The following is a 72,089-nucleotide window of genomic DNA, read 5'->3' on the forward strand; positions in this document are numbered from 1 at the left end:
GCAGGATGGGCGTAGAGCTGCTGTAGGTAAATATCTTGGCAGAGTTGGGTAAGAGAGTATGGTGTGGGTGGAGGGAATGAAATTGCCTCAGGTTGATTACATTGACAGACACCCCATTGTCGATCAGAGAGGTGACTGGTGTATGTCCAATTGTGACTTGGCAAGGGGCAGGAGTATTTCAGGGGATGCTCAGAGTCAAACGTGCAGGAAGGTAGGAAGATATCATCGTCATCATCATCTTCAGCCGAGCAAGGTAGTCATCTGTCACCATGATAGAGGTGTCTGGAGTAATTGACTGTTCCTGGAGCACAGCCTGCACACCTTGACACTAGGGCGCACCACGCTCTTTTTATGTGGGAGGCCTGCAACCACGACGGCAGACGTTCGCAAAATGGTTGGGGTGTTGAGAAAAAAAGTACACTTTGCCCCTGGTTGGGCTTCAAAGAAGGGGTGTGACGAGAATCCACAGCAGTCATACGAGGCCTTGGGGGAGTCTTCGGCATTGTCTGGCCAGGATGTACTCCGTTGAGACGGACCTCTGGAGACTGCAGCATTTGACTCAGCCTTAATGGGATGGGATGTAGGTTCAAGAGTTGTGACAGTTTTGTGAAAAGCCATTTCAATCTGGTCATCTCTGTCACTGGACAGTTTGTGGGAGTGGGCAAGCATCAGGATATTGTCTAGCGGCATGTTGGAGCGATAGAGAATGTGGCGTCTCAGCGTCGTGGACCGGAGGCCGTCAAGCATTTAGATGCATACTTCTTTCTGGGGGTTATCAGCAGTGCAGGTGCTGGCAAGTTCCCTTAGGTTGGCATAGAAGAGGTAAACCGACTCGCCCTCCCTTTGTCCCGCTTGGCACAACTTAAATCTCTCAAAGTCAGGGTTCATGTGAAGAAAAAAGTATGCTTTGAGGGCTACTATGGCCCCGTCGCAGACATCATTCTTACCAGTTCCAGGCTGAGAGGCCGGGTGGTGGATGGTGACACAATGCAGCATTTAGCGCCCTTATTGAGGGGAAGCGGGGGCCAATGCGCTCTAGTAAGGCACTCATTGGTTACTGACACAGCACGGGTGTGGTGTCCGTATACACCTCACAGGGTTGACATCGGTGTGCAGGATTGGTACAGCAGGGCTGACACGTTCTCTTCCACACTGTAGTGACGCAACCCGAGTCCTGATGTCGGCATGCGGAAAGAGAGTGGCCGAGTCCGATAGAATGTTTCAAACTCCTCCACGCACCTGCGTGTGGGAGGGCATTCTCTTTTTATTTATTCGCCCATGACCTCCGACGTGGCGCCAGGGCATGAGTTCACATCAGCATGACGCCACAGTTCGCGGTCCTGTGCCACCTTATAACCTTTTCACCAACTGTAAGTCTTAGGATGGCATCGGATAGACTGTTTTTTTAAGTATGTGTCTTTTATAAGAATTTCTTATTACGACGCAATCTCTTGCCACAAATGTTGTTATTTTATGTTGAAGGATGTTTTTTCTTTCTTTTTTTTTATGTGACCCATGCTGCCAGAGGGTACTCCAAGGCACGTTGAAGAGAATGGCGGGAGGTCGTGTGGGGGTAGAATATGCGAACAGAACAACTCAATAAGGTGTCAGAGAGAAGGCGGACTTGAAATTGAACGTCTTTAGAATCTTTCGAACGCAGAGGAAGTTTTACTTGGCATTCCAGTTTTCAGGAAGGTAGTTCTAAAGAAAAGCACCCTGAACCCCCGAGTTCTTTACTTAGGATAGTCAGTTACTTCGCAAGGCAACATCTATGTGGGAAGAGGGTGGGAGTTTAGTTTAGTTTTTTGGATTTATAGAGCGCAAAGTTACCCAAGGGCATCCCAGCGCTAACAGCAGCAGGTCAGGTAGGAGGAGGAGACTACTCGCTGAAGCATATTTCAGTATATTCGTCCACTTTCTCACAGATTACTTGGTATAATAAACAGAGGGATTTGACTTTGATGGGGGCTGGGGTAGCCTGCTAAGCTTTCGTTATGCAGCTTTAATGGGGCGTGGCGCCAGGGGAGAGGGTCAAGGATGACCATGTGCCCCGAGCCACACACTCGAAATGAGGAGTTCTGATTTAAACAGGACAGTTTTAGAAGATACTTTGAGCTGTAACCAGCCTGATGTTTTAATATGCAGAGGAATGTTATTATCTATGCCCCTGGAAGTAGATTTGAAATGAGATAGATTATGTAAATTGAGAGAGACAATTCCTGGCTGTTTGTTTTTGCTTGCACGACTTTAAAATATCTTTGTTTATGTTACATCGGCATAACCAGCATTGTACTTAATTAAAACATTGCACTGCGTTAAACTATTAAACATTGAAAACGTTTATATTCCTCCTCCATTTATGTGCCACCCTTGGTACAAAGATACATGAATTCAAAGAACTGATTTACAATTTTCAACATGTCCATCATATAGGCAGCACATCCTATAGATGCCTCAGGTCTCAATTGTACCCAGGCTCTTGTTCGTTTACCCTTGTGACCCAGTTACTATGGAATATCCTTCCCAGCAGCATAAGGTTGAGGATGATCTTTTCGATTGGTGTTGAGGTGTGATGATAAAAGATATATTCCAGTCAACCAGCAGACTAAGTTTAATAATCGTGTTGTCAGCATGATAACTCACTCCTCCATACAGGTAAAGGGAAAGATGTCATCAAGAGAAATCTCCGACCCTAAACTAATTTTTTCGATGCATACAGGCAACAGTAGCTCTTTTCATTCATGAATGTAATTGTCTGAAGGAGGTTATGTTTATCCTTTCCCATATTTTGTTATCAAAAACATACATTTAGTTCTATAATTGGTATTGCTAGCTAAGCCTGGACAGCGGCCTTCTCTGTGTGTGAAAATTGAGTCAAATGAACTCTGTGTGGGACTTTCATGTTATATTTGTCACTGACATCGATGAGAAAACAACTTTAATTTTCTGGGTTCTATTTGCATCCTCTGAAGTCTCAAATTCAGCATTGAACTCATTATCTTGCTGAATGTCAAAAATGTACTCATCATACTCCTTATTATCTTTCGACAGGGAATACTCAATTAATTAATCGTGTCAATTAATTAATCGTCTTGTGTGGTGCTAAGGACACCTTTCCTTTATGTGTCGCTACTGACACCTTTCCTTTTGATGGAGTTCAATCCATCCTTTCCTTTTTTAGGTTGAGCGAGCAAGAGATTTTTGACCTGTTGTAAGTATTCTGGGGACTTTTAGCCACACCCATCTCATGCCCATCACTTTCCCTCGTTCGTGGGCTTACCTTCCAAAAATCCCTTGATGTCATTGGTAAATGCTTTACGTTTGTACCGCCTTGGGGCAGTTTTGTTAACGCCTTGCAGACTGACCATGTTACATGGATTATTGCACGATTGGCAATATACTTCAGCGTGGGTGAACTATTTTTTTCTTTTGTCTCTCGCCTTCGTGCTCCATCGCAGCCATGGCGCTCACAGCATGAACAGCACAGAACAGTGCGAACTCAATCAGCGCTGGTCACATTGTTCACAGTTACCTAATCTGAGTCATTTCTTTTGTCTCTCGCCTTCACGCTCCATAGCTTTCACAAAAAAACTTGTAATTGATAAATACTTTATGTAAAAAATACAGAAATTCTTAAAGTGGCTCTCCTGACACAGCAAGAGTGCTGATACTACAATATTTACTGCACTCATCCCATAATGCTTTGCAGGCCATTACTTTTATCAAACATTTTGCACATAACTCAGCCTGTGGTGGTCCTAGGACGATGGGACCTCCACCAAAACATTCACGATAACATGCTCTTCCTGTCTACATCATCACGCTAGGTTAATGGGGACTCCAATATAATAACACCTCCCGCCATTCAGTGTCTTTTTAAGTGCTCTCATGGCTGTAACATTTGTTTTACAGCTGGCAGTAGTTTGTGTTTTAAAGGTGTTGTTTGCAGTTGCATTGTAGTAGGTCTGTTAGCCCTAAACATTTGTAATGTGCTATGTTCTTTAGGAGATAAATATATGGTTACACTGCATTACTTTTCTTTTTCAGGTGATTCTGTTCTCTAGGGCCTAAGTATAGGGTTACAGGACCATGTTTCCTACAAATGCTATTTTCGTTGTGGTGTTTTCTAGGGCTGTTCTAAGTATTGCAGTAATATGCCAAAAGTTTATTAAGGATAAAGGCTTTTATTTTGTTTACATGATAATTGTATATGTTTTATTAGTCTCTTCTTATTTCAATTATCACCATGATTCAGGCCAACTTAACTTCCCTATTAAACTATGATTGTTTGGATACTCTTGATATATTTGGGTGACCCTTCTAGTTTATTTCTCTCGTTACTCCTCCATGGCTGTCTTGTGTCTTTGTTTTGGGAGTTGCATTAGCCAGCCAGCAACTCTGATGGTGAGGCGGTGAAAGTGGTATTCTATTGGAAATAGCATGGCAGATTTAAATTAGGATGCTAAATGGCAACATTTTCATTTTTGGCTGCAGATAGAGGAAGAAGGTAAATGGAAATGCTTTAGTTATATGCAGGGCCACTGGAAATATGTGGCAGGAAAAGACCAAATGATGAATCCGGGTTGACCAATTTATGTGACAGAAAAGTCCAGTTATGAGTTTACAATGCCAATAGATCTAACTCAAGCAAATGACATACCTATTACATTGCAAATGCTTGTTTGACATAGATATGCCTTCCAAAGGTTTGCCCTTTTTCAATTTTTACCTCCTTTCTCACCTCTCAATTCTTCCTCCTCTGACAGGGAGTAAAATTCCTCTTGTGACTCCATATCCTTTCTTTTCCTATTTTTGACAATATTATCCAATGTCTCCTAAACCTGCGCCTTCATCTCATGCTGAATCAATTTCCTAATCCCTCCTCACTAACCTTAGATCCAGAAATCTCTAAACTAATTCCCTGGTCTGAATCCATTACTTATTTCGAAAAATACTATCAACGTACATACTAATACAAACAAATAAATACTATAAGCCGACCATAATTAACCCCACTACTGCGCCCACACTACCTCTCTAGTGTGTGTCACGACCAGTGGCCGACACCAGGGAGGGGGTTAAAAGATTCTCCGGTGCAATGCACAGGAGGATTATTATTGTTTTTATTACCCCGGGAGACGCAGAAGAACTTTGGTGTCTCACCCCGCATCCCCACCCACCCCTCTGTGATGTCAGCACACCACAAGGTGCGTTTACGTCACATTTTTCCCCACCAGAGCAGCGGAGGAGCAGGTGAGCGTCCTCCACCCACTCCGGTGGGGAAAAAAGGCCAAAATGGCCTCCCAAGATGCCAGGGAGGCAGTGATGGAAAGAGGAGAGTCTCCCCTTTCCATCAATGCCTTCCTGGCACTGTTTCCTGGCCATGGATCGCAGCACAGCTGCGGTCCCTGGCCAGGAAACGCCCCTAGACATCATGGATCTTGTTTGGGGGGGTCGGCCCCATGTGGGCAATAATGTTTTAAAAAAGTATGTTGGGGTTCTTCTGGGGGGTTCGATCGCGTCCTCCAGAATATGAAATAAGCGTTGTTAAAAAAATAAAAACACAAAATGGCAGGGTCTGCCTTTTGTACACGGCTAACCCCTTGGGGGGGGTTAATGTGTTATATAGTTTTCCCTGCGGGGGCGATCGCACCTCCCCAGGGAATATTTGAAAGAAAATGTTGAGGTCAGCCCTTGTGGGGGCAATAATATTTTATAAAAGTATGTTGGGGTACTTCTTGGGTGGGGGGGGCGATCGTGCCCTTCAGAATATGAAATAAACGGGAAAAAAAAACCACAAAATGGCGGGGTCGGCCCTTTGTACACGGCTAACCCCTTGGGATGGGGGTGGTTATGCGTTAAATAGATATCCCTGCAGGGGCGATCGCACCTCACCAGGAAATATTTTTTAAAAAAATGTTGGGGTCAGCCCTTGTGGGGGCAATAATATTTTATAAAAGTATGTTGGGGTTCTTCTGGGGGGGGCGATCGCGCCCTCCAGAATATGAAATAAACGTTGTTTAAAAAAACAAAATACACAAAATGGCGGGGTCGGCCCTATGTACACAGCTAACCCCTTGTTGGGGGGGGGTATGTGTTAAATAGTTTTTCCTGCGGGGGCGATCGCACCTCACCAGGGAATATTTAAAAAAGAAATGTTGGGGTCAGCCCTTGGGCTGACCCCTATGGGGACTTTTTTTATGAATGTGTGCATTGCCATGGGGTCATGATCGGCCCCAGGGAAAGCACACATGTATAAAAAAAAAAGAAAGAAGTTATGTAGAGAGTCAGTCTCTCTCTCTCTCTCTCTCTCCCTATATGAATAAGTTACTTACCTTCGGTAACGCTTTTTCTGGTGGATACAGTAACTACCTGTGGATTCCTCACCTAAAGAATTCTCCCCTCGCGCCAGCCTCAACGGAAATTTCTTCTAGCTCTGCACGTCGACGATGACGTCACAATCGCCCGACTCCACGCGACGCCGTATGACGTCATCCAGGCAATGAGAAGCCCTCGTCGACGTGCAGACGTCAGTTATCACCATTTTTTACGTGCCATAACGGCGAACAGGTGAACATTGATCTCAAGAGAACATAGTCATATCAAATGAAATGAAAACACAACATTTATTACAATAAAAATAACATTAGATAACAGCAATAAATGCTCTATATGAGAGTAAAATATGTCAGTGAAGTCCAAACATGTTTTCCTTGAACTATCTAAATTAGAGAAAGATATGCATATATACATGCCACAACTATATAAATGACTCAGGTATATACATATATACAAGACAAAGGATGCTCACCCATGGATTTCATGGTATGACCAGTCAGGCAACGGGGAGGCGGGTGGGACCGTGAGGAATCCACAGGTAGTTACTGTATCCACCAGAAAAAGCGTTACCGAAGGTAAGTAACTTATTCTTCTGATGGATACACCTACCTGTGGATTCCTCACCTAAAGAATAGAGTCCCAAAGCAGTACTACCTCCGGAGGTGGGTGCCCGAATGGTCAAACCAAGAAATCCTGCAGCACCGAGCGAGCAAAATGGCCATCCCTCCTAACCTCAGAATCCAAACAGTAATGTTTAACAAAAGAATGGAGGGACGCCCAAGTCGCTGCCCTGCAGATGTCAGCCACAGGAACACCCCTAGCCAAAGCCGAAAAAGCAGCCTTAGCTCTGGTGGAGTTGGCACGAAGCCCCACAGGTGGTTCTTTCTTTGCCAAAGAATAACAAATTTTAATACATAGAATGACCCACCTGGATAGCGTTCTCTTGTGGACAGCTCTACCTTTCCTCTTCCCCACGTATCCAACGAAGAGCTGATCATCTTGCCTGAACTCCTTCGTCCTGTCGACATAGAAGCTCAGCGCTCTTCGTGGATCCAGCCGGTGGAGCCTCTCTTCCTCCTTAGATGGATGAGGTGGAGGGTAAAAGGAAGAGAGAGTAATAGACTGCCCCAAGTGAAAGGGTGTAACAACCTTCGGGAGGAAAGCCGCCTTGGTCCTCAACACCACTTTGTCTCTATAGAAAGAAAGGTATGGGGGCTCTACACTAAGAGCCTGAAGCTCACTGACCCTTCTGGCCGATGTTATGGCCACCAGGAACACAGTCTTGAGAACTAGCAACCTCAAAGAGCAAGAATGCATCAGTTCAAATGGGGACCCCATTAAAAATGTTAAAATCAAATTAAGGTCCCACTGAGGCATAACAAATGGTGATGGTGAAAATTTGTTAGTAAGCCCCTTTACAAACCTTAAAACAATAGGGGATTTAAACAAGGAAGGCTGATCAGGAAGGCACAGAAAAGCTGACAGTGCAGATAAATAACCCTTGACTGTGGCAACCGCACAACCCTTCTGCGCCAGGCAAAGAGCAAATGACAATATGTCAGACAAACGAGCCTTTAAGGGATCAATTCTGTTCTCTCCACACCAGCATACAAATTTAGCCCAACGACTTGCATAGATCGATTTGGTGGAGTGTCGCCTGGCCGATAAAATAACATCCACCACTTCCGGTGGGAGAGAAAAAGCACTCAGATTGCCCCGTTCAATCTCCAGGCATGAAGGTGCAGGCTCTGGAGGTGGGGGTGTAGAATCTGCCCCTGCGACTGAGAGGAGGTCCACCCTGTAAGGGAGACGGAGCGGAGGGCACTGAGAGAGTTGGAGAAGGTCTGAATACCACACCCTTCTTGGCCAGTCCGGAGCTATTAAGATGACCTGGGCTCGGTCTTGGCGGATCTTCTTCAGAACTCGAGGAATCAAGGGTATGGGAGGAAACGCGTAAAGCAACTGACCCTTCCAGGAAATCTGAAACGCGTCCACCAAGGCTCCTTGCACCGGATACTGGAGGCTGCAAAATAGCAGGCACTGCGCATTCTCCTGAGTTGCAAACAGATCTATCTGTGGATTTCCCCACATCTGGAATATGTACAGAACCAGATCTGGATGAAGATGCCACTCGTGGTCGACCGAGTTGCCTCGACTGAGAACGTCCGCACGCACATTCAGAGCTCCGGCCAAATTATGTGCTACTAAGCAGATCTTGTGATCCTGAAGCCAGGACCAGAGTCGAAGAGCTTCTCTGCAGAGAAGATACGATCCCACTCCTCCCTGCTTGTTTATATACCACATCACGGTAGTATTGTCCGTTAGGATCTGGACTGACTGACCGCGAATGGAAGGGAGGAAGGCCTTGAGAGCCAGACGTACTACCCGCAATTCCAACAGATTGATGTGAAATCTCTGTTCCACTGGAGACCAAAGGCCTTTGACCTCCAGGTCCCCCAGATGAGCTCCCCACCCTAGAGTGGAAGCATCCGTTACCACTGTGGCCACTGGTGGCAGCAGCGAGAATGGCCTTCCTTGTGACAGGTTGTCGACCGCTGCCCACCACTGAAGATCCACTGCAGTGTCTCTGGAGATCTTTATCGATTCCTCGAGATCTCCTTTGTGCTGAAACCACTGCCTGCGGACGCACCACTGAAGAGCCCTCATGTGCCAGCGCGCATGAGTGACCAGCAGTATGCAAGAAGCAAGCAGACGAAGGACCTTGAGGACTGGAACTACCGCTCCATTTCGAAACATTGGAATCAATGCCTGGATGTCCTGAACCCGCTGGGGTGGAGGAAAGGCCAGATTCAATGTTGTGTCCAATACTGCCCCTATGAACAGGAGGCGTTGAGAGGGCTCCAGGTGAGATTTGGGCACATTGATTGAAAAACCCAGGTCGTACAACAATTGAGTTGTCGACTGGAGATGACGCCGCACGAGCTCCGGAGTCTTGGCTTTGATCAACCAATCGTCCAGATAGGGAAACACCGCTATTCCCCTTCTTCTGAGCTCTGCCGCTACCACCGGCATCACCTTTGTGAAGACTCGAGGTTCTGAAGTAAGACCAAACGGGAGGACCGCAAACTGATAATGCTGCGATCCCACCACAAACCGGAGATACTTCCTGTGCGATTTGAGGATCGGAATATGGAAATATGCATCCTACAAATCGACAGACACCATCCAATCTCCTTCGTTCAACGCCAAAAGAACCTATGAAAGGGTCAGCATTTTGAACTTTTCCTGCCTGAGGAACCAATTCAAAATCATCAAGTCCAGAATTGGTCTTAACCGACCATCCTTTTTGGGGATCAGGAAGTATCTTGAATAACAGCCCTGACCCCTCTCCTGCTCGGGAACCAACTCTACCGCGCCTTTTGCCAATAGGGATAACACTTCCTGTTGTAATAACAGAAGATGGTCTTCCGAACAGAAGGATGGGCGGGGAGGGAAGGGAGGAGGGAGTTCCCGAAAGGGAAGAGCGTACCCCTTCTTCACAATGTCGATGACCCAAGAGTCCGTTGTTATAAACTCCCACATCGGAAGAAAATGGGCAAGTCTCCCCCCTACCGGAGACAAGTGGACAGGGAGTGGTGGACGACTACGGCTGCTTTCCCTGCTGCACCCCTCCCGAGGAAGAGGCAGAGTGCTGCTGGGTGGCTCCTCTTGTACGGACTCTGCCCCTGCCCCTGAAGGATCTGTATGGCAGGGAGCTTGCAGTTTGTTGTGGTCCTTGAAATCTGCCACGAAAGGAGGAGCCACGTCCAAAACCCCTAAACCTCCTAAAAGATCTAAAAGAGGAGGAGGCAGCTGACTGAAGCCCTAGCGACCTCGCTGTGGCTATGCTCTCTTTAAATCGTTCAAGAGCAGAATCTGCCTTTGTTCCAAAGAGTTTCTCGCCATCAAAAGGCAGATCCAGGAGAGTCGCCTGCACATCTGATGAAAAGCCAGACGAACGCAGCCAAGATTGTCGTCTGGAAACTATGGACGTGCCCATAGCTCTTGCCACTGAGTCCGAAGTGTCTAATCCAGACTGGATCACCTGGGTCGCCGCCGCCTGAGCGTCCGCCAGCAATTGTAACATTTCCTGGGACAAGTTTGGATGGCCTTTTGCTTCCTCCATAAGGGCATGGATATAACGTCCCAAAATGCAGGTTGCGTTAGTTGACTTTAAGGCCATACTACATGAAGAAAAAGCCTTTTTGGCAGAATGGTCCATTTTCTTCGATTCCCTGTCTGCAGGGGTTCCAGGAAACGAGCCAGGAGAGGACCTGGAAGAACAGGAGGCCTGAACTACTAAGCTCTCCGGTGTCGGGTGCTTGGAGAGGAAGACAGGGTCACCAGGTGCCGCCCGATAGCGTCGTGCTACCGCTCTGTTGACAGCTGCTGAAGACACAGGCTTTTTCCAAATGTCTTTGATAGGGTCTAGAAGAGCCTTATTAAAAGGCAAGAGAGGCTCTGCTGTCACAGAAGTTGGATGCAACACCTCCGTCAACAGGTTCCTCTTCACCTCTGCAGCCGGAAGAGGAGGATCTAAGAAGTCCCCAGCCTTCCGTATTACTGCATGAAAAGATGCAGCTTCCTCAGTATACTCCCCAGGGGAAGCAAAATCCCACTCAGGGGAAGTATCGATGCCACTTGCAATATCCAGTCCTTGAAAGTCACCGGAAGGCTCCAAGATCTCACCCTCTTCCAGGTGCTGTCTGCTGTATTCTTCCTCCTCCAGAAGGCGCAAAGCCAGACGTCTGGATCGAAGTCTAGATTCGAGACCCGGCATCGATAAGGCGTCGGCCGACGCCGAAGATCTTCGGCGGCGCCGAACCTCGGATCCATCCGACGCCAGACCCTCCGGCTCCACAGGAACCTTGACTGTGGATTGGATCCGAGGCGAATCCATTGGCGCCATAGCAGGTGTAGCAGGTCTCCTCGGCGACGTCAAGGGCATCGGCACCGCTTCAGTTGCAGCAGACAAAAATGGCGTGAAAGGTGTCGACCTATAAGAAGCCGGGACACCCAAATTAAAGGCCAAAGGGGCCGACGGACCTGCTTGACCTCCACCCGGCGCCATGGTGGAAAAAATGTTGAACATGGCATTCAAAAAAGCCGCAGGATCCGTACCCGGCGCTGGGAAAGCCGGGTATTGCTGTTGCACCGGCGCCGGCATAGACGCCGTAGATGGGCCAGGCAACTCCTGGCTAGGAGAACCCTCTGGCCTCTGAAGAGGCTGTACCTCGAAAACCGACCCTGGTGAAGTCGGAGTCGTAGGAGGTGGAGGGGTGACGGTCGGGCTAATCTCCCACGTCGGACGGCGCCGAGCTGACGGAGATGCCGATCTGGACCTGGACCGTCCCTTACTCAATCGGCGCCGGGAGTCGTGACGGCGCCGAGAGTCACCATGGCGATGATGAGCCCTCGAGGATCTTGAAGAGGACTCTCTCCGATGATGCCTCTCCTTCTTTTTCTTGGAATGAAATATTTTGCCTCTCTTTCCTTGAGTGCCTTCAGGTTCATGCGCTGGCAGGAGCCGCATGACTCAACCTCATGGTCGGAGCTAAGGCACCAGAGGCAATTCTCATGGGGATCGGTAACCGACATTCGACCCCCACACTGGTTACAAGGCTTAAAACCGGATTTCCTTGGTTGTGACATTGTAAGCGTCGATACACAACTGTAGCTCCCTGTGAGCCTCGAAGAAAAACCGTTACTCGGAGGCACGGAAAAAAAAGGAACTGACGTCTGCACGTCGACGAGGGCTTCTTATTACCTGGATGACGTCATACGGCGTCGCGTGGAGTCGGGCGATTGTGACGTCATCGTTGACGTGCAGAGATAGAAGAAATTTCCGTTGAGGCTGGCGCGAGGGGAGAATTCTTTAGGTGAGGAATCCACAGGTAGGTGTATCCATCAGAAATATATATATATACATATATATATATATATATATATATATGTATATATATATATAGAGCCCAAGAGCACGTCGGTTGAAAAACGCATAGCCTTGTCTGCGTTCAACACACACACCGAACCGAGATGAATTCAGCATCAGCGTATTTATTTTAAAGAAAACCCTTACACATTTTGGAGGCGAGGCTCCTTGCTCACAGGTAGTTGCACATACTCGATTCATTAACTTATTTAAAGACCACCACCATGATTTTTCGTCCCGGTTTGTTGTGTGTGTTGAACACGGACAAGGCTATGTATTTTTCAACCGATGAGCTCTTGGGATTAATTAGGGTTCGCTACCCTGCCGAGTCGAGCGCCACTCACAAGAGGACAGATTATAGCGACTTATTACCGGAGGATATATATATATATATATATATATATATATAGATACTTATAGATATATATATTTAACGAGAGACAAATCTCTCTCTCTCTCTCTCTCTATATATATATATATATACATATATATTATTTTTTTGTTAAATGTGTTGTTGATTTCCGGGAGCCACGATCGGCCCCCAGGGACACCACACATATATAAAAGTGATATATATATATATATATATATATATATATATATATATATATATATATATATATATATATAGAGAGAGAGAGAGAGAGAGAGATATGTATTTTGTCTAGTGGCAGTTTTGATGCCATAAAGTAGCGCAGATGGTTTATTGCCTGCTGCAAAGGAGATACATGTATTTAGCTAAGTGGATTAGTAAAGCCAGGCGTTACCTGTGCTTTAAAATAAATGAAATGTATGTGGAGGGGGGCTATGGAGACATGAGGGGCACTTTTGCTGGGTGGTACTGAGGGAATTAGAAGAGGAGGTCGTGGGAGGCAGATCCCCAAAAATGACTGTCACACTGGGTGCCACCAGAGCTAAAGGCTGTGATAATGGGTATGTGGTAAGGTGAAGTAATAGTGTGTCTTTTTTGTTTTTTTCAGCGTCTTCAGAGAATCTGCTGAATCAGAGAAGAAGCGAAGGTAAGGTGACGACATTTACTATTGGACACATCACACACACCCACAAGCAATTTTGTGACTCTATCTGCCTTCTACGTAGGCTGGTACTTTAGAGGGACAGTTTAGCCAGTAGCAGAGATGGCATCTCGTTGGATGACTGCTGCTCAAGCCCTAACTCAGGTATGCAGGATAGCTCTGAGACAGGATCAGAGACTGAGACAGCATCTGAGGGAGGGGACAGTGGGGCAGTGATTTTTCAGTCGGCAGAGTCCTATCCGATGACACCTCTTCCAGTGATTCTGAGGGAGACGATGACGACAGTCGTGCTGTCCCTTTGCAAGCACAGTCTGTGCAGCTGGGCAACAGCGGGTTAGCTGAACCCAGAGAGCAGGTGCATGCGTCCGCAAGCACAGAGAGAGTGCTCTCTTGGCAGCCCCCCAATTTAGTTCAGCCCCAAATTCCACCTTTTATTGGTGATGCTGGATGTAAAGTCGACACAGCCAACTTTTTGCCAGTTGACAATGTCCATCTCTTTTTGGATGTTGACTTCCTTCAGGAAATTGTGCAGCAAACAAATTTGCGTGCAGACCAATTTCTGAGGGAGCATGGAGGCACTCTAGGGCCCCGTTCTAGGTCATGCCAGTGGACTCCCACTTCGCTGGCGGAGCTGAAGATATTTTTAGGCCTTACGCTCAAAATGGGGTTAGTGCAGAAACCCACCTTGCAGTCCTACCGGATGACTCACACAGTTTGGGTAACCCCCATCTTCGCACCATACATGAGCAGAGATAATTTTTTGCTACTGCAGCACATGCTGCATTTCAATGACAATTCTGCTGCATTACCCCGGGACCATCCAGACCATGAGTGGTTGTTCAAAATTCGGCCTGTCATGGAACATTTATCTGCCTGGTTTCCAGAGATCTATACTCCTGGAAAGAATATAGCAGTCGATAAGTTCTTGAGGCTGTACAAAGGACGGCTGCTGTTAAGACAGTACATTGTGAGCAAAAGAGCTCGCTATGGCATAAAGCTGTACATGCTATGTGAGAGCTCTTCTGGCTATGTATACAGCTTAAGAGTGTATACAGGGAAGGACTCTACCCTAAACCCCGTAGGTTGCCCTCCTGCGTTAGGAGTCAGAGGTAGGATTGTATGGGAACTTGTCCAGCCACTCCTTCACAAAGGTTAAAACCTTTATGTGGACAATTTCTATACATGAGTAGAGCTGTTCAGTGAACTCTACAAAGCTGTCACTATGGCCTGCAGTACAGTTCGATGTAACCACAAAGGATTCCCACAGGAGCTTGTTTGCAAGAAGCTCCAGAAATCCCAGAGTACTGCGTTGCGTTCCAACGAACTGCTCGCAGTTAAGTTCTTGGATAGGGGTGATGAATACGTGCTCACTATAATTCATGATGAGAGCACTTCCCCATCACGGTTTGGGGTCAGATGGCCAAAGTCCACAAGCCCATCTGTGTACTTGATTACAATAAGTACATGGGCGGCGTGGACAAGAACGACCAGGTTCTTCAACCATACAATGCGTGTCGTAAAACTCGCACTTGGTACAAGAAACTGTTTACCCAGGTGTTGTGTTCAATTAACGTGCATTATAGTCCCCATACTGCACATAGTAGTGGACAGAACATATGCCACATTGTCACAGAGTACCCTGTGTGGCAAAATGTTAAAGGCATGTCTGAATTTTTAAGTTCTTTTTAGGGAACCTATGTATAATACACAAGACCACCAGGATTGCCAACGAGAACCAGAGTAAGTGTAATAAGTCAAACAAATGTCCTGTCGGACAAATTCTCCAACATTTCTACTTGTGTGACAGTGTGCAAACTCAATTTGTAGCTTCACTTTCAAAGCAAAAGTAGAAGTGTTGGTGAATGAGTCCCACAAGATATTTGACTTTTTACTGTAGAGACCTTAGGATTTCTTCACCAGCATGTCTGCCTTAGTTTCAACAGAAGATATGCTTGCTCAGTTAAAGGCATAGGCCTCTCAAGGCATACTCGACACACCCAACTTGCATCCACAAACTAGTATAGGTGTTACCTGCCAATTATACAGGATTAGTCAGGACTCTAATGAGGACAGACATGAATGGGTAAGGAAAGCTTATGGTAGGTGTGCCTTCACAGGGATTTTAAACAGATAGAAGGCAGACAGTAAAGGTAGTAGAGATGTACATCATCTACACCTATGGGTGCACACCCATTGGTGCCATCCCAGCACTGAAAGACAATGACACGTATGGGTCAGTGTTTGGCCTGCTTTTCATGTTCATCCTCCATCAGAACTTAGTAGATGTTCAATTTGATGTATGATGAGTGCATTACAGTCACAGCACTGCACATCATGTTGGCTGGGACATATGCTACATTCTCAGAGACTCCCCTGTGTGCCAAACACTACCCTTTTTCATTGCCTATGACCTTCTCTTTAGGGAAAATTGCGAAAATTCCCCAGCATGTCTGCCTTAGTTTCAAAGGTAGATATGCTTGCTCAGTTCGAGGAATCGCTTCGCACAGCATACTCGGACATCCCCAACTTGCATCCACAAACTGGAAGGAGTTGAATTTAGCACAGTGAGTGCACTAAAGGCGCATGAAAAACATATCTTCCTGAGCCTTGGGTGGCTGTCATAGGAGTCATTAGTAAAGGTTTGTTACACATGCATTCGGTAATGTTGAGGAAGAAGGAGGCAGTTACTTGACAGGTGGTAAAATGTAGTCAAACGTATTCCGTCCTGTGGCGTATGAATGTGATGGGCCCTTGTCTGGCAGAGTAAGTCAATGTGAATGCAGTGATTGGTTGGATTGGGCCTGTGGCCGGCGGGATGAAAGGGTTGTTTGCTCTGCGTGAATGGTGTGTAAATGGACCATAAATAGGTTGATGCCTGGACGCAGCTTTATGGCCCACCTTTAGAAGGCTTGTTTTCAGTAGTCAGATACTTTGATATGTATTCATGCTTTGAAACCATAATTTCTGCAGGTACTAAAACCAACCAGTGTGAGTGGTGGATTAACATTAACATACTAGTACCAGGGAAGTCCAAGAGTGCAGGACTTTCATGGCTATCACCTTTCCCCAAAATCCCCTTGAAATCACAAACTTTGCTGAAAAACACATTTGCCTTCAGTGACTTCAGTGAGGGGAAGTCCTGGAATCTGCATGCAGCCACACATTTTCTACCACTAAGCGTTCCACTAAGTCTCCAGAGAAAAACGTTGCCTCACTTGTGTGGGTGGGCAAGTGACCCCGACAGGGAAGAGCTCAAAACGGATTGTGGAGACATCAAAATTATCTGCCACAAAACAGCCTAGTTTTGTAAGACAGTCACCTGAGTATTTGGTCCTGGGCTCGGCGGCCATATAGGGAAACCTACCAAACCCAGACATTTCTGAAAACTAGACACGCGAGGCAGTCCACGGAAGTGTGGCGTGTTTGGATTTCACAAAGTTTTCCTGCCTAGAATACCCTGCAAAAGTGAAACGTTGATTAAAACACTATTTTACCTTGCTTTTTCATCACAGAAACTATAGGAATGTGCAGGGATCCACACAATTCCTACCACCCAGTGTTTCTCCACTTGTCATGATAAAAACACAACCCCACTTGCGTGCCTGTGCCTAGTGCCTGTGCCAGGAATGGATCACTCCAGGGTTAACAGTAGCTCTCATGCAAGGACCTCCATTGACCCTTGTGTGATCCATTCCTGTCACGGGCACTAGCCTACCCACACAAGTGAGGTACCATTTTTATCAGGAGACCTGGGGGAATGCTGGGTAGAAGGAAGTTTGTGGCTCCCCTCAGATTCCAGAACTTTACATCACCGAAATATGAGGAAAAGTGTTTTTTTTGTTGCCAAATGTTGAGGTTTGCAAAGGATTCTGGGTAACAGAACCTGATGAGAGCCCCACAAGTCACCCCATTCTGAATTCCCCTAGGTGTCTAAATTTCAGAAATGTATAGGTTTGCTAGGTTTCCCTACGTGCCAGCTGAGTTAGAGGCCAAAATCCACAGGTAGGCACTTTGCAAAAAAGAGCTCAGTTTTCATTGGGAAAATGTGATGTGTCCACGTTGTGTTTTGGGGCACTTACAGTCGCGGGCACTAGGCCTACCCACACAAGTGAGGTACCATTTATATCGGGAGACTTGGGGGAATGCTGGGTGGAGGGAAATTTGTGGCTCCTCTTAGATTCCAGAACTTTCCATCACCAAAATATGAGGAAAACATGTTTTTTTTGCAAAAGTTTAAAGCTTGCACAGGATTCTGGGTAATAGAACCTGGTGAGAGCCCCACAAGTCACCCCATTCTGGTTTCCCCTAGGTGTCTACTTTCCATAAATGTATAGGTTTGCTAGGTTTCCCTAGGTGGTAGCTGAGCTAGAGGCAAAAATCCACAGCTAGGTACTTTGCAAAAAAACAGCTCAGTTTTCTTTAGGAAAATGTGATGTGTCCACTTCTGTTTTGGGGCATTTCCTGTTGCGGGCACTAGACCTACCCCCACAAGTGAGACACCATTTTTATTGGGAGACATGGGGGAACACAGAATAGAAGAACAAGTGTTATTGCCCATTGTCTTTCTCTACATTTTCTCCATCCAAATGTAAGACAGTGTGTAATAGAGAAGTGTATTTGAGAAATGCCCTTTCATTCACATGCTAGTACGGGGAGCCCCGAATTCAGAGATGTGCAAATGACCACTGCTTTTCCTTGATACCTATTTTTCACTCTTTATATTTCAATAAATAAATTGCCGCATACCTGTGTACAATGAAAGCCTATTGCAAGGTACAGCTCATTTATTGGCTCTGGGTACCTATGTTTCTTGATGAACCCACAAGCCCTATATATCCCCGCAACCAGAATATTCCTGCAGACGTAGCGGGGTATTACTTTTGAAAACCTGACATCACAGGAAAAAGTTACAGAGTAAAACGCGGAGAGAAATACCTGTTTTTTTCACCTGAATTTCAATATTTATTTTATTTCAGCTGTTATTTTCTGTAGGAAAACCTTGTAGGATCCACAAAAATGACCCCTTGCTGAATTAAGAATGGTGTCTACTTTTCAGAAATGTGTAGCTGTCCCGGATCCAGCACTGGTTTCACACCCATTTCTGTCACTAACTGGAAGGAGACTAAAAACACATTTTTTTTTAAATGGGGCTTGTCCCAGTAAAATGCCCAAATTGTGTTTGAAATAAGCAGTTTTCTGATTCAAGTCTGCCTGTTCCTGAAAGCTGAGAAGTTGGTGATTTTAGCATCGCAAAGCCTTTGTTGATGCCATTTTCAGGGAAAAAAAAACACATGCTTTCTTCTGCAGCCCTTGTTTCCCATTTTTCTGAACAAAAACGAAATTTCAGCTGTATTTTGGCTAATTTCTTGGTCTCTTCCAGAATCCCTAGGTTGTTGGTATAAAAGGACGCAATGTTGGCGTGGGTAGCTTATGTAGACAAAAAGTTATGAAGACCTAGAAGCGAACTACCCCAAATAGCCAAAAAAGGGCTCAGCACTGGGGGGGAGGGGCAGCAGCTAAGGGGTTAACTTCTTACCACACTATCTTTCCAATAACAAACCATAGGTTACCTTTTTTTAAATAGTGTTCAATAGCTCCCCTGTAGCTTTCACCATTCCCCCTGCTTAAACAATCGTATCTGTCCTATCTAAGGCCCAGAAACACTCATAGAACTCATAGAAACACATAAGCGCAAATTTAGGAGGGCCTAGCCCCTCCTTGCGCCACATTACCTTCACTTTTTTTAATGCTATTGTGGCACAAGAAGGGCAAAATTGCCTTGCCAGATTTATAAAGTGGTGCAATGCATGATTTGCACCATTTTGTAACTCCTTTTTGCCACATTATGCCTGTGTCCGGCATAATGTATGCAGTGGGAGCATTCCACCATTAGGGGGGCTGAGAAAATAGCGCAAAAAAATCTTTTCGATTTTTTGCAGCATTTTTAACACCTGCTCAGAGCAGACTTTAAAAGTGGGCACACCATTGGTTATAATGGGCCCCTATGTATTGTTCTGGATTAGCGCTAAAATGTTCCTTAGTTCCAAAAATGTTTGGTAGTGCCACTACCTGTTGTCAAGCACTTCTTTCTTATATTTGACCAATTCAAAATGCCCCCCCCCCCCCCCAAAAAGAGATTCCTAGCGAGACTTAAATGTCTCAGGTCCCTTTGATTACTCTGTGCCACAGGAGCGTGCTGTCAGCTGTTTTCTCTCACGCCCCCAATACCCTACAACAGGGGAAATGTGCTCTTGAGCATGTGAGGCCACACCACAATCGACGCTCGTGAAGGTAAAGCTGTTGTTTGTGTTTTCATGAACAATGCGCTTGCCCTTCTCCTTGCGTCATGCAGCTGCCTTGTACCACATCTCCTGGCCTTTTCAACGTCAGGTGTAATCTCAAAACTATGGGCTGTGCTAAAAATACTTTTAAAAGTCTGATATAATGATATGCCTAATCCAAAGGATTGAACACCTATTTAACCTGGATTATATTATAAAATATACTCATTTTGAAATAACTCAACCTGAAACAGAACTCTTTTATGAATTAGAAGCTCAACTCACAGAAACAGATAGGTGGAGATTTAAGAGGACCTAGCGCTTCCTTGCACCACATTAGCAGCATTTATTAATGCTAATGTGGCCCAACGAGGCAAAAATCAATGCCAGATTTACAAAGTGGTGCAGTGCATGCAATGCGCCACTTTGTAAGCCCTTGCACCACATTATGCCTGTGCTGGACATAATGTATACAAAGGGGGGGCATTCCCCCTTTGGGGGGGGCAAAAAAATGGCACAAAGAAATCTAAAAGATTTCTTTGCGTCATTTTTTGAGACATTTTTTATGCCTGCTCAGAGCAAAAGGCGTTAAAAGGGGGCACACCGTTGGTTACAATGGTTGCCTATGTACTGTTGAGGGTTAGCGCCACAATTTTGGTTCTAACCCTGAACAATACATCAATAGCGTCAGAAATTCGGACACAATTGCCCCCTACCCTGCACCGTGGTGCACCGTATTTTAAATTTGGCGCACACGTGGTGGCAGTAGTGGAGCACTAAGGGGCGAAAAGGAATGTGGCGCAGCACTGGCTGCAGCGCCACTTTTCTTAAATCTGCCCCAGTATACCGCCACTGTAGTGGACTAATTTATTCACTCTAGCGATCCGTGCTTGACCCTGTGGTCACAGATTGTGATCCTTGTGTTCCACTCAGCCTTTTATGCATTCAGAGTCAGTGAAATGAGTGGCACTGAGAAGGGAAACAATGGGCCTCATTTACAGGTCCTAGCGGCACAATGCGCCACAGAGCATAATTTTTTTTTACACTCTGGTGGCACAGTGTGCCAGCCCATATCTACATGGCCACGCCAAGCCACCTTGCGCGGCTTTTCATGGCCTTGTAAATATCGACCCCTTTCACGCATAACACTGCATGAAAGGGGCGTTTCATACGTGTTGCTTGAGGTGTTCCCACTCAACACCTATGGAACCAGAAGGAATCTGACGCATTCCCAGATTTACAGGTCTGGAATGCATCAGATTCAACTACACCACCTAAGAGGTGACGTAAGAATTATGAAATGGGTAGAAATATATTTCTCCCCATCTTTTCTTCTTTCTATGTGTCCTGCATTCTGCAGCACACATAGAAATAGTAAAACACCTCTTGTGGTTGTGTTTGTGCAGGAAGGTGTCCCTTCGTGCACAAAAACAATCATCCCTGCAAGGTAGGCACCCTTGCACCGGTCTTGTAGATACTGCACATTTCTGCCCTTTCCCTGTGGCGCAGGGTGGCGCAGCAAGGCACTTGCTGTGGGGCCCTATGCCAAGGCCTTGTAAATGAGGCCCAATATCTACTATTTGTCAGTAGCGCCAAAAGGCTCCTCAGGACTCAGCTGTACTCTTGTAACACACCAGTTAAGTGTGGGCTCCCCTTGTAGGAGGCTGGCCCTCCATGTATTGTGCAAAACTACACCCACTGTGCAAGGGGTCAAGGCAACCACACGTTGGTTTTCAGAGGTAAAAACTAGATCACCTAATGCTCTAATTTATTAGGTAGTTTGATTGAGCAGTTAGGCCAATCTTGGAGAAGTGCAAAGCATTTGTTGTACTCACAGTATCAATTATGCAACTCACACGTTCAAAAGAACAACTCGAGACCAACTTATAAAAATACTTCTGATTTTTATATAAATTTCAAGACCAAGATTATCAAAATTGATTAAGCACTTTTGAAGATATGGATTTGTAAAGTTTTAATAAATGCAGACTTTCTGTGCGTAATTACGCCCCATAGGAATCAATAGGTAGACACCTTAAAAAATTAATATAAAATCACACAGTTGTTTTACCAAGTTCCTCTTCTGCAGGTTGGTTGAGGTCATTGGTGGGCACTCTGTGCCAGCTGGAGAAGTTCGGGTGGCTCCCAGTTCCGGCAGGAGCAACGTTGGAAAGTCTCTTGGAACTGGTGCAGGGCCACTGAGGGGGACCACTTGGAAAAGGTCTGCTCTGGTCAAGTTAAAGGTGGTTCCTTGGGGTCCCCTTGGAGTGTTGAGGTCATAAGGGGTGAGGGACTCTTGGAGAACAGTTGGTTCTTTATTGCAGGGCACAGGGCGGCTGGGTGCAGAGCGAATCTGTGAGCCAGAGGCTGTGCGCAAAGATGCTCTTTGAATCTGGAGGTAGGTCTTTTTGAACGTCACTTACAGGACAACAGGGGCCCTCTGGTGGGAGGTCTGGGGTGTTCCTAAAGTCTCTTGACTAGGGCTTCCTCCTGGTCCTTTTTCAGCTCCAGGTGAGCTGATTTTCCTGGTGTCCAATGATAGCTGACCAGTACCCAGGGTATTGGTACGGTACGATCATTGGAGGGTGCAGTACCACCAAACTTGGAACACTAGGAGGGTTTGTCCTCATCGTTGTCAGTGTGTTGTCAGGTCTGGCTGCAACTTCCAGTTCGGGAGACATCGGCCAGTCAGTGAAGTGACCCTCACTAGGTTGCTGGTTCTTGGGTTGTTGCAGAGTAGAACCTCCACTCTGGAGGGAGTTCTTGGGCGATTGGTGAAGCCTGGAGGTCTTCTGGGTTTCTTGAGGTCAGTCCAATGACCAGCTTCTCCGCAGCAGCGTATGTCAGGTCCTGTGTGCAGCAAGCAGGCTTTGCCGCTTTTTCTTGATGCAGCAGGTCCTCAGTTCTTGTGCCTTGGTTCTTCTTTGTGCTGGTCTTCTTTGTGTCCTTCGAATCAGTTTTGTTGGTCTAGGGATGCCCACTAAATACTGTGTTTAGTGGGTGTTTTAGGGGGAACCTTTTAGTATCCAATGGGAGACTTACCTTTGGGTGGCTACGCCCACTATAATGACCTCTTCCTGTGGGAAGGGTCACTTTACTAACCCTGATTGGCTATTCTCCTTCCATCTAAGATGGAGGAAAATGAAATGGAGTGTCCACCTCACATGCAACACCTTAGTGTGGTTTCCTGTCTTTGCTCCCTTCAAAAGCGGAGGTCTGCAAAGGGAGAGGCTATCTGCTGCTGACAGCAGCCATGGGGGTCACTTTCAAGGGCGGTAAGCCCTTTGAAGCTCACCAGCAGGGCAGTGCACATTCCTGGGGGAGGGGTTGTTAGCACCTCCACCCAGGAAGGGCAAGGGTAGAGTGGCTGAATTGCCATTTTAGTTGATCAAGGTAAGGAAGATTCTAAACAGTGGCTGCCCTTTTGTCTGTCTGTGATTGCTACTTGAAGAAGGTCATGCTAGCCAGGTGCTGAGATCTCACACTTCAGTAGACAATTATTTTGGAATTCACCCATTGCTACCTCCTGTGAGCCATCACTTTGCACAAAGTTTGCACAAAGTTTGTGTCTGAAGAGAAACATGGCAATGACATTTGAATACGAACCAGCTAAAATCGGTATTGAAAACTTAGACAGTGAATCCACACCAAGTCGCTAAGCTTATTAAAGTGGATCTGAGCCACTCCACTTTGCTCTCCCTGATTCCACTTGCCTTTTTCCACTGCCCACTGTGGCATATAAGAGATCGGATGGAGCCAGTACACTATTCATGGGTGGCAGGCCCCTGACTGGGTCCAAGGGGGAGAGGGCCAGTCCAGGGTCTTCGCAGGGGGGCCCCCTCTAGTTTCATTACACCACTGACTGTTGTCAAACAATTATGTGAGTATCACATGTTGAAAGCTAGGAGTACATGTTTTGATAGGGCAGAAGTTGTGTGCTTCCACAAAAACATGCTTGCTCCCCCCATGCAGCTGTGATCATTTTGTTTATTTATCCAGTTGCCAGAGCCTGAACTTTCAGTGGTACACACATGGCATTGTAATGCTATTAAAGTGCCTTAAGATTAATAGATAATTTATGGTGTTTGTCTTTCTCTGACAGCATCACAGTTGGGAGGAGGGCAATGATTTACCACATGGATTTTTAGGTCTGTCTTGACATTGCAACTGTTGCCTGACCTTTTAACCTACACCAATATTATTCTACATTTTGGTGCTTCCACACAAATACATAATCATTCCCATGCTACTTTCTTGTAATGCGTCATATTACCATACAACAATCCTTTAAAGCCAGACCTATTGCCATTGCTAGTGACTGTTCTAAACCCAGGAATGCAACACCTGTTGGTCAGAAGCAAGTGCTAGAATGCTGCAACTTATTGTAGGCTTTGTCTTCGCACAAACTTGCCTTGAGGGCAGTGAACGTAATATCAAAACGAACACGTTATTAAAAGAGACGGGAATAATGCTGAATAGATAACGATATTTAATCAAGACTACTGTCTTTATAACAGCGATCCCCCCACACTCAAGAGTGAGAGTATTATCCATCATTCCACTTGCAAGAGCAAAGTATTGATGGTTGGACCCACAGTAATAAGCAATGAATACATCCTTGTACCTGTGAATTCCTAAACTTTGACCAGATCATTACAACAGTGAAGCAGGAAATTAATTTGAACCTAGTGTACAGCCAGGTTTCAAGTGTGTTCATCAGGTTTGCAAGGTTTGCACTAGGTACTATGAATACCAGCAAACCCACCATTTCTAACATCTAATAATTTCTTTAGTAACAGGGTAAGGGTTGATTTCAGGCTTTTTAATAATTAACAGAATGTCATCAGCATGTAATTACACTCATCATTTATTTCCTGGTACGAAATACCAGCTATCTGTGCAGTTGATGGTTTTGTAGATGACAGACTAGTGGTTCGAAAGCAAGTGTCGTGGACATTCCTTTTCTAGTGCCCCTGCTTGATAAGAGGGGACGAGACGTTCAAATATTGATTAGTACCGTACCAACTGGTTTTCCATAGAAGCCTAATTAAAAAGGTAACTACTTCCCTAGGCCAATTCTGTTTAGGACTTCAAACAAGAAAAATCACTGCTGATTTTCAGGGGGTGGGGGCTAACCGTTTAGCACAATGGAGTTGGTGCAGTTGAAACTTTACTGTGATGCAAAAGCGCATTTGTTTTAGGCACCCTGTTTTGGGGAATGACTAGGGGCAGACCCCCACCTCTAGTATATTCTGTTTCTGGTTTCCTTACAATTCAGAACTCTATGTATGGAGAAACTGTAAGTATCCTTGCACGTTATGATACCATTTATTTTCAGATTCTGAGCTCCATTGTCTTTATGTTACTCAATAACAAAAAACTAAATAAAGTAAAATTAAAAAAAAAAAAACAATGTTTTATACGAGTGGGGATCTGCATCTCCAGCACCCTTTGAGAATGGTCTTCAAGAGTAGATAAAATTATGTTTCTGGCTTCAGGGGAATCACAAGCAGATGGTGACCAGTAATCTACGTGAAAAAGAGTCATGCACTCATCAATAGTAAGGGTAGGTCCTCCATTGCCTCCGTGTGCGTGAAGTACAGCAACTGTGTCTAGCATCTTCATCATGTGGAGTAGCATCTTCACAGTACCAAGGCAATGGGAAGCGTGTAGCGATGATCTGTGCAGAAACAGCTTCAAAGCTAAATTAAAATTCCTGTCCCACAGTATGTTTGAGACATTATATTTGCTTCATAACTCTAATAGGCCATCAATAAAGAAGAGGAATTGAAGTTTGGATCGTACACATTCAAATGTGTTTGGGTCATCATAGATCATGCTTGCGCCATTAGTATCCTACCATTAAAATGTATATGCGTTGGTTGTGGCTTAAGGTCTACACAGTGCCTGATAAGTGTCCTATCCCTCTAGAATACGAACTACTTGATGCAAAGTACTTGTATCCGCCTAATTTAGAGACAAATATTGGACTGTACAGGGTGCAGATGGATTTCCTGTAGCAAAGATGTATTGATTCGGTGCCTGTTTAGTGATGCGGGTAACATAAGTACAAGAAGTGCTTTTTTTAAAATATTCAGTCCCCGCATATTGAAGCACCGAAAATTAATATTTTTGTAGCAGACATAGTCATCCATGATTTTCAGAACCACATGTGCAAAGCACTTAGGCCAAGATTCATTGGCTTTGTGTCGCAGGGCAATGCAGCAAGTCACCTAGCTGCTCTGCCCTGCATTACAGGGAAAGGGCAGGAATGTGCTGGATTTATCCAATACGGCACATTCCTGTCCTTTCCCTCTACACTGGTGCCGTTTTGGCTGCCTAGCAAGCACCTTTGCATTCAGGATTGCTTTCGTAGAGAAGGGGGGGGGGGCTTTCTGCACAAAACAGTCATTAGAGGCATTTCCCTCTTTCTATGGGTGCTGCAGAATGTACATTTAATAGTCAGTCCCTGTGTCTGCGGTTAGGAGGAGCCTGAGTAGCAGTACTGTGCTACTTACGAACAGAGGAAGTCCGTTGTAGTGAAATCAGAGGTCCTCCCGGCAACTGCCCAGACTTGCATCTTGGAGCGGCATAGATATTAGAAGCATCCATATTAGGGGACCTACGCCACCCCAATCCATAAATCAGAGACTCTCTAAAGCAGTAGTGGGGCACCACCTTAAAAACATGACTTGGCTCCAACTCACATCACTGATGCTGGTTTCTATGTTAGCTCAGCAAGCTGGTTCTGAAAATGACCACCTTCACTACTGTATCATTACTGCAAGCCCTATATATGTCCAAGCCAGTTAAGTGCAACAACCTCTTTCCCATGAAGTCCGACCGTGGGGCACTGGCCAAGGCCTGGCTGGCTTCAGGACACAGGTGCAGCTGGTGCGGCCTTAGGCTCACTGATGGACCCAAAGTCACACAAAGCCAGGTGCCAAATCCCACTGTAGTAGGCAGTAATGCAGCACACCCGCTGCAGGATTCTCACCAGCGGTTCAACAGTAGACATTGTCTCACTGTGTTTATTGATACAAAGCTCATCCAGGATGACTGAAGGGATGCTGACTAACGAACGGCTGTCAGACCTAGGGAATAGAGTGCCAGCTTGGTTGGTGGTCAGTCACACTCCTTCATACATTGAGTTTATATGTGTTCTGTAATATTGAGTGAGTTTGGACTCTGCTGTAGCTTTAAAGTACTCAACCTTTTTCATCCTTAAGTATTCGTTGGGTTGGTAAAAATCTACAATATAAGCACAACATAATTGAAACTTAATAAAGGCTCATTAAACATCAAGGATTCCGAATGGACACATTTCCACATATAAGCTAGATGAACAACAATGGAAATCCCAATTGTTACATTGTTAAATCATGTATCTGAAGCTTTTATGCATTTATTCACAGACCTTTATTTGTTGAGAAAATAACATTATCAAAGGTATTAGGTGTCAAATGAGTAGTTTTAATGGTGACACGTAAGAATGTGTCTCGAATAGTATATGTGGCACACCGAATTCACCTACTATCTTGCCTTCAGTACTATGACTGACGGAGGAAAGCAAAAGTAGCTTTAAGAAATCTTCCGAACTTCAAAAGGGGAAAAATAAGAATCAGAAAAAAGCCTCTTATAAAGTTGCAAACTTGTCAAGGAGAACAACGGCAGGCAGAAAAACTGGAGATTCAGGGTTCAGGACCCTCCAGGAGCGACCAACAAATAGAAACCAATGTTGCAAAACACCAGATAGGGATTCCAGTCTCCTTTTAGCGACTGTTTTGAATTAGTTAACCAGGATCATGAAATGAGACACAAGCAAGTTTGGGAAGATATATCAGAAATTGTACACTAAAAAAGGTTCCCAAATAAGAACCTGGCATAGAGCACTGAAACTACAAACAGGACCTGAAGCAAGTTCCCTTCTTTGAAATTATTTTTATTGACATTAGTTTTGTTTGCATACAAAGATGATTAAAAAAAAAAATGAAAAAAATCAGAACAAGCATCATAATACGGAAATTTGTACAGAAAAAGTGACAATTCTGAAGAGTGGTTGAAGAAGAACAACAGTGTATACCGGTATTAACTGTACAGTACCAATACCTACACACAGGTTTTAAGTGGAACCCCAATAAAAGGTAACAGCAATGAAAACAACAGACAATAGCCCACAGTCTGAGGAAATGGGGCGTGCTAAAAGGCAAAATGTCAAGATTATGAAATACAGGAGATATGCAGTAAAACCAATGCAGTTAGTAAATAAAGAAAAAAAGAGAGGCAAATGAATTGTTAAACAGCCAGCATAGAAAGAACCCACGTGGAGGTCTCTGGGGGGTTGGGTGCCTTCCACCTACGGGTAGTAAGTCTTTTTGCTAGTAGGAGGGCATGGTCTGCAAATTGTGTTGCTGCTTTATGCTTTTTGACCCGACAGTGAAGCCCTAAATGCATGTTTCCCAAGTGTAAGTCAAGACAGATCCCATGCAGTAATGTGTGGTTATGTCGGTCCACTAATGTGTGAGTGACAGGCAGGACCGCAGCATATGCAACAATTCAGCGTCTTGTAAGTGACAGTGGGGCAACACAGCATCATTGCATTTAAAATAACAGTTAATGTTATGAGGAGTGAGGTAGGCACAGTGCAGTATGTAAAATTTAATCAATTTAAAGCGGGAGTTCCAAAACACCAGCAGGAGGTAAGCCAGGATTGGCAGCCACTCACCATCAGTGCATGCATGACCAAGACCAGATTCTCAACCCCCTCCCAATTTGGTAAGTCCTGCTGCTTTGTGTGTGCACATTGCGCCTGCTAGCCACCAGATCTGGTGTCCTCCCCTGGTCAGGACATGCAAATATTGGATAACTAGGTGTTGGGAAGGGTCCTGTTGTATCTCCCCCTGGGATTGGCACAGTGTTCTGAGGAAAAAAGCATGTAGTAGAAATTGGAAAGGTGGAAGGTTGGAACCAATCAGCAAATCCTCTATGGAGAGGAGAGAACCATCTTGATACAGGTCACCTAAATTGTGTAGTCCAGCTGTGTGCCAGTGTGTTACTGAATCAAGTTCCTTTATCATGACTGCTAAATAGGCATATAAACTTAGTGTTCTTCCCAACAACGCTTTATCATAATAAAGAACCTCCCCGAATGCAACTGGAAGATTTTGAAAGAAGAGAGAAAAGCAGACATGCAGCGATGAGACTCAGCTGACCCCCATCAAAATCGCAATTTGGCAGTAAGGCAAGACTCTAAACAGGAAAGACAAGAAGGACGCCTGACACCCAATAAGCAAATACTGGAGCCTGTGCCAAAAAGGAAATTTCCTAACATTATGGCACCCTGATTTTGAGTCTTTGTATTGTTTCTGCTGTCCCTCACTACAGTGTTCCTTGAATAACAGTAATTCATTTTATGGGTGCTTTTGATTTCTGTTAGGTACAGCAACTTGAGGCATTTAAAATGGCATTGGCTGCTGAGTGTTTTCTTTATCTTTTGGATTTAAATGTACCATTTCTGACATAAAAATAAATGTGTTGCGAGGCAATATGGTCAGATGTGGCTCATTAGTTTTATATTGTAGGCATTGCTGTTAAGTAGAGATTTATACTCAGAAGTTTCTTGTTGCTTTCCAGATCACAAGAATATCATCAGATAGCACTACCAAAAGATGATTTGGGGCAAATAGTCCTTTGTGTTTTTTCATCCCAAGTTCACTTTCTTTCTAAGTACCCTATTAGAAGATTTGCAGACATGGGTGCAAACTTGGCACCCATAGTACTTCCACAATGTTTGTGTGGACACCTGTAGAGATAAATGCATGAAGTCAAAGTGGTTGCCCCGTTTACTATTTTTAACTCCACATCTACTTACCTTGATCATGTAACGGTTGTGATATTTTTGTCATGTGATACATTTCATGCAATATAGTGAAGATACACTATCACACTCCTCACACAACAGTCCCTCACAGAGTGAAAAGTATAAGTTAGTCAGACAAACTAGAACATTCACACGCCAAACATGTATGAAGCCAAGAATTTGGCAATGGGATACCTCCCAACAACTACAGGACAAGCAGTAACAACTGTTGACCCTTTTGGTAAAAGGTATAGGTCTATGTACTGTGGCTTACTTCCTCAAGAACAAACATAGGGCCTCATTACAACATTGGCGGGCGGCGCTTGTAACCGCCATGCGGCCGCCAATGCGGGCACACTCCCGCAGTCCCCATAATGACATCCCAGCTGGGCCAGCGGGCGGAAACAGAGTTTCCGCCCGCCGGCCTGGCGGGGATGTGGGCCGCAACATGGGAGCCGGCTCCAAATGGAGCCGCCGGTGTTGCGCCCGTGCTACGGGTGCAGTTTCACCCGTTGCGCTTTTCACTGTCTGCATAGCAGACAGTGAAAAGCTGCATGGGGCCCTGTCAGGGGCCCCGCCGCTCCCCGTACCTCCAGCCTTTTCCTGGCGGTTCAAACCGCCCGGAAATGGCTGGCAGTAGAGGGACTCGTAATCCCCTGCAGCGCTGCCCTTTTCAGATTACTACCGTCGGGGCCATTGTGGCGGAAAACCGCTGGCCCCGGCGGTGCGACCGCGGTGCTTCTGCCGCGGTCGTAATGACCCTGGAAGCACCACCAGCCTGTTGGTGGTGCTTCCGTCATTTTAGCCTTGGCGGTCTTGTACCGCCAGGGTCGAAATGACCCCCATATTCATTGAAAGCTCTGACACAAACTAACACACAGCCATTGTCCCTTGAAATCAACCATTACTAAACACTAGACTAAGAAAATGGCAGAACTCTTCTATAAAATAGCAGATAAACTATGATGGTGTAGCTGCAGAGACTATGGGCCTGATTACAACTTTGGAGGAGGGTGTTAATCCGTCCCAAATGTGACAGATATACCACCCGCTGTATTACGAGTCCATTATATCCTATGGAACTCGTAATATGGTGGGCAGGATATCCATCACATTTGGGATGGATTAACACCCTCCTCCAAAGTCGTAATCAGGCCCAAAGTAACCATTTTGCTTGAACTGAACATGTAAAAGTAACCCACCTCTGTGTGACCAGATTGTCACAGACCTAAATCCATGAATGCTTTTCTGAAATTATGTCATGAGACAAAGCAATATGAGGTACATTCAAGAGTCATAGCAAACCATTAACTTCCATCATTTAGTGCATATATTAATGGTACAATTTGGTCTTGCTAGGGTACAAACTGGATGTTCAACTTAACTTGGTTTATTAAGGATTTAGTTCACATTCATCTAAAAAAGGCTCTTATTCAAGAGTTTTTGTTACAAACATCTTACTACTGTCCCAATAATAACAAATCTATCTTTATAGCCTCAGAGAGGTGGATATTATGTAGGGTGTCATCTGAGGTCTGTGTCTATGTAGTGACTAGTACAGTGCACGCCCTCTGCTGCAGCACTGTACACAAGATCACCCACTCCAAGATGCCTCGTCATACTGCCTCAAGTGAGCTGCAATTCCCTTTTACACTTCCTGCCTGGCTGCAGGGGTGTGTCAACAGTTGAGCAGCACCCAGAGTCTTTCTACAGACATGTCCGCTGGATGTTTAAAACATAATAGTGAAAAACAATGTTGCTTTGTCAAGAGAGAGTAAACGTAGACAATGGTTCTGTGGGTAAAACGTATCCTCTATTCTTTCCACCTAGGGTACGTTGTTATTTCTAGGTGAAATAATATAACAATTAATGCACCACAAGGTCACTGTTCAAATTCCAATTAAATATATTATTCGAACAGCATAGTACGCTACTGTAGGAAGCTGGCCTGGGGTGTGGTGGGTACCTAAGGTACTTAAATCTTATACCAGGTCCAGTTATCCCCTATTAGTGTAGTGTAGGCAGCGTCTAGAAGCCAGGCTCTCTAGAGGTAGCTGTGGATGAGCAGCCAAGGCTTATCTAGGAGACATGAAAGCTCATGCAATACCACTGTGGTCACACAGCTCTCACACATATGAAAGAAAAACACTCAGTGTTACAAAAATAAAGGTACTTTATTTTAGTGACACAATACCAAAAAGTATTAGAGAGGCAACCCTTCAATAAGAGGTAAGTAACAAACCAAATATATACTCTAGTTACCAGAAATAGGCATAGAAAGTGATAGAAAACAGTGCAAATGCAGTTAGACAGTAATGACCCTAGGGGGAGCCCACACCATATATGAAAAAAATGCAATGCAAACACAGGAACCCCACCTAGGTAAGTGGGATGTGTAGAGGGAAGCTGGGGTTACTAGGAAACTCCAAAGGTAAGTACCACAGTGCCCCAAGCGACCAGGAGAAAAGGTAGTGGATTTTACCGCAAACGACCCAAAAGGCCGGAAAAGAAGAAAATGCAACACCTAGATAAGACTGCAAGAAACCAGCGGTGGATTCCCAAAGAGGAAGACCTGTGGAAGAAGGGACTAAGTCCAGAAGTCACAGAAGAGTCCAGTAGAAGTAGGAGCTACAACCCACCCAGCTGTGGATGCAGGAGTTGGTCGACAGTGATGTGAAGAATGTCAGCACTGCAGCCCTGGAGACTGTGAAGAGTTCCTTAGGGATGCAGATAATGTCCTATGCTGGAAGAAGGTTTGCAGTCGCGTGTTGGTGTGGAATTCCACCAACAAGCCTTGGCAAAGGCAAATGTCACGGTTGGCAAAAAGTGGAGCTGCCAGAGACCAGCAAGGCCCAGGGGAACTCAACCCAGGATGGGGGAGTCAGAGGGGACCCTCAGCAACACAGAGAGCCCACAGGAGCAAAGGCAGCACCCACAGGAGTCCCACAGGATGGGGACAAAGGAGTCACAGAAGAGCCCATGCAGCACAGCTGAAGAAGGTTCGCACGCCGTAGGAGAGCCACACACAGGGCTGTGCTTCACAGGAAGGAGCGCTGGGGGCTAGAGCTACATGTAGCCTGAATATCCCTTAGAGGAGATGCAAACAAGCCTTGGCAGCTTCAAGAGACCCAGTGCATGGGGGTACTGTCCTGCATGGGAAGGCAAGGGCTTACCTCCACCAAATTTGGGCAGCTGGCAGAGAGTACCAAGAGGACTACTCTAGACCACCACCAGTGATGCAGGATCCACGCAGCTCAGGATGAGAGGAGATCCATGCATCTGGTCATTGGTGAAGAAGGTGCTTGCAGATGCAGGGGAGTGACTCCTTCACTCCAAGAGAGATTCCTTCTTTCTTCTCATGCACAATGAAGACTTGCCACTCTCAGAGGATGCACAGCAGGGGAGATGTTGCAGAATCTGGAAGGAGCCAAGTAAACAATGTTGCAGGAAGAGTCTTCTCTTCTGTGGATGCAGACTGTCGGTTCCTGGAGGGTCCAGTCGCAGTTCCAGTGGCTAGAAGATAAAGTTAGGTTGCAGAGGAGTCCTGCTGGAATCTTGCAAGCCGAATCTGAGGACCCACCCAAGACAGAGACCCTAAATAGCCCTGAAAGGGGAAATGGTCACCTAGACAGGTGGCCACCTATAAGGAAGGGTCTCTGACGTTACCTGCCTGGCCTGGCCACTCAGATCCTCCCAGAGGTCCCTACCAACCTTGGATTCAAGATGGCAGAACCCAGGGACCCTCTGGGGGAGCTCTGGGCACCACCCATGGGCTGGTGATGGACAGGGAAGTGGTCACTCACCTTTCCAATGTCCAGTTTTGCTCCTGAGTGGAGACTGGAGGTCCCTGAACCGGTGTAGAATTGTTTATGGATGGAGGGCACCAAATGTGCCCTTCAAAGCATACCAGTGGCTTGGGGAGGCTACTCCTCCCAAGCCATGTAACACCTATTTCCAAAGGAAGAGGGTGTTACCCCCCTCTCCCAAAGGAAATCCTTTCTGAGGGGTGGCAGCAGCTTGGGCTGCCTGGAAAACCCTGGAAGACTGGTAGGAGCAATACAGGGGATCCTTTATGGAGCCCCCAGAGTGCATGGAATCATACTTCCAATGCAGGCAACAGTATTAAGGCATGATTCTGACATATTTGATACCAAACATGCCTAGGTTCGGAGTTACCATTATGTAGCTGGACATAGGTAGTGACCTATGTCCAGTACACACATAAAATGGCGTCCCTGCACTCACGAAGTCCATGGAAGTGGTACTGGAGTTCGTGGGGGCACCTCTGCTAGTACATGGGTGCCCTCACACACAGTTACTTGCACCCTGTCCTCTGGGCTAGGAGGGCATGCCATAGGGATGACTTACCTGGTGATGACTTACCTGGTGCAGTGACCTGTAGTGAAAAAGGGTGCATGCACCTTTTCACGTAGGCTGCAATGGCAACCCTGCAGAACACTTTGCATGGGCCCCCCATGGGTGGCCTAATACATGCTGCAGTCCATGGGGATCCCCTGGTACCTCAATGTCCTGGGTAACTATGTACCATATACAAGGGACTTACATGGGGTCACCAATTTACCAAATGCGGGGTGAAAATGGCAGAAGTTACCAAATTAGAAGGGATAGAGCATAATCACTGGGGTCCTGGTTAGCAGGATCCCAGTGAACACAGTCAGACACACTGACAACAGGCAGAAAATGGGGGTAATCATGTCAAGAAAGAGGGTACCTTCCTAGAGCTATATTATACAGAATAGTGCAAACAGCATACTGTGAAAAAAGTGGTTTTCTGAGCCATTAGTATGTACATGTATACAAATGTCTCAGGATTTCATTACAATATACACCTTAATGTGTCAATATACATTATTTGAATTGTGGTTTGACTTAAGATCATGGATAACACCCTTAAGATTATGTGGCTGTTTTGACCCTTATGGATTAAAGCAGCGGGGATCTTCAGGACTATGTCATCTCTCTATCAACCTTTGATGAAGGGAACTTCCTCTTCACTGAGCATGTCCATGGCTCATATACTGTTGCTGGTCAGCGATCTTTGAATGGAAACAAATCCTGTGTAAATATTGTAGACCGGTGTCACTGTTCGCTACAGTGTACCTGTGCATCCCACAGCAGCATGTTTGGAAAGAGAGAGGCCAACAACTCATTGCATGTCCAAAAGATATACACAAATTGCTATTCACAGTCCGAAATGTATTCAGAATTATTTTTTGTTTTGAATGTTAAATCTCTGACTGTGGCTTTTTCACCTTTACTTTATGCCACGACTATAGAGACCTTTCTGGCCTAATGGGGAGAAATATAAACAAGCAAACTGTTTAATATTTAGAGTATTTATTTAGAGATATATATACAAAGATAATTATTTTTGTAGCTTAAGTCAAAACATAGGATAGGTCTTCTGTGAAGCTCCTGAAGAAGGTCCTGCATTGTCATTTCCAATCAAATCCATAGCAATGCATATAGAAACCCAATGGCTGCAGCTCATTACCTGCTCCCGTGAAACAGGAAAGTTTTCACACTGTTTGTAAAGAGAGTAGTTGAAGATTTGGCACAGAAATCTTCAGCCAACATGAAACAGCTAAATAACTTCAGACAAGTAACTGTAATTCCTTTCATAGAAAACATTATCAACATGCAATTAATCAAAAACAATGTCCTGGACCCACACCCCTCTCGTTTTTTCGTATGAGGTTGTAGCAAGAAGAAAGCAACAGCAAAACAATGGTGATGGATTATACACTTGAGATCGTGGACAAAGAAGTGGTCTCTCATCCTAGTCCTGGTTGTCCTCACAAAATGATATAGTAAACAACAACACCCACCCAATACTCTACAAAAAAGAAGGGATTGGCAGCATTGTCCCGAACTGGTGTAGGTCTAATACATGTACAGCTGAGAACCACTCATCCTCTCTGTGACCTTCACCGCACGAGGTCCCGCAAGGTTCAATTCTGGTCTGAACACTCTTTAACCCTTATGTACATCTTATAAATGAAGAGAACAGAATTTTGCCTAAATGTGCATCAGTACGCTGATGACACTTCGCTATGTACAAAAATAACCTGTGAAGAAAAGAAAACACTGAAATAAGTTTTTTCTTTCCAACCCCTTCCTAGAACTAACGCCAGAGAATACAGACTGCCTACTATTCACACCTATTTAAAACAGCACACTTACCCCTAATTTGATCATGAACATAAACCTCCTTGGCAAGAAGCTGGTGATTGTAGACTAAGCTAAAGCTCTCAAGTTTTTTTTAGAAAATAAATTCTGTCTTCATGGTCACTTAAACTAGAAAGTTAAAGATGCACGATGGCAATGTCAATAGCAACTACAGGCCAGATTTACAAGGCCCTAGCGCCACCGGAGCGTCACTTTTTGTGACGCTCTGGTGGCGCTGTGCTGTGTGCCGTATTTACAAGGTGGCGTTAACTCAGGACCCTTTACATTATAATACTTATTTGCACTTGTCATAGGCATCTCCACCTCTACAAGCAGGCTTGAAAGTAGCAGCAAGATTCATTTCTAATACAAAAAGCAATAGCAAAGCCAATAGGTTTGACATTGGTATGGCATGCTTTTGGCTTTGACTCACAAGACTTATTTGTGTGCAGAGGAGCTTGTGCAGACAAATAATCTGTATAATGGCTACTACTGACAATAAAGCAACCTTTTTCTGTAGTAGCAATTTTTCATATGCTTTTGCAGCACTTACTGCCAAGTGTTACAGGGTTGCTTGCTGATTTCAAAATAGTCCCCCATGCATTACAATGGAGGAGTCCCCATGCATTATAGAAGTGGTGGAAGGACACACGACACCCAATTAAAAAAAGGTGAGACTGATACACTCCTGTGGGTGGAGCCAAGAAATTACTGACAATGTCTCAAACCAATGGCTGAAGATTTCACAGTAGAGGAAGCAAACAGCTGAGGAAGGCTGACAGTGCAGTGCTCTACGATGTAGCAAAAATGAAATGGGCCTTATTGCAAGAACTGAAAATTGACCCCCTGGCTATTTAAGGTAGTGGAATATAGTCATAAATGAAGTGCAGAGGGACTCTCACACCTCTATATACCTACAATCTAAACAAACAGTGGCAAAGCAATACACTTGAAGGATATTCCCCAACCTATTGGCTTTGCCACTACTTGTTCCTGATGCCCAACAGCTGTGCAGGGCAACACAAAGTGGGGGGAAGCAATAGACAAGCTGGGGAGGTGCCATAAAATGTAGAAGGGGGGACAGGAATGTGAGGGGAAAGTAATACACAAGATCGAGAACAAGAAAACACATGTACTTCCATGGAGTGCTAGAAGAAAAATAAAACAAGGTCTTCCTGATGTCAGCTGTTGAAGTAGACAAGCCACCAAATGAAAAGGATGATAAAGGAGCTATGCTCTAGGGGAGAAACAAAACAAGAAGAGGAAAGAAAACCAGCAAATAAGGAGCAAGCAAATGAGTCTGACAAGAAAGTCACCAATGGTAAGCAATGAGCAGACAGAAAGCCCACTTTAGGTATTGGTACTTCGACAATAGGCTGGAACCTAAAAAGACTGGTACTTAATGCTTTTCAGAGCTTCCAGCTAATCCGCTGTTTCTGAGCGAGCCTTATGATGTTTTCTCAAATCTTGACACCAATTCAGAGATTTTTGAAATGGTGAGGTGTAATCAGTTTTTTTAGCTTCCGTGGAAGGTAGAAATAGAATTACGAGAGAGAGGTGGAAAAGAGAGACATTGAGAGAAGGTCGAAAGAAAGAAGTAACTATAAGGGAGATAGAAGGGGAAGAAGTAAGGAAAAAAGGAGAGAGAGAGAGGGAGAGCGAGGTGAGGAGAAGGAAGACAAACAGTGAGAAAGAGAGAACACATTACAGGGAGGGAGGCTTGATGAGAGAAAGAGAGACAGAAGGAGAGAGGGAAAGCAAGAGAAGAGATAGAAGATAAATCGAGAAAGAAAAACGAAGAAATAGAGCACGAGAGACAGAGAGAAGGAAGAAAAAGAAGAAAGTGAGAAAGAGACATAAAGGAGAGCAAGAGAGAAGGAAAAGAAAGGCAGAGTAGAGAAAGTGAGAGAAAGATGATAGAAAAGAAGCAAGTGGGAGGGGAAGAGAGACTGCGGAGAGAAATGAGAAAGAGAGAGAATTAAGATAGAAAGTGAGAAGTCAGAAGGAGAAGTAAGAGAACGTCGGAGAGAAAAGAAAAAGAGAGGATAAAGAGAGAATGCGACAGAGGGAGGAAGAAGGAGAGGATGGAAGTGGTATATGCTAGTTTACGGAGTACTTGTCAGTGGTTTGACAGCAAACCTACTACTATCTGCAGTTGCCTTCTGTGAGATGCACAATCTGTTGGACTCAATCAAGCCCCGCTTCTCCCGCCCCTTGTTTAATGACGCAACCCCATCTCCCACTCCCTGTTTAGAGTAGAACATCTGCTCCCAGGCCTGGAATGAACAGACCAAGTCTCGCTTTGCGCAACATGATGGCCATGCTTGCCATTCTCTTGAACGGATTTGCTGCGGACAGTTAACAATTTCCGAAACTGGAGCCAAGCACGGAAGAATTCCTTCCCCAGATGTGGAGGAACGTGGGCAGGTGACGCCTCCGCCGCAGTTCACAGCCTCTCCTGAGATGTTACAACCATTGCAGGCTTGAAAGTAAACAGAGATTCTTCCAACTGGGACGCGAACCTTAACAGCAGATGCTCTGGGTTTCCCACGCCAGAACCGGCCTCCTAGGTCTGCTCTGCTATGCTCTGGTTGAGCCCTGCGGACAGTGTCTAAAAGAGGCCTCTTTTTTACATTGCTTTTATGCTAGTACTTATTAGTGCTTTGATTTTCAATCACAGGGACCTTGATCACGATCCTGAGACTGGTTGGAGGCGTTTTTGGTTTTCATTTTCTACAATTGTTCAGCATACATTGCTTAATGTCAATAGGTACAATTATTTGAATGACAGACATGCCTTTAAGTGCACAGGTTCTACCACTGTAGTGGACAACCCTCACCCTCACCGGACATCGGAAACCCAACATGTATTTATTGGTCTTGCTATGCCACAAAGGTTCAGAATTGTACCAACCATGATGTACAAACTCACATTGTGAATTATATGACATTATCCGTTTTGCTTTTTAGGTAGAGCGTGCAAGCAGTTTGACCTGTTGTAAGTATTGTGGACTTTTAACCACGTCCAGCTCACGCCCATCACTTTCATTTGTTCCTGGGCTTGCCTTTCAAAAATCACTTGATGTCACTGGCAAATTGTAGGAAAGTGTCCTCTTTCTTGGCGTGGTTACTCCCATTTTCTGCCCGTTGTCAGTGTGTTTGTGTTCAATGGGATCCTGTTAACCAGTAATTATGCTCTCTCCCTTCTAACTTGGTAACTGTACCTTTTTCTTCCCACAATTGGTACACTGGTCCCCCTATGTAAGTCCCAAGTACAGTATATGGTACCCAGGTACCCATGGCATTGGGGTACCAGGAAATCCCTATGGGCTGCAGCAGTTATTCTGCCACCCATAGGGAGCCCATGCAAAGGGTTCTGCAGGCCTGCCATATCAGGCTGCCTGAAACAGGTCCATGCATCCATTTTCACTACTGGTCACTGTCGGTCACCCCATGAAAGGCCCTCTCAGCCCAGAGGGCAGGATGTAGGTACCTGTGGATGAGGGCACCCCTGCACTAGCAGCGATGCGCCCACAAACTCCAGGCCCATTTTCCTGGACTTTGTGAGTACAGGGATGCCATTTTACGGGTGTACTGGACATAGGTCACTACCTATGTCCAGGTACATAATGGTAACTCCGAACCTGGGCATGTTTGGTATCAAACATGTTGGAATCATACCCCAATACTGTTGCAAGTATTGGAAGTATGATTCCATGCACTTTGGGGGCTCCTTACTGGACCCCCAGCATTGCTAGCACCAGTCTTACAGGATTTTCTGGGCAGCCCAAGCTGGTGCATCCCCCCCAGACAGGTTTCTGCATCCTGCTGCTTGATCTGATCAAGCCCAGGAAGGCAGAACAAAGTATTTCTTTTGGGAGAGGGAGGTAACACCCTCTCCCTTTGGAAATAGGTGTGACTGGCTTGGAAGGGATAGCCTCCCAAAGCCACTGGTATGGTATGCTTTGAAGGGCACATTTGGTGCCCTCTGTGCATAAACCAGTCCACACCAGTTCAGGGACCCCCATTCTCTGCCCTGGCGTGAAACTGGTCAATGGAAAGGGGAGTGACCACTCCCCTGTCCATCACCACCCCAAGGGTGGTGCTCAGAGCTGCTCCAGAGGGTCCCTGGGTTCTGTCATCTTGTTTCCAAGGTTGGCCGGGAACTCTGGGAGCATCTGAGTGGTCAGGTCAGGCAGGTGATGTCAGAACCCCTCCTGATAATTGCTTACATGTCTAGGTGACCAATCCCCCTTCCAGGCCTATTTAGGGTCTCTCTCTTGGGTGGGTCCACAGATTCGGCTTGGAAGACTTCGGCAGGGTTCCTCTGCAACCTTCTCTTTGACTTCTGACCACTAAAGCAGCGACTGGACCCTCCAGGAACTTACAACACTGCAATCCACGAAGAAGACTCTTCTGCAACTGTGTTTCCATGGCTCCTGCCAGCTTTGCAACATTTACCCAGCTCTGCATCCTTCGAAGATAACAACTCTTTAGCCTGCATAAGAAGAAGAAGGAATCTCCCTTGGAGTGAACGAGTCACTCCCCTGCATCCGCAGGCACCTGCTGCAACGACGACATGGATCTCCCTCATCTTGAGCTGCAGGATCCTGCATCATGGGTGGTCCGGAGTAGTCCTCTTGGTCTTTTCTGCCAGCTGTCCAACTTTGGTGGAGGTAAGCCCTTGCTTTCCCCTGCAGGACAGAACCCCGTGCACCGCGTCTCTTGCATCCGCCAAGGTTTGTTTGCATCTTGTCCAAGGGATCTTCAGGTGACGTGTAGCTCCGGTCCCCAGCACTTCTTCCTGTGATGCACAGCCCTCTGCGTGGTTCTACTGCAGCATGGGATCTCTTTCTGTAGTGCTGTATAGGCTCCTTCTGCAACTGCTGTGTCCTCATCCTGTGAGACTCCTGTGGCTCCTGCCTCTGCTCCTGTGGGTCTTCTGTGTTGCTGAGGGTCCCCTGTGACTCCACCTCCTGTGTTGAGTCTTCCTGGGCCTTGCTGGTCGACGGCAGCACCACTTTTTCACTAACTGCGAGTGTGCCTTTGCCAAGGCTTGTCTTTGGAATTCCTGCACTGACTTCCATCTGCAATCTTCACTCCAGCGTGGGACATCTTCTGCATCCATCAGGAACTCTTCTCCGACTCCAGGGCTGCAGTGCTGACCTGTTCTTCCTCACCGTCGACCAACTCCTGCAAGTACAGCTGGACTCCACTGTGTAGGAAGCTGGCTCTGTATATACTATATCAAAATGAGATACAGACAGAGGCAATAATAGTTAATACTAATGCTCTATTTGTGGTAGTGTGGTCGAGCAGTTAGGCTTATCAGAGTGTAGTGTTAAGCATTTATTGTACACACACAAGCAATAAGTAAGAACACACACTCAATGACTTAACTTGGGGCCAATAGGTTTTTATATAGAAAAATATTATTTTGTTAATTTATTTTTAGAACCACAAGATTCATATTGGAGGTAAGTACATTAAATGTAAGGTACTTTGCATAGGTATAGTTAGAACTTTTAACCAAAACAGTAATGTACACAGTTTTTCATAAAATGGAAAGTGGACACAGTGCATTTTTCAACAGTTCCTGGGGGAGGTAAGTACAGTTTAGTTAATACAGTAAGTAAAGCACTTACAAGTTCAGTCTCCGGGATATTGCTAACCCACCGTTGGGGGTTCAAGTCAACACCCAGCACCAGCATCACAGGGCCGGTCAGGTGCAGAGGTCAAAGAGGAGCTAAAATAACATGGGCGTCTATGGAGACAGGGGGTGCTCCGGTCTGCTGGTAGGTAAGTACCCGCGTCCTTGGGGAGCAGACCAGGGGGGTTTAGTACAGCACTGGGGGGGCTCCAAGTAGGCACACAAAACACACCCTCAGTGGCACAGGGGCAGCGGGGTGCAGTGGGCCAACAGGGCATCGGGTTTGTAATAAGATTCAATGGAGGGACACAGGGTCACTCAGACGTTGCAGGCAGAGCACAGGGGGCTTCTTGGGCCATCCACCAACTGGGTAAGGGTGAGGGCCACCTGCTGGTCACTGCTGCACCGGTGGTCGGTTTCTCACAGACCTGGGGTCTGCGGGTGCAGTGCTTCTAAAGGCGTCGGATATCTTTGTCTCGGGCAGTTGCAGTCAGGGGGGTCCTCTGGATTCCCTCTGCAGGCATCGTCGTGGGGGTGCAGAGAGTTTAGCCCAGGGTGGACACGTCGTCAGAGCCGCCTGGGGATCCTCTCTGGGTGGTTGGTTTCTCTGGACACCGGCCAGGGGTGTCGGGTGCAGAGGGATGGGGACTCATGCTTCTGGGGTGAGGTGAGAATCCCTTTAAAGATGGTTTCTTCTTTCTTTAGTTAGACAGGCCCACTATCCATGGGAGTGCTTGATCCTTTGTAGTTGCAGGGCAGTCCTCTGATTCGGCAGAGGTCGCTGGGCCCACAGGATGAGTCGCTGGTGCAGGTTCTCTGAAGTTGGAGACAGGAAGGTAGGGCTGGGGCCAAAGCAGTTGTTGTCTTCCTTTTTCTCTGCGTGGTTCTTCAGCTAGGCAGTCCTTCTTTGTAGGTCATCAGGAATCTGATTTCCTTGGTTCAGGATCACCCCTAGATACTAAATTTAGGGGTGTGTTAGGGCTGGAGGGCAGTAGCCAATGGCTACTGTCCATGAGGGTTGCTATACCCTCCTTGTGCCTCCTCCCTTTGGGGAGTGGACACATCCCTATTCCTATTGGGCTAAATCCTCCAAAACAAGATGGAGAATTTTCCAAGGAGGTGGTCACCCCAGCTCTGGTCACCTTAGGGGTGGACCTGGCTGAGGGGGTGACTCCTCCTTATTTTCCTCATTATTTCCCTGGACTTGCCGTCAAAAGTGGGGGCTTTGTCCGGGGGCGGGCATCTCCACTAGCTGGAGTGCTCTGGGGCACTGTAACACCAGTCTTGAGCCTTTGAGGCTCACTACCAGGTGTTACAGTTCCTGCAGGGGGAGGTGTGAAGCACCTCCACCCAGGACAGGCTTTGTTCCTGGTCACAGTGTGCACAAAGGCAATCACCCCATGTGGCCAGAAACCTGTCTGGAAGTGGCAGGCTGGCAGAGACCGGTCACCTAGCACTAAGAGTTGGGCTGGCATGCAGGGGGCATCTCTAAGAAGCCCTCTGTATGCATTTCTCAATACATCTCACACTGGCATCAGTGTGGGTTTATTGTGCTGAGAAGTTTGATACTAACCTTCCCAGTATTCAGTGTAGCCATTATGGAACTGTGGAGTTCGTTTCTGACAAAGTCCTAGACCATGTACTCAATATGGCTACCCTGCACTTACAATGTCTAAGAATTGGCTTAGACACTGTAGGGGCATAGTGCTCATGCAACTATGCCCTCACCTGTGGTATAGTGCACCCTGCCTTAGGGCTTTAAGGCCTGGTAGAGGGCTGACTTACCTATGCCACAGGCAATGGGTTGTGGGCATGGCACTCTAAGGGGAGTGCCATGTCGACTTAGTCTTTTTCTCCCCACCAGCACACACAAGCTGTGAGGCAGTGGGCATGTGCTGAGTGGGGGATTCCCAGAGTGGCATAATACATGTTGCAGCCCTTAGAGACCTTCCCTGGCCACATGGCCCTTGGTACCAGGGGTCCCTTTTACAAGGGACTTAACTGTGTGCCAGGGCTGTGCCAATTGTGGAGACAAAGGTACAGTTTTAGGTAAAGAACACTGGTGCTGGGGCCTGGTTAGCGGGGTCCCAGCACACTTTCAATCAAAACTGGCATCAACAAAAGGCAAAAAGTTAGGGGGTAACCATGCCAACAGTGGCATTTTCCTACACACTGTGACTTTTGGGCTTGGTCCCCTCTCTCCACAGGACGTCCTCTCCAGGAATCCAACACTGGTTTCTTGCACTCTTGTCTGGGTGTCTTATTTTCTTATTTTCCTTCCTTTTTGGTGGGTAAGGGAAAATCTAGTTATTTACTCCTGCTTTCCTGGTCGCTGGGGGGGGGGGGGTGGTACTGTGTTACTTACCTCTGGTTTCCTAGTACTCCCAGCTCCCCTCTACACATTCCACTTACCTAGAAGGGGGTCCTGTGTTCGCATTCCATTTTTTTAGTATATGGTTTGGGCTCCCCCTAAGGTCACTGTTGGTTATCGTTATTTGCTTTGTTTTCTAACCTTTTCTATACCTATTACTGTTTACTAGTGTATATATTCAGTGTATTACTTACCTCCTATTGAATGGTTGCCCGTCTAGTATTTTGTGGTATTGTGTCCCAAAAATAAAGTACCTTTATTTTTGTATTACTGTGTGTTTTCTTTCATGTGTGTAAGTGCTGTGAGACTACAGTGGTTTTGTATGAGCTTTGCATGTCTCCTAGATACGCCTTGGCTGCTCATCAACTGCTACCTCTAGAGAGCCTGACTTCTAGACACCTCCTACACTTCTCTAAGAGGGGATACCTGGACCTGGTATAAGGTGTAAGTACCTTAGGTACCCAGCACACACCAGACCAGCTTTCTACATAAATGCTTTACGTTTGTCCCGCCTTGGGGCAGTTTTGTCACGCCTTGCAGAGTGCCCCTGTTACAAGGATTATTGCATGACTGACGATATACTTCAGCGTGGGACAAATATTTTTTCCTTTTGTATCTCCCCTTCGTGCTGCATGGCGGCCAAGGTGCTCACAGCGCTCACAGGCACAACAGCTTGAACACATTGTTCACAGTTACCTCATCAGAGTCAATCTTATGGTTCTCTTGTTAAAACACTTGAAATTGGTAACTGCTTTACGTAAAACAGAAATCCTCAAAGCAAAAGAGGCTCTCCCGGCACAGTGGGAGAACGGATACTACAATATTCACTACAATCAGGAAACTCGCCCCATAATGTTTTGTAGGGCAGTACTCTTACAAAACATTTTTGCTCATAACTCAGCCTGTGGAGGTCCTAGGACAATAGAGCCACCTTCAAACATTCTTTCTGTCTACATCATCTCTGGGCCTCCACACTAGGTTAGTGGGGACCCAAAAATAATAGCACCCTCCCAACTTTTGTTTTATAGCTGTGAGAAGTTTTGTTATAAAGGCCTTGTTTGTAATATCATTCCAGTAAGCCTGCTAGCCCTAAAACGCTCTCTAGGGGCTAATTATATGGCCACACTGCATTACTTTCTTCAGTTTTTTTCATTGGGTTATGCCATCTATGTTCTAACAATATGGTTATATGGCCATGTTTCTTACAAACAAGATATTGTTGTTATGGTGCCCTTTATGGCTGTTTTGAGCACTACAGTCTAATGCCAAAAGTTTATTTCTGATGAAGGTTTATATGATAATTGTATATGTTTTACTATTCTCTCCTTATTACAATTATGACCACGATTCAGGTCAACTTAACATCCTTATTACATTAGAAAGTTTGAGGCTGGCTTGAGTCTTTTTTGGGGAATTGTGTAAGCCACTCAGCAGCTCTGATGGTGGGTTGGTGAAAGTGGTTTTCTATTGGAATTAGCATGACAAATTTAAATTAGGATGCTAAATGGGAAAAAATGTATTTGTTGCTGCAGCTAGAGGAAGAAGGTAAATAGAAGTGCTTTAGTTATATGCAGGGCCACTGGAATTTTTATGGCAGGAAAAGACAAAATTATGACGTAGGGTTGGCCAATTTATGTGGCAAGAAAAATCCAGTTCTGAATTTACAACACCATTAGCTCTAACTGAAGCAAATGTGCGACCTATTGCATTGCAAATGCATTTTTATTAAAATAGCTCTCTGTAAATCTAATAGATCTGAACCATCGAGGGTAAGCCAGAAGTTGGATCCCTTACATCGGTAGTCCACCAATGGCTTCCACAATTTCTCAGGTTTTCCTCTTTATTGATGTTGCTCAAATGTGAATTTACCTTGAAAAAACAAAAGACAAGCGGGATTTGGCAAAACAGGAACAGCTAGTTTAATTAACCCTATGGCCGGGCGAACAGTTACAGAAACGGGGTCTTAACACTGCCTCAAAGTACAACCAATCTGAGCAGCGTTTTATACATTTCTCTGTGCACTATAAAAAAAATTCAGCCTTCCTTTTTAGGCAAAGAATGTGGGGCCCCTGTTACAAGGATTACTGTACAATTGCCAATGTACTTCAGCGTCCTGATTACATATGCAGTAGGAACACAATAAGGGCCAGTGGGTAACGTGTCCAGATGCCCGGCCTGAGTGTCACTTGATTACTGTGTGTTGCGGTGCGCGCTGTGTTTTGATTGGCTGAGTGTACCTAACTTCAAATGGCATTTCACTTTATAGTTTTTGGGGAATGCGCGCACCCCTCTGGCCATGTGTGTTTTATTGGGTCCAATTTTCTTGGACCATTGTGGGGTTGTTGTGCCTATCTGTGCGATTGATATGAGATTCCTGTTTGTACGTTTGTCTGCAGACTACATGCCACCCCACCTGTGACCTGTTAATCATTAACCTCAGACCTAGGTCTCAGAGCCTGCCTGACCACGTACTTCTGAGGTGGGGTTGATTGAGAGTTCATGAGGGAGTGGATTCGACAACAGTTATGCAATTTTGTTCTTATATGTGAATGTATCACTGAGTGCATTGACCTTTCCAATATTAACATTGTGAAGCTCCCATGTACTACTTCCATTGCCCAGTCCTGAATATTAGGTGGTGCTTAACTCTTCCTTTTCAGGGCTATAAGCTGTTTTGCCCTCATTGTAATATTTATTGTCATGACCCAGTCATTTTTTATATCCCCTGCATATCAAAAGGTAGCAGACACAGGATTATTACTGTTGAGTCACAAGACAAGTGGACAGGACCACCAGATGTGTATCTCAACCCCATCCCAACCACATACTCCACTTTCAGCATCAATTTTGTTTTATCCTTTTATCCTGGGTGAAACATGATGTTGTACATCATTCTTTCTGTTTTAGACAATATGTCATCCCATAATTTCTGCCACCTTTTCATTTGATTTTCATTCCCTAGGATAGAGTTCCACTCTTCATATGTGGCCAAACTACATCCGAAGCAGAGTCCAAAGTTGCTGTGTAAAGATTGGAAATTAGGTCTTTCATTGTATGGTAGGTACTGAGAACCGTTTCAAAAGTAGTTTAGATCTCTCATTCCCACTGGATTATTTTCAAGGACTATTGCCCAGTGTTGCAGTATAAAAATAGTGCAATCTTTCTAATTTGTCTTAGTGAAATTATTTTTTACACATTCTGAAGAGTTTCAGTTCACTCTTATGAAACAGATCTTTCAACATCCCTCATTATTCCAATTATGAAATTGGTTTCAATTACCACTGGCATGACATTTGGGTTTAAGAAAAGTGGTGTAAAGGGAGATGGGAATGTTGTGATCTCCTGCACTTTCATTACTTTGCCCCAGAACTCAGGTATGAGTCAAGGCACATCTGATATTTATCCTACTGCAGGTTTAGCTTTCTTGAGGAACCAAGCCTTATCCCATGGTGGCCACCCAACAACAGATGCTTCCACAGCAATCTAATGTTTCTCCATTTCTTAAACGGACAATAAAAAAATTACAGGGAGCTGTGCAACATGGTATTGATTTATATGTAGGACAAACAATCCATCTGCTTTCATCCTATCCATTAAAATGGGATTGGCTCTTCTTGGCTTCCTAAATAACCAATCTAATAAATTCACCACTGTCTGAAGCTTGGATTTCAATAAGATTTTCATTGGCGGCACCTGACACAGGTATAAAAGTCGATGTGACACCTTTACTTTCAGAGCGACATCTCTACCTTACCATGATATAAATAAGGGTTGCCAGATTAGCAGGTCTTTTTTATAGCTGTGATAAGACTTAGGAAGTTCACATTGTATAATTTTGTTGGTGTAGGTGTAATAAAGATGCCCAGATATTCAAACTTATCTTTCGTCCATCTGAAATGCAGGGTCTTATTGATCATGGGATGACTGCATTACTGATTCCTGCCCCCCTGTGCTGGCCATAGACCCTTTTCCATGGCTAGTTTTGTTGGAGCCTTCTGGAAGGCCAACCACGCCACGAGGGCCTACCTGAAGATGACTGGGGCCCCTGTGTTGTTTGCTGATCTTTTCTACTGAACTAACTTTCTCTATGCCCGCTATTGTTGCGCCACCTGCAACACCGATTAGATTGCCTGCAGCCTTCCTTCTCCACTTTACCGGCTAGTGGGAAGCGGGTCCTCAGGGGCCTCTGAGTCCACTGCGCCCCCTGGGACCCAGCTGCTTGTGCTGCCTCACACCAAGGGTAAGCGGGCTGGGTACATCTCCTGTGGGTGAAGACACTTACTGGGGCTGAGAAGACGTGGGTAAGGATAGGCCACACCAAACAGCGACATCCCAAACCCGTATGGAGCAATACAGCACAGGCTCAACTCCTGGTCATCAAGGAGCTGGGGAAGCGGAGGGGACACCCCCCTCCACCTGAGACTTGGCTACCATCCTCCAAGTCATACAGATCTCCCAGACTACAGTGGAGACCAAGATAGATGAGGTTCACAAGGATGTGGACCCCCTGCGCCAGGGCCACTGCTGGGATCACGGAGACTGAATCCCGCATGTCAACAATGAAAGATGAATTGACCATTTTAAAATCTCAGGTAGCTGGACTTCTTTCTCATACATCGGAGCTCCATCATAGGTCAGAGGATGCAGAAAACTGATCAAGGCGCAACAACATCCGCCTCATGGGTCTCCCGGAGTGCACGGAGTCACAATGGATAGCCAGCTTCTTGGAAACATGGATCAAGTCTTGGATGCCATCAGATCAACTCTCCCAATGGTTTGTCATAGAAAGAGCTCACAGGGCACTGACACTGAGACCCCACCCCCAGGAGGCCCACATAGACCCATCATAGCTCATATCCTTAATTTTAGGGATAGGGATGCAATATTGAGTGAGGCTTCATCCCAACCAGAGCTCCATTGTGGGCACACCAAAGCGCTGATCTTCCCAGACTATACTAAGGAGGTGCAGCAGCAGCGCAGATCCTATGTGACAGGTAAGCAAAAACTACCTCCATACCGACTACTATTTCCAGTCAGACTCTGAGTAGTGTTTGCACACAAAGCTAACTTCTTTGACACTCCCGAATCAGCCTGGACCTGGCTCACTGAGGAACACCCACTAGGCAGTCCATGCATACTCCCCCTCCAGGAGGGCAAGTCCTCTGCACCAGTGGAGGCGGGCATAGCCCCAAAAGTCAAGAGCGCTCGTAATCACTCTTGGCGTGGCCGTAAGATATCCAGGTCCAAATCTGCCTCTCTGGCACCCTCACAGCACCTTCCGTTTAGGGATCCATACCATCTAGAAGCAGCAATTCAAGTAGGGGACCACTCACTGGCAGCAGGACACAGGCAGCAGGACACAGGCCAAAACCATGGTGCCATTGGTGGACCTATTGGCTGATACCGACCTCTCGCAGAGCCCTTGTCTCTGACTTCAGACATAGATGAGAGGAATGCTGAGAATGGCCAGACCCTGGAGGCAGGTCGGCCGATACTTTTCTACAGATACAAACTCTGTGTCTCTGACATTGATAGCTAAATCTGGTCCTGTACCAAAGAGAAATTACTGCTTTGATGTGTGAGAGATCACAAATTGAGAATCTATTTACAAAGCTAATATAGTGATTATCTATAAACAAGAGCGAACGGCGTGAAGAAGTAAAATAGTTATGCCTTTACGAAACCATGATAATCAAGAGGTGACCCCCTATACTCAATATAAAACTAAGATAAACAAATGCTGAAAAACACCAAGCTGCATACAGCTAATGTCTGAAACATGAATTAAACACAAATGGAAATGCAGTTAGAAAAGAAATACTCAAGGGGGCGTGGCTTGGCATCGATCGAAGATGGCCGCCTTTTTCCGTGCTCCCTGACGGCGGCAGGAGTCGAATGAGCTGGCCCATTTTCAAGGGTATTTTTAATTGATGTCTTGCAGAGGAAACGTTAGGGGAATATGCCCAGAGTGCATTATTTTCTTTAAAATGCCATGAAAGATATTTTCTATGCCCTAATTGACTGAGTTGAATGACGGTTGTTTGAGGAATCGATTGTGACCGCCATTTTTTTATTTCACCTCACATTTTCTTTTTATACTTACTACATCATTGCTTGAGATATTCTTTTTGCACTTTCTGGCCTATAAAGTGTTTACTTATGCTCTCTACCTGTCGTATCCTGCGTTTTGCCGGAATATGTCCAGTTTATTTCATTTTTTGGTCAAATTGTTTTCTAAGGTGAAACCTTACTTCATACAATATGTGACTTACTGTATATTGGGAAAAACTATATATCTTGCTTATGGGCAGATCTAGGAACCTTCAATTGACTAATAGTAAAATACAAAGTAATAAAGGTTCAGATAATATTCCTTTATCAAATTCATTTGCCCTTTTGTCAAATATGGAGAGTACAGAGGCTACTAATCTTGATATTCCACCTTCAACGCCTGTTTCTCCTCCTACAGTTATTAATAAACTATCGTCCAAACTTCCAGTTAAGGTATCGACATCCACGAATAAGAAAGCTAAAAAAGATCCTCCATCTCCAATTAAAGTTGTTGATACTGTTTCTATGAAGTTACTCCTTGAGGAAATAAGAGCTCTTAAACCTTATTTAAAGCTACAAATAAACAACTGCACATTTTGAATGACAAATGGTCTCTTGTGGAGAATAGAGTCACTCAGGTGGAACGAAGAGTGGAAGTGCTTGAGGATCCAGTTGCATCTATTAAGTCTCTACAAGCTGAGGTCATTATGTTGAAGAAACAGGCAGAAGATATGGAAAATCGGAACCGAAGAAACAATCTACGTATTTATGGTCTACCTGAAGGAATTGAAGGTTCAGACTCATTATCTTTCTTTCAATCGTTTCTGCCCAAAATTCTGGATCTGGCTACTTCTCCTTATTTAAATATACCAAGCAGCACATAGACTTGGTCATCCTTCCCATATGGCTTCAACATCAAAGAAACCAAGAGGAATAATACTTTATTTTTAGGAATAAGTAGACCTGCTAAAGGTTCTCAGAGCAGCAAGAGCTAAAGGTCGGATCATGTGGTCAGGTTCCAATCTCTTCTTTGCTCAGGATTACGCTAAACCGATGGTAGACAAACGAAAGATGTTTCTGTATATGCGTCTGGCACTAAAATTGCTTAATGCTCAATATAGTCTCTTCCATCCATGTTTGTTCAAGGTGACTTACAATAATAGGACCACAACATATGAAGATCCAACATTACTATTATACAGCAATTTATTGACTCTTGTAGAGGGGAAAAGATGGATACCTCTAAAGTAACAAAGACTTGACTATTATATTGTGTTTTATTTGTTATTTAATGGTTATGCCCACTACTGGTTCATGCAATCTTAAGAAAGACAGATTTTCTAAGGGTTTAGAATTTTCCTATTTACTTCCCTTGTCAGATTCTACTTATTTAAAGTACCTCTCTTTTGTGGTACCAATCTGTGTGGCCTGGTCTCTCGTCCCTCCCATGTCTGCAGTCGTGGAGTAAAGGTTTCGTTATCTTCAATTTGTGGTTTCACCACCCTCACGTTGTTTTTGTCTCATAGGTATGTTTTTATTACTTGTTCTGTTTGTTTTTTTTTCTGTGTTTTTAATGTTTCTTTCTATATTGCATTATGTTCAAACATCTAGAAAATCTACATTACTCTTCCAAGTCTGCAAGTTGTCTCAATGATGTACTTCAAGCTAAATTTACTTTCAATAAAAACTCGACGGATATTGCTAATTCTTATCTTCTTAAATCTAGTGCTAAGTACTATGGGAGCCAAATCAAATCAGGAAAACGTCTAGCAAATTATCTTAAAATTAAGAAAGATAGAACAAAGATAGATTCTATTTATAATTCTTCCAATTGTTTATTACATAGAAATAATGAAATTTTGGATAAATTTGTTTATTTCTTCACACAATTATATACTCCTGAATTTTACCCCACGCAGGATCTTATTGATCAACCTTTGTCTACCATTAATCCACCTGTACTTCCCCCCTATGAATTTTCTGCCCTTGAGAATGATTTTTCCATTCAAGACATTCTAAATGCATTAAATCGTATCAAGAAGGGTAATGCTCAAGGCCCAGATGGTTTTACTATTGAATTTCATTTAAATTTTTCTAAACTTTTTGTTCCACAATTATTTCAACTTTTTACCTATTTTGTTAATGCAAAATCCCTTGGAGGTTCTTTTCAAAGGGCTTTAATAGTTCTTATACCAAAAGGTAACAAAGATCCAAGGTTTTGTAAGAATTATAGACCTATTTCTTTAGTTAATTTGGAATATAAAAAATGTTGCTAAAATTATTGCTATGCGTTTGGAATTGATTCCTCCTAAATTAATTAGTAGAGAGCAGTCTGGTTTTATTAAAGGTCATCTATTATCTGACAACACAAGATTATTTTTTAATATTTTAAGTAAGTCTGTTGCATATAATGACCCTCTATCTACAATTGCTCCAGATGCTAAAAAAGCTTTTGATAGTGTTAATTTGCTCTTTAATTTTTCAACGCTTTCATGGTTTGGTTTTGGCACTAAATCCATAAATTTTATCTTATTATTATATTCCACTCCAAAAGCTGCTGTTTTTTTAAATGGTCTCATCTCTCCTTCGTTCTTAATTTATAGAGGAGTTCGTCAGGGATGTCCGTTGTCTCGACATTTCTGTTTGTTCTTGCTTTGGAACCCTTTTTATTGAAACTTAGAGATAATACAAGTTTTCATGGTTTCCAATATGGGGAAAGGCAGATACATTTTTAGGCTTAAGCTGATGATATCTTGCTTTTTATATCAAACCCAAAATCTTCACTTCCTACCTTTCTATTTGAAGTAGACAATTGTGCTTCTATCTCAGGGTATTAGTTGAATAAAGATAAGTGTGAAATACTTCCTTTAAATAAATTCTGTCTTCCTGAAGATTTTAAATCTTCAAATTTTCACTGGAATAATGATAAAATTAAATAGTTAGGTCTTTGGTTTAAAACTTCTTTTAAAGATACCATTTCCTGTAATTGTTTACAATTGTTTTCTACTCTTGATTCTCTTATTTCTAAATGGAATCCTTTATTTTTATCCTGGTGGGGTAGACTAGATTCTCTTAAAATGATGTTGCTTCCTGTAGTTCTCTTTTATCTATCAAATATTCCAATTAATATTACGTGTCTTTATTTTAAGAGGCTGAATGCTATTCTAACCAAATTCTTATGGAATAACAAAAGACCCATAATGTGCCTCCAAAAATTAATGAGGCCTAAAAGCTGTGGAGGGGTTAACTTTGCGTATCTTTGCTCTTACCATACGGCCTTTTCTCTTGAACAAGCCTTCTATTTATTGCAAGAAGATGATTCTATTATTTTACCATTATGGGTTAAAGTTGAAAAGTAATTTGTTTTCCCTTTTACATTTCCGGAGGTATTAACTCTGTCAAATAAACCAACTTCTATTTCCCTTCCTATTTTGAAAAATTCATGCAGAATTCTACCGCCTATTTTTGCTCCATACAATGGAGACAGAGTACAGTTCCTAAATTCCTCAATTTGGTATAATAAATACATCAAGTTGAATAATAGAACTATCTACTGGAAAGCATGGCATTTAAAGGGGTTAAAATGGGTGCACCAACTATTTGAAAATTAATTCCCCCCTTTCTTTTGTATAGGCACAACTTTTTTTTTCGTTCCCGCCCTCTTTTGATAGAAAATATAAAGCTTTAATACATTGTGAATAGTTCATAGCAATCCTTTCCAATACAACGAGAGCCTCTTTCCCGATCTTCTCCAATCAAGAATCTACTATTACAGTCTTCATCGGCTTCTCGTATTTATCAAACAATTACAGCCCTTCCTGAGGACAAACCTAACTCTGTAATATAAAAACAGGGGGAGAAAGATTTGGAGACCTCATTTTCACCTTCTATATGGAATAAGGTGTGGATTAAAATACGAAAATCCTCCAGAGCAGCTAACGCAATTCAAACTTTATTTTTTATATACAATAGGTTATTAATTACACCATCATCTTTACATATAATGAATTCTAATCTTCCATCCTCTTGTTGGTCTTGTAATAAGCCGGTCTCAGATCTTAAACATATGATTTTTGATTGTCCATATACATTTCAATTTTGGGTTAAAGTATGGAATCAAATCAATACTATTTTTAACACTCAGGTTACCTTAAGCTTTCCAAGTATATTTTTAGGAAGCCTTGCAAACGAATGGTCCCATTATCCAAGAAATAGTATCTTAATCTTAGATTTATTATTGGCTGTTGCTTTTCAACAAGTTACAAAAACTTGGAAGGACTCTTCTAAATTATCCTTTCAAGCTTGGTGGTATGGTATATAATCATAGACTGGATAGAGCTTACGTTTCTCCTTTATCCCCTGCTATTAAAAGAGATATGTTGTGGATCCCTGTTACAAATTACCTAAACTCTTTGGCTTACGCTTCGTGTAATCATTTTCCTAGAAAGGAAGAGGTTTCCAAACCGCCATGAACTGTTTTCCTTTACATTTTATTGTATTTAATTATATTGTTCGTAGCTTCCTACACCTATATATTTAATTATATGCATATATATTTCCAATTCAAAGCATTAATATATATTTTGTGTTTTGCAAATAAGTGTGTTTCATGAAATTGAACTGTTACTGTATTATTTATTCATGTCATCAAATGTATTTGTATCTTTTTAATAATTGTATTAATTATCAATAAACTTTTTCTTTAAACTTAAAAGGAAAAGAAAAACTCCCAGGGAACCGTCAGCTATTGTGCCAAAAAGATTGCAATAATAAGTCAGTCTGAAGAGGAAAAATAGCACATGCAAAGTGATCTAAACAAACAAGACAACTGCCAAATACCCAACGTGCAGGGTTGCAAGCGCATTTGCATTAGTGTTTTTCATCATTTCCAATTAATCACCTTATGTTTTCTTCAGTTTGAATGGATTACTTCATGTTTCATTTTTCAGTTTACACCTCTTTTCTTGTCACTAATTATTCCAAACAGTGTTCTTTTTGTGTGTTTTTTGGTCCATCTTTTAAACATAAGTGAGTTGTTGGAGAAATTAATTTTGTCATAGATAATAGTGATTAAGAACTTGTATATGTCTTGTTTTATTTTCTTCCATTATCCTCTTTTCTAAATCGTTTTAGACTAATTTTGGTCTTTGTTGTCTTATCATTATGATAATGACCACTGTATATAGGTGGTCATTACAACATTGGCGGTAAAAGGCGCTTACCGCCGTGCAGAAGACCGCCAACACACCGCCGCGGCTGCGGAATTCCGCCACAGCTATTATGACCCACATCTCGGAATCCGCCAAAAGTCAGACACCCACAGAAGTACGCCACACCAAAGGTCAGTGATAAACTGGCGAAAACAAAACCTCCACCGTCACGCCAACAGAAAAATACCCACACTATCACGACACACGAATCAACGCGGCAGTCTTTCAACCGCGATATTCCATTGGCGGTACACACCGCCGCGCTCAAAATACACACACTCTTACAAAACACAGCCACATTGGACAATTCCAAATACACACACCTGATACACATACACACACCACTCCCACACACCCATTACAATTTAAAACACACACCCACATCACCCACAAACCCCTACGACCACAATTACAGAGAGAAGGCCAGCGAGACACACCACTAGCAAAAACAACAGCATCCACAGGCACACAACACCATCACCCACACAACTTCCACGCACCTCACACAACACACCACTACATATCAGGACACTTATCACCACACATTCCACCCCACACATCACCTACACCACCCCATGGCACGGCAAAGACACCCCAGGTTCTCGGAGGAGGAGCTCACGGTCATGGTGGAGGAAATCGTCCGGGTTGAGCCACAGCTATTCGGATCACAGGTGCAGCACACCTCCATAGCTAGGAAGATGGAGCTATGGCAAAGAATCGTGGACAGGGTCAACACAGTGGGACAGCACCCAAGAAAGAAGGAAGAGGTGGAACGACATACGGGGGAAGGTGCCTTCCGTGGTCTCCAGACACCACCTGGCGGTTCAGCGGACTGGCGGCGGACCCCCAACTCCTCCCCCCCCAACTAACAACATGGGAGGAGCAGGTCTTGGCGATTCTGCATCCTGAGGGCCTCACAGGAGTAGGTGGAGGAATGGACTCTGGTAAGTCAAAGCTTTACTATTACATCCCCCACCCTACCTGCATGCTATCACATACCCCCACCCTCCCCCTCTCCCCCAGCACTCCAACTCCTCACAAATGTCCCAACATCACAAACCACACATCCCAACACCAAGCCCTGCATGCAATAACAAAGCATGGATACCCATCACCAAAGCATGTCCACTACACATACCCATACACCCCCCTAAACCATCATCACACAAGCTCCCACACAGGAATGCTAGCACTGGGGTACACGGACACCCACCCATTGCACACCATTACACACACAGATTTAATAAACATCCTTTTATACCCCTGCAGGACCCCTACCCAACGTCACCGGACAGGAGCGTCCACACATGTCCACACCACCAACAGAAGAGGCCCACAGTGATGACAGCAACTCTGTCCAACTGGCTCTAGATGACCAGCCCGGACCATCGGGGACCTCTGGACCTGTCGGTTCACCTCACACAGGCACAGGCCACCACAGACCTTCCCCCCTCTGGAAACACCAGCACAGCACCCACCCAGCGGGCCCATACCTCCGTCCCCAGGACACGTCAATCAGCTGTGTGTCCACCACTACAGGGAACCCAGGTTAACCCACCACCCCAACAACAATAGGGACCTGGGGGCAGTGGTAGTGGGCACACGGTCCAGGGGACGGAGGCACTGGAACACAGGGGAACTGGGAGGGATGCCGTGTGACAGGGGGCGGACAGGCCAAGGGAACCCACTCTCCACGAGGCCCTCTCCTCCATCATGGGAGCCTACCACCACTCCCAGGAGACAATGGCAACGGTACTGGCCAAGTTTCAGGAGACCCAGCGCATGCAGGAGGAAAAGTATATGGGCTTCAGGGAGTAACTCAGAACCATCAGTTCCACCCTGGGCACCATCGTAGGGGTGCTGAAGGAACTACTCAACACCAGGAGGGACACTGTGGCACTACAAGGGGCCCCTGACACTAGCATGGACGATGAACTGCCCACCACCTCCGCCGGCGCTAGTGTACAGGACGTCCCGCCACAGGACCACCACACCAACACCCCACCCCCTGCAGAGGGAGAACCACCCCGCAAACAGTCCCTGAGATCCAGGAACAAGACAGAGAATGATGCCAAGACCCCCGCCAAGAAATGAGACCACCCTGATTGTCATCATACTGTCCCACTTTGTCACCCTGTCCATAATCAAACTGCCCCAGCTCCACTTCCTTTGCCCATATGGGCAATGCACCTGTGATACTAATAGACTGGACACTGCCATGGACACTCCTCCACCATAATCCCTCACCATTTCAGTACCCCTTCCAATTTGGAGCATTTAAATAAACACACCTAAAGCACAAAATGATCTGGAGTCTGTCTGTCATTTCGAAATAGTGTATTAGCAATTACAGTGACAAAATGTTTTTTAAATAGTAATGTCAACATACCTATGTCACACAGCTCTAGTCCATGAGGAATCTAAGCAGATGTCACACAGTGGGACCCACATCTGTGAAACCGTAAGGAAAAGTGACAACTCAGTGACCATACACTGGGTGAAAACGACAGACAGGATGTAAGGAAATGCGTCCTTGGCATGGTTACCCCCTGACTTTTTGCCTTTGCTGATGCCAAGTTATGATTTGAAAGTGTGCTGAGGCCTGCTAACCAGGCCCCAGCACCAGTGTTCTTTCCATAACCTGTACCTTTGTTTCCACAATTGGCACACCCTGGCATCCAGGTAAGTCCCTTGTAACAGGTACCCTGGTACCAAGGGCCCTGATGCCAGGGAAGGTCTCTAAGGGCTGCAGCATGTCTTATGCCACCCTGGAGACCCCTCACTCAGCATAGACACACTGCTTGCCAGCTTGTGTGTGCTGGTGGGGAGAAAATGACTAAGTCGACATGGCACTCGCTCAGGGTGCCATGCCATCCTCACACTACCTATGGCATAGATAAGTCACCCCTCTAGCAGTCTTACAGCCCTAAGGCAGGGTGCACTATACCATAGGTGAGGGCATAGGTGCATGAGCACTATGCCCCTACAGTGTCTAAGCAAACCCTTAGACATTGTAAGTGCAGGGTAGCCATAAGAGTATATGGTCAGGGAGTCTGTCAAACACGAACTCCATAGCACCATAATGGCTGCACTGAAAACTGGGAAGTTTGGTATCAAACTTCTCAGCACAATAAATGCACACTGATGCCAGTGTGCATTTTATTGTGAAATACACACCAGAGGGCATCTTAGAGATGCCCCCTGAAAACATACCTGACTTCCAGTGTGGGCTGAATAGTTTTACCAGCTTCTCACACACCAGACATATTGCTGGCCACATGGGGAGAGTGCCTTTGTCACTCTGTGGCTAGTAACAAAGCATGTACTGGGTGGAGGTGCCTCTCACCTCCCCCTGCAGGAACTGTAACACCTGGCGGTGAGCCTCAAAGGCTCACCCCCTTTGTTACAGCTCCCCAGGACACTCCAGCTAGTGGAGATGCCCGCCCCCTCCGGCCACGGCCCCACTTTTGGCGGCAAGGCCGGAGGAAATAATGAGAAAAACAAGGAGGAGTCACTGGCCAGTCAGGACAGCCCCTAAGGTGTCCTGAGCTGAGGTGACTCTGACTTTTAGAAATCCTCCATCTTGCAAATGGAGGATTCCCCCAATAGGATTAGGGATGTGCCCCCCTCCCCTCAGGGAGGAGGCACAAAGAGGGTGTAGCCACCCTCAGGGCTAGTAGCCATTGGCTACTAACCCCCGACCTAAACACACCCCTAAATTGAGTATTTAGGGGCTCCCAGAACCTACCAAGATAGATTCCTGCAACCTAAGATGAAGAAGGACTGATGACCTGAAAGCCCTGCAGAGAAGATGGAGACACCAACTGCCTTGGCCCCAGCTCAACCGGCCTGTCTCCCCACTTCAAGAAAAACTGCAACAGCGATGCATTCCTCAGGGTCCAGCGACCTCTGAAGCATCAGAGGACTACCCTGCATCTAAAAGGACCAAGAAATCCCGAGGTTAGTGGCTCTGCTCCAAAGAAGAAACATCTTTGCAACAAAGAAGCAACTTTTAAAGACCACACGTTTCCCGACGGAAGCGTGAGACTTTGCACTCTGCACCTGACGCCCCCGGCTCGACCTGCGGAGAAACAACACTACAGGGAGGACTCCCCTGCGACTGCGACCCTGTGTGTGGCCAGAGTTGACCCCCCGATCCCCCACAGCGACGCCTGCAGAGGGAATCCAGAGGGTCCCCCTGACCGTGACTGCCTGCTTCAAAGAACCCGACGCCTGGTAAAGACACTGCACCCGCAGCCACCAGGACCTGAAGGATCCGACCTCCAGTGCAGAAGCGACCCCCAGGTGACCCTCTCCCTTGCCCAGATGGTGGCTACCCAGAGGAGCCCCCCCCTTGCCTGCCTGCTTCGCTGAAGAGACCCCTGGGTCTCCCATTGAACTCCATTGCAAACCCGACGCCTGTTTGCACTCTGCACCCGGCCGCCCCGTGCGGCTGAAGGTGTACTTTTTGTGCTGACTTGTGTCCCCCCCGGTGCCCTACAAAACCCCCCAGGTCTGCCCTCCGAAGACGTGGGTACTTACCTGCTGGCAGACTGGAACCGGGGCACCCCCTTCTCCATTGAAACCTATGTGTTTTGGGCACCACTTTGACCTCTGCACCTGACCAGCCCTGAGCTGCTGGTGTGGTAACTTTGGGGTTGCCCTGAACCCCCAACGGTGGGCTACCTTGGACCCAACTTTGAATCCTGTAGGTGGTTTACTTACCTGTAAAACTAACAAACACTTACCTCCCCCAGGAACTGTTGAAAATTGCAGTGTCTAGTTTTAAAATAGCTTATTGCCATTTTTGTGAAAACTGTACATGCTATTTTGCTAATTCCAAGTTCCTAAAGTACCTAAGTGAAATACCTTTCATTTGAAGTATTACTTGTAAATCTTGAACCCGTAGTTCTTAAAATAAACTAAGAAAGTATATTTTTCTATACAAAAACCTATTGGCCTGGAACTGTCTTTGAGTGTGTGCTCCTCATTTATTGCCTGTGTGTGTACAACAAATGCTTAACACCACCCTCTGATAAGCCTACTGCTCGACCACACTACCACAAAATAGAGCATTAAAATTATCTCTTTTTGCCACTATCTTACCTATAAGGGGAACCCTTGGACTCTGTGCATGCTATTTCTTACTTTGAAATAGTACATACAGAGCCAACTTCCTACATTGGTGGATCAGCGGTGGGGTCTACGACTTTGCATTTGCTGGCCTACTCATCCAATACCTGATCACACGACTAAATTCCCAAAAATTTCATTAGAAACTGATTTTTGAAATTTGAGCTATTTTTCTAAATTTTTAAAAGTCCTGCTAGGGCCTTGTGTTAGTCCCTGTTAGCCTTTCTTTTAGAGTTTAAAAGTTTTGTAAACGTTTGAATTATGTTCTAGAGATAGTTTTAGATTCTTAAAAAGTATTCCAACTTTTAGAAACATAGGGGGTCATTACAACCCTGGCGGACGGTGTAAAAGGTGGGGTAATACCGCAAACAGGCCGGCGGAAAAAAAAAGGGAATTACGACCCTGGCTGTAACCGCCAACAAAGACAGCCACTTTAACACATCGCCTGCCACGGCGGTACAGACAAACAGCGTGGCGGTCACCGCCAACAGACAGGCGGGAGACAAAGTACCGCCCACACTATTACAACACACCAATCCGCCACCTTTTCCGGGGCGGATTCACCGTGGATAAAAACACGGCGGAAACAGCCTTTGCTATGGGAAAACGCTCACCTCTACACACTCCACGAGGAAGGAGGACTCCATGGAGCCGGAACTCCAAATACTACCTGCCCTTGTCTTTCTGCTCCTGTACGAACAACAGCGACGTAGGCGCAGAACATACCGGTGAGTACTGCATCTACGACACGGGGGAGGGGGAGGCAAAAGTTAGGGGGACACCCACCAAACACCCCCACCCCCACCCTTGCATATTACAACATACACACCAATGCAGTCACAAAAAGAACAGTAACAATCCACAATCCCCCCGGAAGAATGCAAAGACAAAGCGAGATCCGTTTAAATATTGTAATGTGCCAATATACATGTCATATAAAAATATAATGAATCATATCTCGAAATCTGTCATATTTATATATACAATACAAGAAGTAGTGCAGATATGTACACAACAATGTCCGTGCACCAACAGTCCAAGAATGCATGGGCGAGGTCCACAATAGATACCTGACCAAAATCCGAGAGAACACTGCCGGGGCATCAGATTGAAACACTACAGGCACCTCAGGGGGAAGGGAAGGGGGGGCACCTCAGCCACATGACTGCAAAGCCAGATCCACGACGGGGCTCCATGCCCATTGATGTATCCTGGGGAGTGCAAAGCCACAGTCTCTCAAGTCTCCACAGTGGGTGGCTTGCCCACTATGCCATCCTGGGGAGTGCAAAGCCACAGTCTCTCAAGTCTCTCCAGTGGGTGGGTTGCCCACTGTGCCATCCTGGGGAGTGCAAAGCCACAGTCTCTCAAGTATTTACAGTGGGTGGGTTGCCCACTGGACCATCCTGGGGAGTGCAAAGCCACATTGACGCAAGTAGATGCAGTTCTCAACTGGTACTGAGTGGGACTGGTGGCCAGACTGGATGAGTCTCCCAGTGAAAGTTCCTGTCCTGTCACTGTCCCAGCTGCACATGGGAGAAGGATGCCTGATGTGGCGGCATATTCATACCCACACGGTGTTTGCCCTGATCAGCGGTCTTCACCATGGCGGTCTTGGCCTTGTTCAGCGGTGCTTTGCCATGGCTGGCTATGGACTGTTCAGCGGTCTTCACCATGGCGGTCTTGGCCTTGTTCAGCGGTGCTTTGCCATGGCTGGCTATGGACTGTTCAGCGGTGCTTTGCCATGGCTGGCTATGGACTGTTCAGCGGTCTTCACCATGGCGGTCTTGGCCTTGTTCAGCGGTGCTTTGCCATGGCTGGCTATGGACTGTTCAGCGGTGCTTTGCCATGGCGGTCTTGGCCTTGTTCAGCGGTGCATTGCCATGGCTGGCTATGGACTGTTCAGCGGTCTTCACCATGGCGGTCTTGGCCTTGTTCAGCGGTGCATTGCCATGGCTGGCTATGGACTGTTCTGCGGTCTTCACCATGGCGGTCTTGGCCTTGTTCAGCGATGCTTTGGCATGGCTGGCTATGGACTGTTCAGCGGTGCTTTGCCATGGCTGGCTATGGACTGTTCAGCGGTGCTTTGCCATGGCGGTCTTGGCCTTGTTCAGCGGTGCTTTGCCATGGCTGGCTATGGACTGTTCAGCGGTCTTCACCATGGCGGTCTTGGCCTTGTTCAGCAGTGCTTTGCCATGGCTGGCTATGGACTGTTCAGCGGTAGCATGAGATGGCAGTTCAGATCCTGACATTGGTGTGTGGCATGACGAACTCCACACTGGACATTGGTGTGTGGCATGACGAACTCCACACTGGACATTGGGGTGTGGCATGACGAACTCCACACTGGACATTGGGGTGTGGCATGACGAACTCCACACTGGACATTGGGGTGTGGCATGACGAACTCCACCCTGGACTTTGGGGTGTGGCATGACAAACTCCACACTGGACATTTGGGTGTGGCAGGACGAACTCCACCCTGGACATTGGGGTGTGGCATAACGTTCCATCATCGCCCAGCGGGGCTGTGGGATCCTGGTCCCTCCAGGGCACTGACTCCGGCGGTGGTCTCCTGACCAGTAACGATACTTGGGCCCTCCTGGGCAATGACTCTGGCGGTGGTCTCCTGACCAGTAGCGATACTCGGGCCCTCCTGGGCACTGACTCCGGCGGTGGTCTCCTGACCAGTAACAATACTCGGGCCCTCCTGGGCAATGACTCCGGCAGTGGTCTCCTGACCAGTAACGATACTCGGGCCCTCCTGGGCAATGACTCCGGCGGTCGTCTCCTGACCAGTAACGATACTCGGGCCATCCTGGGCAATGACTCCGGCGGTGGTCTCCTGACCAGTAACGATACTCGGGCCCTCCTGGGCAATGCCTCCGGCAGTGGTCTCCTGACCAGTAACGATACTCGGGCCCTCCTGGGCAATGACTCCGGCGGTGGTCTCCTGACCAGTAACGATACTCGGGCCCTCCTGGGCAATGACTCTGGCGGTGGTCTCCTGCACCAGTAACGATACTCGGGCCCTCTTGGGCAATGACTCTGGCGGTGGTCTCCTGACCAGTAACGATACTCGGGCCCTCCTGGGCAATGACTCTGGCGGTGGTCTCCTGACCAGTAACGACGGTGCTGGCGGTTGTGTCTGGACCGCTGGAAATGATGGCGCACTTCTCCGCCGTGACACTCACAACAGGCTGGGCAGCCTTCCTCGGAACCTTCCCCACCGTCTTTGGAGTTACAGCTGACTCACCAATCGCCTTGGATCCCATTTCACTTGTTGTCCCACCAGGAGTCTTGACACGGTCCCGTCGTCCACTCTCCAATTTCGGTGCCTTTACAGGGGGTGGGCTGACAGTGCCTTGGCTCTGGGTCCTACTGCCTGCCCTGGTGGACGGTGCACTCCAAAAACCTGGAACACGCACCACTGGTACTGGAGGCTTTTTGGCTGAGGCGCTACGACGGGACTGATGAACTGGAGGGGGGGTGGGGGCAAACAGGTCAATTTGACAGAGGGACAGTTTCTGACGGACACTGGGATGGGTAGTTGGAGGGGGTCTGGGAGTGGAGGTAGAGGAGGTGGTTGTAGGAGGTGTCACTTTAGGTGTTTTGGGTGCAGGTGCAGGTACTGGAGGCTGTCGTGAGGTGGATGGATGTTGGGTGAGTGATTGCCGGCGTTTGTGTACTTTGGGAGGGGGCGTCACAGACACACTGGGAGAGGACACAGGGGACGTGTAAATGGCAGTGGAGGTGGTGAGTGCAGGTGAGCGGCTTGTGGTGCTGGGTGTCCTGGTGCGAGTCCTAGTGCCTGTAGATGTGGTGCATGCAGGTGTGTGTGTAGACGAGACTGGGAGGGAGGAGGGAGAAGAGGAGGAGGGGGACACATTGGATACAGTGGATGTTGCTGTGTCTGTATGGCTGTGATGCTTGTGTGAGTGCCTGTGGTGTGTGTGGTGCCTATGTTTGCTTGAGCTACTTGTGTGTGTTGACTTGTGTGCCTGCTGGTCTGTAGGTGTGCTTGGGATGGGCTGGGGTACAGGGGATTGGGTCTGGGTGGAGGAGGTTGGAGGGGGGAGGCTGGACACAGGGACAATGGCTGCCATCAGTGCTGAAGCCAGAGATTGCAGGGTTCGCTGAAGGACAGCCTGACCAGAATGAATGCCTTCCAGGTATGCATTACCGTGTTTCAACTCTCGTTCTACACCCTGGATGGCATTCACAATGGTAGACTGCCCAACAGTGAGTGACCTCAGGAGGTCAATGGCCTCCTCACTGAGGGCAGCAGGGGTGACTGGGGCAGGGCCTGAGGTGCCTTGGGCGAAGGTGATGCCCACCCTCCTGGGTGAGCGGGCATGGGACACACGCTGAGGGGCTGCTGGGAGGGCGGTGCTGGTAGGGGAGGTGGCGGCTGTACCTGTAGAAGTGGGGCGCACAGATGGTGCCGCCACCATAGGGGAGCTCCTATCAGCGGACGAGTGCGTGTCGCTGGATGGTGATCTGGTGGCCCGACGTGAAGCTCCCCTCGCCCTGCGTCCCACTGGTGAATTCCGAGTCTGTGGTGTGGCCCTCCATGGCCATGTGGGATGCAGCTCCCTCGTACTCCGGTGCCACTGTACCTCCGCCTGTTGATGCTGATGTACAAAAGGACAGGGAGAGCAGGAAAAGGGGGGAGACAGAAGAAAGAGAGTTTTAGTGCATGGCATACCGCTACCGTTGGCGGACAAGACAGACACAGCAGCCCCATGCATTACGCCGTGCTCCTGACCTCTGCACATGCTATTTCTGGGAAATGGCCTACATGGCAATGGTAGTAATCTGCCCACATGGATGGCAAAGGGGCAACTATACATCAACTTCCCTCTGTTTTGAGCTGGGGTAGGTGCCACATGGCCTATATAACGGAGGGGCCTTGCCTACCTAACTCGCCCTGGCCTAGGGACACACACAACCCACCACCCCCACCCAGACAGCTCCACTGCACGCAAAGTCCATATGATGAGGTAGTACACACCCCCTTGTGTCTGCTGTGATGTCCTTAAGCGCCCATCCAACTCCGGGTAGGCCACCTCCAGGATCCGGAACATCAGGGGGGTCATGGTGCGACGGGCACCCCTCCCACGTTGGGAGGCCATCCCCAGCTGAGCCTCCGCCGTCTTCTTGCTGCAGCGGCGAATGTCCTCCCATCTCTTACGGCAGTGGGAGCCCCGTCTCTGGTGGGCCCCCAGGGTCCGGACTTCCTTGGCAATGGCACCCCAAATGTCCCTCTTCTGGTGGGCGCTGACCTACATGACATGCACAAGGAAAGAGGACAGTCATTACCTACTGCACCATCGTTGTGATTGGCCCCCTCCCTGTGGCCCATTCATCCCCATGCATAACTGTTCTATGTACTCTGCCCCCTTCCCTCATCCACCCAGCCCTCTCCACCCAAGCCTAGCCCATCCAACGTGCTCCCTGTGTACTAACCTGTTGGTCTGGAGGACCGTAGAGTAGCGTGTACTGGGGGAGGACCCCATCCACAAGTTTCTCCAACTCCTGTGCAGTGAAGGCAGGGGCCCTTTCCCCAGACGCAGCAGCCATCGTCACTTCCAGACCGAGGTCGCAGCAGCACTAGCAGTGTAGGTCCTCTCCTGTCGAAGGTCAGGTATCTAGTGATTGAAGAGATAGAAAATGGTGGTGACGTCCGCGGCGGTGCGCATCATCACTGGCGGCGCACCTGTTCATTGGCTCCTGGGACCCATAGGGTCCAAAGTTAACCAATGCAGCATTGCGCCGCGCTCTACGACCGCCTACCGCAACGGTGTCCAACGCCAGCGCAGTTACCCCACAATCCCATTGTCCCAGTTTAGAGGTCAGGCAGCCGCCATTTCAGGGGCCCACATGGCTTCAATTACTACTGCGTCACACATACCGAGGCCTACACTCAAAACCTTTCCCGGATGGGTTAATTGTCTGTTGTAGTCTTGTGTGTGACTGTGGGTACATACCTGGAGGAATGGTGACAGTTTCTTCGCTGTTGTCCTTCTTAGGCACCGTCAGTTGAGACATATTGGAAGATGGTGGATTCCGCCGGTGTACCGACCGCTGGTGGACCTGTTGACAATGGAAGAGCGACATGTCATCGTGACCTACCGGTTTGACCGTGCCACAATCCAGGAACTATGTACCCAGTTGGAGCCAGACCTGATGTCACCAATCCGCCATCCGACTGGAATCCCCCCTGACGTGCAGGTGCTGTCAGTGCTGCATTTCCTTGCAAGTGGGTCTTTTCAGACAACAGTGGCCATGGCATCAGGGATGTCCCAGCCTATGTTTTCCAACGTCTTGTCCAGAGTGTTGTCTGCCCTGCTGAAACACGTAAGGAGATACATCATTTTCCCTGAGGTGGAGGATTTGCCTACAGTGAAAGGTGATTTCTATGCCCTTGGACATATCCCCAACGTCATAGGTGCCATTGATGGGACCCATGTAGCTCTGGTCCCCCCCCCGCAGGAATGAACAGGTGTACAGGAACAGGAAGAGTTATCATTCTATGAATGTACAGATGGTCTGTTTGGCAGACCAGTACATCTCGCAGGTAAATGCTATGTTCCCTGGCTCTGTGCATGACGCCTACATCCTGCGGAATAGCAGCATCCCTGATATGATGGGTCAAATCCAGAGGCACCGTGTATGGCTATTGGGGGACTCTGGTTACCCCAACCTGTCCTGGCTATTGACCCCAGTGAGGAATCCCAGGACCAGGGCAGAGGAACGGTACAATGATGCCCATGGGCGGACTAGGAGGGTAATCGAACGCACCTTCGGCCTTCTTAAGGCCAGGTTCAGGTGCCTCCATATGACAGGTGGATCCCTATTCTACTCACCGAAGAAGGTGTGCGACATCATCATCGCCTGCTCCATGCTCCATAACTTGGCATTGCGACGCCAGGTGCCTTTTCTGCAGGAGGATGATCCAGGTGACGGTGTTGTTGCAGCGGGGGAGCCTGTGGAGCCTGTGGACAGTGATGAGGAGGAAGCTGATGAAGATGAAAACAACAACAGGGAGTCAGTCATACAGCAATATTTTCAGTGAGACACAGGTGAGTACATTTTCATGTTTCACATATTAGTAACTTTCACACGTCTACCTCTATCCTGTACCTACATTTCACTCCCTATTTGTTAACTGAGTTGTCCCCTTCCATTTCAGTTTCACTATTGTGGTAACCTACGTGTCAACAGCTTGCACCCTTGAAAGACTTGTGATGTGTGACATTGGTATGTTGGCCTTCCAATGGGTATCCTTTTTTAACACTGTAATTGACAATACAAAGTTCACAATCATTGACTGACTCCAGTTTTATTAGTGTTTCAAGGGTGTTTATTTAAGTGCATAACAATGAAGGGGGGTTGTGAAATGGGGATGGGTGATGGTGGAGGAATGTCCATGGCAGAGTCCAGTCTATTAGTCTCACAGGTACATTGCACATCTGGCCATTGGAAGTGGAGCTGGGGCAGTTCCGATTTGGACAGGGTAACAAAGTGGGACAGTGGGAGGACGATCAGGGTGGTCTTATTTCCTGGCGGGGGTCTTGCCATCTTGCTCTGTCCTGTTCCTGGATCTTAGGGCCCGCTTGCGTGGTGGTGGTCCGTCTGCAGGGGATGGGGTGCTGGTGTGTTGGTCCTGTGGCGGTGCCTCCTGTCCACTAGCGCCGGCAGAGTTGGTGGGCATTTCATCATCGTGGCTAGTGTCAGGGGCCCCTGGGAGTGCCACGGTGTCCCTCAAGGTCTTTTCAATGTCCGTCAGCACCCCTACAATGGTGCCCAGGGCGGAGCCGATGGTCCTGAGCTCCTCCCTGAACCCCAAATACTGTTCCTTCTGCAGATGCAGGGTCTCCTGCAACTTGTCCAGTACCGTTGCCATCGTCTCCTGGGAGTGGTGGTATGCTCCCATGATGGAGGAGAGGGCCTCGTTGAGAGTAGGATCCCTTGGCCTGTCCTCCCTCTGTCGCACAGCAGCCCTCCCAGTTCCCCTGTGTTCCTGTGCCTCCGTCCCCTGGACCGTGTGCCCACTACCACTGCCCCCAGGTCCCTGTTGTTGTTGGGGTGGTGGGTTAGCCTGGGTACCCTGTAGTGGTGGACACACCACTGATTGACCTCTCCTGGGTAGGGAGGTTTGGGCCCGCTGGGTGGGTGCTGTGCTGGTGTTCCCAGAGGGTGGCAGTTCGGTGTTGGGCTGTGGCTGGGCAAGGGGAACCGACTGTCCTGAGGCCCACGATGGTCCGGGCTGGTCATCAAGATCCAGTGGGGCAGAGCTGCTGTCGTCACTGTGGGCCTCTTCTGGGGGTGGAGTGGTGCTGTCTGGACCCTCTGGTGTGGTGACGTTCCTTCGGGTTCCTACGGGGTTATGAGTACATGATTATTGCATGTGTGTGTTTCATGATGTGCAATGTTTGGGTGTGCGTGTTCCCCAGTGCAGGCATTCCTGTGTGGGGGCTTGTGTGGTGATAGTTGGGGGGTGTTGTGGGTCTGTGCAGTGGACATGATTTGGTGATGGGTATCCATGCTTAGTTAGGTCGTGCAGGTTTTGGGGTTGGGATGGGTGGTTGGTGTCATGGGTAGATAGGTGTGGATTTGGAGTGATAGGGGAGGGTGTGAGGGTGGGGGTGTGTGATAGCATGCAGGTAGGGTGGGGGATATGATAGTTGAAATTTGACTTTCCAGTGTCCGTTCCTCCACCGACTCCTGTGAGGCCCTCAGGATGCAAGATGGACAAGACTTGCTCCTCCCATGTTGTTAGTTGTGGGGGTGTAGGTGGGGGTCCGCCGCCAGTCCGCTGTACCGCGATGTGGTACCTGGATACCGTGGAACGCACCTTCCCCCGTAGGTCGTTCCACCTCTTCCTGATGTCCTCCCTATTTCTTGGGTGCTGTCCCACAGCTTTGACCCTGTCGACTATTCTTTGCCATAGCTCCATCTTCCTGGCTAATGATGTGTGCTGTACCTGTGAGCCAAATAGCTGTGGCTCTACCCTTAGGATTTCCTCGACCATGACCCTGAGCTCCTCCTCGGAGAAGCGGGGGTGTCTTTGGCGTGCCATGGGGTGGTGTGTGTGATGTGTGGGGTGGTGTATGTGTTGATGAGTGTGGTGAGTGTAGTGGTATGTGGTGTTTTGTGCGTGGGTGTTGTGTGGGTGATGGTGTAGTGTGCCTCTGTGTGATGGGGTTCTCTATTCTGTGCTGTCTCTCTCTGGCCTTCTCTCAGAAATTGTGGTTGTAAGGGTTTGTGTGTGATGTGGGTGTGTGTTTTATATAGTATTGGGTGTGTGGGAGTGGTGTTTGTATGTGTATCAGGTGTGTGTATTTGGAATTGTCCAATGTGGCGGTGTTTTAGAGATGTGTGAGTATTTTGAGCGCGGCGGTGTGTACCGCCAATGGAATACCGCGGTTGAAAGACCGCCGTGTGGATTCGTGTGTCGTAATAGCATGGGCGTGTTTCTGTTGGCGTTTAGGTGGAGGATTTGTTTCCGCATGTTTATCGCTGCCCTTTGGTGTGGCGGTGTTGTGTGGGTGTCTGAATTTTGGCAGATTCCGAGATGTGTGTCATAATAGCTGTGGCGGTCTACCGCGGCGGTGTATTGGCGGTCTTCTGCACAGCGGCTTATACCGCCAAGGTCGTGATGACCACCATAATGTCTACTGCAGAAGAGATAGTGATGGAACTCAACCTCACCCCTTACCTGCATCTTAGGATGTCAGAGTTAAGGTCTCTCTGCAAAATAAAAAAGATAAAGACTGGTTCAAACCCTACCAAAGCACAGCTCCAGGAGCTTTTGGCAGAGTTTGCTAAAAACAACCCCTCTGATGATACATTCCCAGAGGGGGAAGCTAGTGATGTGGAGGATTTCCCACTTCCACTCCTAGTTAGGGAGACCAGGGTTCCTCCAACCCTGACTCAACAAGTGATAGTCAGAGATGCTGCTTCTCTCACAGGAGAGTCCAGCAACTCTGGAAGCATTGAGGGCAGCCTCAATGAAGATGACCTCCTGTTAGCCAGGATGGCCAAAAGATTGGCTTTGGAAAGACAGATCCTAGCCATAGAAAGGGAAAGACAAGAGATGGGCCTAGGTCCCATCAATGGTGGCAGCAACGTAAATAGGGTCAGAGATTCTCCTGACATGTTGAAAATCACTAAAGGGATTGTAACTAACTATGAAGATGGTGATGACATCACCAAATGGTTCACAGCCTTTGAGAGGGCTTGTGCAACCAGAAAAGTAAACAGATCTCACAGGGGTGCTCTCCTTTGGGAAATGTTCACTGGAAAGTGTAGGGATAGACTCCTCACACTCTATGGAAAAGATGCAGAATCCTATGACCTCATGAAGGCTACCCTGATTGAGGGCTTTGGATTCTCAACTGAGGAGTACAGGATTAGGTTTACGGGGGCTCATAAATCCTCGAGCCAGACCTGGGTTGATTTTGTTGACTACTCAGTTAAAACACTGGATGGTTGTATTCATGGCAGTGGTGTAAATGATTATGATGGGCTGTACAATTTATTTGTGAAAGAACACCTGTTAAGTAATTGTTTCAATGATAAACTGCATCAGCATCTGGTAGACCTAGGACCAATTTCTCCCCAAGAATTGGGAAAGAAAGTGGACCATTGGGTCAAGACTAGGGTGACCAAGACTTCCACAGGGGGTGACCAAAAGAAAGGGGTCACAAAGACTCCCCAGGGGAAGAGTGTTGAGACATCCAAGGGAAAAAGTAAAGAGTCTTCTATAGGGCCCCAAAAACCTGCTCAGGAGGGAGGGTCCAAAGCCTCTTCACAATCCAATTTTGGGTACAAGGGTAAAAACTTTGACCCCAAAAAGGCCGGGTGTTGTAGCTGTAATCAGCAGGGACACCAAACTGGAGACAAGGCCTGTCCCAAGAAAGGTTCCACTTCTAACTCTACTCCAGCTAACACTGGAATAGCCAGTTTCCAGGTGAGATCAACAGTGAGCCCAGAGCAAATCAGGGTTCACACTGAAGCTACATTAGTCTCTGAGGGTGGGGTGGATTTAGCCACACTGGCTTCCTGGCCCCCTAACATGCAAAAATACAGACAGCAACTCTTAATTAATGGGACAAGTGTAGAAGGCCTGAGGGATACAGGTGCCAGTGTCACCATGGTGACAGAGAAACTGGTTTCCCCTGGTCAATACCTGTCTGGACAAACTTATCCAGTCACCAACGCTGACAATCAGACTGAAGTACATCCCATGGCTATGGTAACTTTAGAGTGGGGAGGGGTCAATGGCCTGAAACAGGTGGTGGTGTCCTCAAATATCCCTGTAGACTGTTTGCTTGGAAATTACCTGAACTCAAAACCCATGCAGCCATGCTGGGTATCCCTGAACTGGTGTGTGTCAAGACAAGGGCACAGTGCAAGGCTCAGGGTTAAAAAAAATGGTGTTGGAGCCTGGAAAAAGGGCCCAACCCTCCAAGAGAAAAGGAAAGAAGACTGGGGAACCAGCTTCAACACAACAAGAGAAAGGTGGGGGTAGGGGAGACCCCTATCAGTGCCAGGGAAGGAATTCCCTGGCACTGATAGTGCTTACCGCCATGGATTTCATGGCGGTTTAAACTGCTGGAAATCCACGGCGGTTAGCCGGGTCAAAATACCGCCGGCGGTATAGTGACGGCCGCCGGGCTGGAGACCCAGGTCTCCAGTCCAGCGGTCGTCTCCGCCCTGGCGGGCAGAATGGAGAACCGGCGGATGACCATGGCGGTAACCACCATGGTCATAATTCCACCAAGTAAGATCGCCAGCCAGTTGACAGTCTCACCACCGGTTCTCCGCCTTCCGCCAGGGTCATAATGACCCCCATAGAGTCTATTGGGAAGATGGACTCCTCTACACTGAGGCAAGAGATCCCAAACCTGGTGCCACTAGGAGAGTGGTAGTGCCTCAGGAGTTTAGGAAGTTCATTCTGACCTTAGCTCATGATATTCCACTTCCTGGGCATTTGGGACAAACCAAGACTTGGGAAAGGTTAGTTAACCATTTC

Source organism: Pleurodeles waltl, chromosome 4_2 (assembly GCF_031143425.1).
Source record: "Pleurodeles waltl isolate 20211129_DDA chromosome 4_2, aPleWal1.hap1.20221129, whole genome shotgun sequence".
NCBI lineage: Eukaryota > Metazoa > Chordata > Amphibia > Caudata > Salamandridae > Pleurodeles > Pleurodeles waltl.